Genomic DNA, 72,089 nt, shown 5'->3' with positions numbered 1-72,089 from the left:
TGCTCGTTGATGCCATCCACATTACACCTGGGCCTGTGGTGCTTACCGATATCATGCACATTTCACCAGGGTGTGTGGCGCTGACCAATACCATCCATATTTCACCAGCGACAGAGTTGTTAGATGAGGCCATCCAAATTTCAACAGGGCCTGTGCTACTGGCTGAGGACCTTCACATTAAACCAGGGCCTGTGGTGCAGGCCGAAACCATCCACATTTCACCAGGGCTTGTGTTGCTGGCTGATGCGATCCACAATACACAAGGGCCTGTGCTACTGGCTGATGCCATCCCCATTACACCAGGGCCAGTGGTGTTGGTTGAGGACAACTACATTTCATCAGGGCCTGTGGTGTTGGTTGAGGACAACTCAACTACCACCGACATTTCTCCCGTTGAGGCCAACTTCACGACAGCAGGGCCTGCGCTGCTGTCTGAGGTCATGGTAAATGGCCTGCGCTTTTCTAGTCCCTAAGGACCCCAAAGCGCTTTACACTACATTCAGTCATTCACCCATTCAGACACACATTCACACACTGACGATGGCAAGCTACATTGTAGCCACAGCTGCCCTGGGGCGCACTGACAGAGGCGAGGCTACCGGACACTGGCGCCACCGGGCCCTCTGACCACCACCAGTAGGCAAACACGGGGTTAGTATCTTGCCCAGGGATATTTGCCCACCGACGTTCTGATTAGTGGCTGACCTGCTCTGCCACCTGAGCTACAGCCACACCATACATTTCACCAGAGCCTGTGTTGCTGGCTGATGTGATCCACATTACACAAAGGCCTGTGCTACTCGTTGATACCATCCACATTAAACCAGGGCCTGTGGTGCAGGCCGAAACCATCCACATTTCACCAGGGCTTGTGTTGCTGGCTGATGCGATCCACAATACACAAGGGCCTGTGCTACTGGCTGATGCATTCCCCATTATACCAGGGCCAGTGGTGTTGCCTGAGGACATTCACATTACGCCAGGGCCTGTGGTGTTGGCCAATACCATCCACATTTCAACAGGGCCACTGTTGTTGGCTGAGTCCATACATTCTATAAGATAAAGCCATAAATATGTATTTCTGAGTCTTCTATCAAAAGTTACAGCTGTCTTTATGAAGACCATGAAAAACTCTTTATTTCACCACGTTAGTGCGTTTCTCGCTATTACATGCATTTGAATGGAGTTCTCGCCGGACAAAAAGTAATTTTCATTTTGTGAATAACTTTAACATCTTAGCTCAAACAGCTGCAAAACCTGTTTGCCCAGCACGGGGATATTGAATTCTATAAGATAAAGCCATAAATATGTATTTCTGAGTCTTCTATCAAAAGTTACACCGATTTATATGAAGTTGTGCAAAAACGCTTTATTTCGCCAAGACAGTGCGTTTCTGACGATTACATGCATTTGAATGGGGAACTCGCCTGAAACAAAGTATAGGTTTTCATTATGTGAATAATTTTAAAATCTTAGCTCAAACAGCTGCAAAACCTTTTTGCCCAGCACGGGGATATTGAATTCTATAAGATAAAGCCATAAATATGTATTTCTGAGTCTTCTATCAAAAGTTACAGCTGTCTTTATGAAGACCATGAAAAACGCTTTATTTCGCCAAGACAGTGCGTTTCTGACGATTACATGCATTTGAATGGGGAACTCGCCTGAAACAAAGTATAGGTTTTCATTATGTGAATAACTTTAAAATCTTAGCTCAAACAGCTGCAAAACCTTTTTGCCCAGCACGGGGATATTGAATTCTATAAGATAAAGCCATAAATATGTATTTCTGAGTCTTCTATCAAAAGTTACAGCTGTCTTTATGAAGACCATGAAAAACGCTTTATTTCGCCAAGACAGTGCGTTTCTGACGATTACATGCATTTGAATGGGGAACTCGCACGAAACAAAGTATAGGTTTTGATTATGTGAATAACTTTAACATCTTAGCTCAAACAGCTGCAAAACCTGTTTGCCCAGCACGGGGATATTGAATTCTATAAGATAAAGCCATAAATATGTATTTCTGAGTCTTCTATCAAAAGTTACACCGATTTATATGAAGTTGTGCAAAAACGCTTTATTTCGCCAAGACAGTGCGTTTCTGACGATTACATGCATTTGAATGGGGAACTCGCCTGAAACAAAGTATAGGTTTTCATTATGTGAATAACTTGAAAATCTTAGCTCAAACAGCTGCAAAACCTTTTTGCCCAGCACGGGGATATTGAATTCTATAAGATAAAGCCATAAATATGTATTTCTGAGTCTTCTATCAAAAGTTACAGCTGTCTTTATGAAGACCATGAAAAACGCTTTATTTTGCCAAGACAGTGCGTTTCTGACGATTACATGCATTTGAATGGGGAACTCGCCTGAAACAAAGTATAGGTTTTCATTATGTGAATAACTTTAAAATCTTAGCTCAAACAGCTGCGAAACCTTTTTGCCCAGCACGGGGATATTGAATTCTATAAGATAAAGCCATAAATATGTATTTCTGAGTCTTCTATCAAAAGTTACAGCTGTCTTTATGAAGACCATGAAAAACGCTTTATTCACCCCGTTGGTGCGTTTCTCACTGTTACATGCATTTGAATGGAGTTCTCGCCTGACACAAAGTATAGGTTTTCATTATGTGAATAACTTTAAAATCTTAGCTCAAACAGCTGCAAAACCTTTTTGCCCAGCACAGGGATATTGAATTCTATAAGATAAAGCCATAAATATGTATTTCTGAGTCTTCTATCAAAAGTTACAGCTGTCTTTATGAAGACCATGAAAAACGCTTTATTTCACCACGTTAGTGCGTTTCTCGCTATTACATGCATTTGAATGGAGTTCTCGCCCGAAACAAAGTATAGGTTTTCATTATGTGAATAACTTTAACATCTTAGCTCAAACAGCTGCAAAACCTTTTTGCCCAGCACGGGGATATTGAATTCTATAAGATAAAGCCATAAATATGTATTTCTGAGTCTTCTATCAAAAGTTACAGCTGTCTTTATGAAGACCATGAAAAACGCTTTATTTCACCACGTTGGTGCGTTTCTCGCTATTACATGCATTTGAATGGAGTTCTCGCCTGACACAAAGTATAGGTTTTCATTATGTGAATAACTTTAAAATCTTAGCTCAAACAGCTGCAAAACCTTTTTGCCCAGCACGGGGGAAATTGAATTCTATAAGATGAAGCCATAAATATGTATTTCTGAGTCTTCTATCAAAAGTTACACCGATTTATATGAAGTTGTGCAAAAACGCTTTATTTCGCCAAGACAGTGCGTTTCTGACTATTACATGCATTTGAATGGGGAACTCGCCTGAAACAAAATATAGGTTTTCATTTTGCGAATAACTTGAAAATCTTAGCTCAAACAGCTGCAAAACCTTTTTGCCCAGCACAGGGATATTGAATTCTATAAGATAAAGCCATAAATATGTATTTCTGAGTCTTCTATCAAAAGTTACACCGATTTATATGAAGTTGTGCAAAAACGCTTTATTTCGCCAAGACAGTGCGTTTCTGACGATTACATGCATTTGAATGGGGAACTCGCCTGAAACAAAGTATAGGTTTTCATTATGTGAATAACTTGGAAATCTTAGCTCAAACAGCTGCAGAACCTGTTTTCCCAGCACGGGCACCTTGAGTTCTATAAGATAAAGCCATAAACATGTGTATCCGAGTCTTCTATCAAAAGTTACAGCTATTTATATGAAGTTGTACAAAAATGCTTTCTTTCGCCAAGACAGTGCGTTTCTCACTGTTACATGCATTTGAATGGGGAACTCGACCGAAACAAAGTATAGGTTTTCATTATGTGAATAACTTTGAAGTCTTTGCTCAAACGGCTGCAAAACCTGTTTTCCCAGCACGGGGACCTTGAGTTCTATAAGATAAAGCCATAAACATGTGTATCCGAGTCTTCTATCAAAAGTTACAGCTATTTATATGAAGTTGTACAAAAATGCTTTCTTTCGCCAAGACAGTGCGTTTCTCACTGTTACATGCATTTGAATGGGGAACTAGACCGAAACAAAGTATAGGTTTTCATTATGTGAATAACTTGGAAATCTTAGCTCAAACAGCGGCAGAACCTGTTTTCCCAGCACGGGCACCTTGAGTTCTATAAGATAAAGCCATAAACATGTGTATCCGAGTCTTCTATCAAAAGTTACAGCTATTTATATGAAGTTGTACAAAAACGCTTTCTTTCGCCAATACAGTGCGTTTCTCACTGTTACATGCATTTTTGAATGGGGAACTCGACCGAAACAAAGTGTAGGTTTTCATTATGTGAATAACTTGGAAATCTTTGCTCAAACAGCTGCAAAACCTGTTTTCCCAGCACGGGCACCTTGAGTTCTATAAGATAAAGCCATAAACATGTGTATCCGAGTCTTCTATCAAAAGTTACAGCTATTTATATGAAGTTGTTCAAAAGCGCTTTATTTCGCCAATACAGTGCGTTTCTCACTGTTACATGCATTTTGAATGGGGAACTCGACCAAAACAAAGTATAGGTTTTCATTATGTGAATAACTTTAACATCTTAGCTCAAACAGCTGCAAAACCTTTTTGCCCAGCACGGGGATATTGAATTCTATAAGATAAAGCCATAAATATGTATTTCTGAGTCTTCTATCAAAAGTTACAGCTGTCTTTATGAAGACCATGAAAAACGCTTTATTTCACTACGTTGGTGCGTTTCTCGCTATTACATGCATTTGAATGGAGTTCTCGCCTGACACAAAGTATAGGTTTTCATTATGTGAATAACTTTAAAATCTTAGCTCAAACAGCTGCAAAACCTTTTTGCCCAGCACGGGGGAAATTGAATTCTATAAGATGAAGCCATAAATATGTATTTCTGAGTCTTCTATCAAAAGTTACACCGATTTATATGAAGTTGTGCAAAAACGCTTTATTTCGCCAAGACAGTGCGTTTCTGACTATTACATGCATTTGAATGGGGAACTCGCCTGAAACAAAATATAGGTTTTCATTTTGCGAATAACTTGAAAATCTTAGCTCAAACAGCTGCAAAACCTTTTTGCCCAGCACAGGGATATTGAATTCTATAAGATAAAGCCATAAATATGTATTTCTGAGTCTTCTATCAAAAGTTACACCGATTTATATGAAGTTGTGCAAAAACGCTTTATTTCGCCAAGACAGTGCGTTTCTGACGATTACATGCATTTGAATGGGGAACTCGCCTGAAACAAAGTATAGGTTTTCATTATGTGAATAACTTGGAAATCTTAGCTCAAACAGCTGCAGAACCTGTTTTCCCAGCACGGGCACCTTGAGTTCTATAAGATAAAGCCATAAACATGTGTATCCGAGTCTTCTATCAAAAGTTACAGCTATTTATATGAAGTTGTACAAAAATGCTTTCTTTCGCCAAGACAGTGCGTTTCTCACTGTTACATGCATTTGAATGGGGAACTCGACCGAAACAAAGTATAGGTTTTCATTATGTGAATAACTTTGAAGTCTTTGCTCAAACGGCTGCAAAACCTGTTTTCCCAGCACGGGGACCTTGAGTTCTATAAGATAAAGCCATAAACATGTGTATCCGAGTCTTCTATCAAAAGTTACAGCTATTTATATGAAGTTGTACAAAAATGCTTTCTTTCGCCAAGACAGTGCGTTTCTCACTGTTACATGCATTTGAATGGGGAACTAGACCGAAACAAAGTATAGGTTTTCATTATGTGAATAACTTGGAAATCTTAGCTCAAACAGCGGCAGAACCTGTTTTCCCAGCACGGGCACCTTGAGTTCTATAAGATAAAGCCATAAACATGTGTATCCGAGTCTTCTATCAAAAGTTACAGCTATTTATATGAAGTTGTACAAAAACGCTTTCTTTCGCCAATACAGTGCGTTTCTCACTGTTACATGCATTTTTGAATGGGGAACTCGACCGAAACAAAGTGTAGGTTTTCATTATGTGAATAACTTGGAAATCTTTGCTCAAACAGCTGCAAAACCTGTTTTCCCAGCACGGGCACCTTGAGTTCTATAAGATAAAGCCATAAACATGTGTATCCGAGTCTTCTATCAAAAGTTACAGCGATTTATATGAAGTTGTACAAAAACGCTTTCTTTCGCCAATACAGTGCGTTTCTCACTGTTACATGCATTTTGAATGGGGAACTCGACCAAAACAAAGTATAGGTTTTCATTATGTGAATAACTTGGAAATCTTAGTTTAAACAGCTGCAAAACCTGTTTGCCTAGCACGGGGGAAATTGAATTCTATAAGATGAAGCCATAAATATGTATTTCTGAGTCTTCTATCAAAAGTTACACCGATTTATATGAAGTTGTGCAAAAACGCTTTATTTCGCCAAGACAGTGCGTTTCTGACTATTACATGCATTTGAATGGGGAACTCGCCTGAAACAAAATATAGGTTTTCATTTTGCGAATAACTTGAAAATCTTAGCTCAAACAGCTGCAAAACCTTTTTGCCCAGCACAGGGATATTGAATTCTATAAGATAAAGCCATAAATATGTATTTCTGAGTCTTCTATCAAAAGTTACACCGATTTATATGAAGTTGTGCAAAAACGCTTTATTTCGCCAAGACAGTGCGTTTCTGACGATTACATGCATTTGAATGGGGAACTCGCACGAAACAAAGTATAGGTTTTCATTATGTGAATAACTTGAAAATCTTAGCTCAAACAGCTGCAAAACCTGTTTGCCCAGCACGGGGATATTGAATTCTATAAGATAAAGCCATAAATATGTATTTCTGAGTCCTCTATCAAAAGTTACACCGATTTATATGAAGTTGTGCAAAAACGCTTTATTTCGCCAAGACAGTGCGTTTCTGACGATTACATGCATTTGAATGGGGAACTCGCCTGAAACAAAGTATAGGTTTTCATTATGTGAATAACTTTAAAATCTTAGCTCAAACAGCTGCAAAACCTTTTTGCCCAGCACAGGGATATTGAATTCTATAAGATAAAGCCATAAATATGTATTTCTGAGTCTTCTATCAAAAGTTACAGCTGTCTTTATGAAGACCATGAAAAACGCTTTATTTCACCACGTTGGTGCGTTTCTGACGATTACATGCATTTGAATGGGGAACTCGCACGAAACAAAGTATAGGTTTTCATTATGTGAATAACTTGAAAATCTTAGCTCAAACAGCTGCAAAACCTGTTTGCCCAGCACGGGGATATTGAATTCTATAAGATAAAGCCATAAATATGTATTTCTGAGTCTTCTATCAAAAGTTACACCGATTTATATGAAGTTGTGCAAAAACGCTTTATTTCGCCAAGACAGTGCGTTTCTGACGATTACATGCATTTGAATGGGGAACTCGCCTGAAACAAAGTATAGGTTTTCATTATGTGAATAACTTTAAAATCTTAGCTCAAACAGCTGCAAAACCTTTTTGCCCAGCACGGGGATATTGAATTCTATAAGATAAAGCCATAAATATGTATTTCTGAGTCTTCTATCAAAAGTTACAGCTGTCTTTATGAAGACCATGAAAAACGCTTTATTTCACCACGTTGGTGCGTTTCTGACGATTACATGCATTTGAATGGGGAACTCCACCGAAACAAAGTATAGGTTTTCATTATGTGAATAACTTGAAAATCTTAGCTCAAACAGCTGCAAAACCTGTTTGCCCAGCACGGGGATATTGAATTCTATAAGATAAAGCCATAAATATGTATTTCTGAGTCTTCTATCAAAAGTTACAGCTATTTATATGAAGTTGTACAAAAATGCTTTCTTTCGCCAATACAGTGCGTTTCTCACTGTTACATGCATTTGAATGGGGAACTCCACCGAAACAAAGTGTAGGTTTTCATTATGTGAATAACTTGGAAATCTTTGCTCAAACAGCTGCAAAACCTGTTTTCCCAGCACGGGCACCTTGAGTTCTATAAGATAAAGCCATAAACATGTGTATCCGAGTCTTCTATCAAAAGTTACAGCTATTTATATGAAGTTGTACAAAAACGCTTTCTTTCGCCAAGACAGTGCGTTTCTCACTGTTACATGCATTTTTGAATGGGGAACTCGACCGAAACAAAGTGTAGGTTTTCATTATATGAATAACTTGGAAATCTTAGCTCAAACAGCTGCAAAACCTGTTTTCCCAGCACGGGGACCTTGAGTTCTATAAGATAAAGCCATAAACATGTTTGTCTGAGTCTTCTATCAAAAGTTACAGCTATTTATATGAAGTTGTACAAAAACGCTTTCTTTCGCCAAGACAGTGCGTTTCTCACTGTTACATGCATTTGAATGGGGAACTCCACCGAAACAAAGTATAGGTTTTCATTATGTGAATAACTTGGAAATCTTAGCTCAAACAGCTGCAAAACCTGTTTTCCCAGCACGGGGACCTTGAGTTCTATAAGATAAAGCCATAAACATGTGTATCCGAGTCTTCTATCAAAAGTTACAGCTATTTATATGAAGTTGTACAAAAACGCTTTCTTTCGCCAAGACAGTGCGTTTCTCACTGTTACATGCATTTTGAATGGGGAACTCGACCGAAACAAAGTATAGGTTTTCATTATGTGAATAACTTGGAAATCTTAGCTCAAACAGCGGCAAAACCTGTTTTCCCAGCACGGGCACCTTGAGTTCTATAAGATAAAGCCATAAACATGTGTATCCGAGTCTTCTATCAAAAGTTACAGCTATTTATATGAAGTTGTACAAAAACGCTTTCTTTCGCCAATACAGTGCGTTTCTCACTGTTACATGCATTTTTGAATGGGGAACTCGACCGAAACAAAGTGTAGGTTTTCATTATGTGAATAACTTGGAAATCTTTGCTCAAACAGCTGCAAAACCTGTTTTCCCAGCACGGGCACCTTGAGTTCTATAAGATAAAGCCATAAACATGTGTATCCGAGTCTTCTATCAAAAGTTACAGCTATTTATATGAAGTTGTACAAAAATGCTTTCTTTCGCCAATACAGTGCGTTTCTCACTGTTACATGCATTTGAATGGGGAACTCGACCGAAACAAAGTATAGGTTTTCATTATGTGAATAACTTTGAAGTCTTTGCTCAAACAGCTGCAAAACCTGTTTTCCCAGCACGGGGACCTTGAGTTCTATAAGATAAAGCCATAAACATGTGTATCCGAGTCTTCTTTCAAAAGTTACAGCTATTTATATGAAGTTGTACAAAAATGCTTTCTTTCGCCAATACAGTGCGTTTCTCACTGTTACATGCATTTGAATGGGGAACTCCACCGAAACAAAGTGTAGGTTTTCATTATGTGAATAACTTGGAAATCTTTGCTCAAACAGCTGCAAAACCTGTTTTCCCAGCATGGGCACCTTGAGTTCTATAAGATAAAGCCATAAACATGTTTGTCTGAGTCTTCTATCAAAAGTGACAGCGATTTATATGAAGTTGTACAAAAACGCTTTCTTTCGCCAAGACAGTGCGTTTCTCACTGTTACATGCATTTTTGAATGGGGAACTCGACCGAAACAAAGTGTAGGTTTTCATTATATGAATAACTTGGAAATCTTAGCTCAAACAGCTGCAGAACCTGTTTTCCCAGCACGGGCACCTTGAGTTCTATAAGATAAAGCCATAAACATGTGTATCCGAGTCTTCTTTCAAAAGTTACAGCTATTTATATGAAGTTGTACAAAAACGCTTTTTTTCGCCAAGACAGTGCGTTTCTCACTGTTACATGCATTTGAATGGGGAACTCGACCGAAACAAAGTATAGGTTTTCATTATGTGAATAACTTGGAAATCTTAGCTCAAACAGCTGCAAAACCTTTTTGCCCAGCACAGGGATATTGAATTCTATAAGATAAAGCCATAAATATGTATTTCTGAGTCTTCTATCAAAAGTTACAGCGATTTATATGAAGTTGTGCAAAAACGCTTTATTTCGCCAAGACAGTGCGTTTCTGACGATTACATGCATTTGAATGGGGAACTCGCACGAAACAAAGTATAGGTTTTCATTATGTGAATAACTTGAAAATCTTAGCTCAAACAGCTGCAAAACCTGTTTGCCCAGCACGGGGATATTGAATTCTATAAGATAAAGCCATAAATATGTATTTCTGAGTCTTCTATCAAAAGTTACACCGATTTATATGAAGTTGTGCAAAAACGCTTTATTTCGCCAAGACAGTGCGTTTCTGACGATTACATGCATTTGAATGGGGAACTCGCCTGAAACAAAGTATAGGTTTTCATTATGTGAATAACTTTAAAATCTTAGCTCAAACAGCTGCAAAACCTTTTTGCCCAGCACGGGGACATTGAATTCTATAAGATAAAGCCATAAATATGTATTTCTGAGTCTTCTATCAAAAGTTACAGCTGTCTTTATGAAGACCATGAAAAACGCTTTATTTCACCACGTTGGTGCGTTTCTGACGATTACATGCATTTGAATGGGGAACTCCACCGAAACAAAGTATAGGTTTTCATTATGTGAATAACTTGAAAATCTTAGCTCAAACAGCTGCAAAACCTGTTTGCCCAGCACGGGAATATTGAATTCTATAAGATAAAGCCATAAATATGTATTTCTGAGTCTTCTATCAAAAGTTACACCGATTTATATGAAGTTGTGCAAAAACGCTTTATTTCACCACGTTGGTGCGTTTCTCGCTATTACATGCATTTGAATGGAGTTCTCGCCTGACACAAAGTATAGGTTTTCATTATGTGAATAACTTTAAAATCTTAGCTCAAACAGCTGCAAAACCTTTTTGCCCAGCACAGGGATATTGAATTCTATAAGATAAAGCCATAAATATGTATTTCTGAGTCTTCTATCAAAAGTTACAGCTATTTATATGAAGTTGTACAAAAATGCTTTCTTTCGCCAATACAGTGCGTTTCTCACTGTTACATGCATTTGAATGGGGAACTCCACCGAAACAAAGTGTAGGTTTTCATTATGTGAATAACTTGGAAATCTTTGCTCAAACAGCTGCAAAACCTGTTTTCCCAGCACGGGCACCTTGAGTTCTATAAGATAAAGCCATAAACATGTGTATCCGAGTCTTCTATCAAAAGTTACAGCTATTTATATGAAGTTGTACAAAAACGCTTTCTTTCGCCAAGACAGTGCGTTTCTCACTGTTACATGCATTTGAATGGGGAACTCCACCGAAACAAAGTATAGGTTTTCATTATGTGAATAACTTGGAAATCTTAGCTCAAACAGCTGCAAAACCTGTTTTCCCAGCACGGGGACCTTGAGTTCTATAAGATAAAGCCATAAACATGTGTATCCGAGTCTTCTATCAAAAGTTACAGCTATTTATATGAAGTTGTACAAAAACGCTTTCTTTCGCCAAGACAGTGCGTTTCTCACTGTTACATGCATTTTGAATGGGGAACTCGACCGAAACAAAGTATAGGTTTTCATTATGTGAATAACTTGGAAATCTTAGCTCAAACAGCGGCAAAACCTGTTTTCCCAGCACGGGCACCTTGAGTTCTATAAGGTAAAGCCATAAACATGTGTATCCGAGTCTTCTATCAAAAGTTACAGCTATTTATATGAAGTTGTACAAAAACGCTTTCTTTCGCCAATACAGTGCGTTTCTGTCAAGGGGTTGACATTTGTAAAAGCACAGTAAGAGAGAAATGAGACACTGGCAGACCGACTCAGAGTTTCAAAGACGTGCGCACGGGTGAGAGTCTCTGAGCAGACTAACACACCGAGCACCGTTTACTCGCTTTATTTATAAGGCAAAATGGGTTACATAGTACTTCCTCTTTCAACTGAAGAGGGGAGAGCTCAGGCATTGTCTTAGCTATCTAACTTCTGCACACAAACTGAAAAACAACGACACAGCAGTATTCATGCTTATCTGACATCGCAGACACTGAAGTAAAGAATGCATGTATATATCCTGTCTTTGTCAAACATCCCACACACTTAAGCAAGGAATACATTGTGTTCTTTTCAACAGTAAGCTTTACCGTGTGAAAATATATAAACACTTGATTATAAGGCATACTTGTTTCTACTTGATTATACTTTAATGATTTAACTAAAATAAAAATTCTCTTAACATTCCCTCCTGATGTTAATATATTTCACATGTTTTACTCAATGCATAGTCACTTGTTAGTCACATTTTCAACTTGCACGTCATTCAGTGAAATAATTAAACAACAAGCTTGTCAAGATTGTCATAGAGATTTTCTTCTCTCTCTCTCACACTCAGCATATCATACTGACGATAGGGATCCTCCATAACTGACTGAGCCAAGACATGGTTTCCTAACATACGCTTGAACATGTTTATCATTATGCTTCTCAGACATGGGATAATACAAGCAATGAAAAGGCAAAATAGTAACATCACACTGAAAAGGGCCAACAGGCCTTTAATCAGTAGAGATTTCCAAGAGCCGCTCAGCAGCCAGTCCCACCAACCTTGAGTATCGGTAACGTAGTCCTGCTGCTGAGCGTCTCTCAGTTGTTTCAAAACATTCAAAGCATTTGTCATGTTTAATGAATGGATGTTATCAGGTATGTAGGTACAACATGTAGTGTTAAACAATACGCAGAGACCACCTTTCTCTGCGAGAATGATGTCTAAAGCCACTCGGTGCTGCATGACAGTGATGCGAATTGCATCAATTTCTTCATTCTGTCCTTGATTAATGCGGGTTGAAGCATTTAAAAATAATCCAAAACGATAGTCCAGGGTTTCTATCTGTAGTGCGTGTTTCCCTACTCCTATCCATGGAAACAAAGCGTGTATTACCTTCTGGCTCTTGGTCCAGAGTTTGAAGTCATCTGGTACATCAGAACCAAGATATGGATCATGGGGCTTGAGGCCTGTGTTACGTTTAGCTCTGGTGTTGCTGTTCACTGACATCTTAAAGGTGTGGTCAGATACCAGAACAGGGGCACAGAGTCCGGTGCTGTTTGGTGGCAGCATGAAATAGACTTTCAGGCCACACGCCCAAGCTGCGCCCTGTACCCAGTATGTACCTGTTGATGAGCCGATGCCATCCCAATCTGGTGCCGCCAGGATCATGGAGCAGTTTCGGTTTTGTCCTAATTTCTTCAGACCCTGGGGCGTACCTGTTTGTCCGGTTGCTCCTGTGAAGTTAAAGCACACTGGGTGTTGTATGTCAGGTGGCAAAACAACTGAGAATGATTTCAGTTTTCTATGGCTGACGTTTATATGCACCCAGTAGGCTTCATTGCAGGTGTAGTTTATATTTGGGTACTGGTGGGTGCAGTTTGTTATGTTGTAGATTAAAGACTTTACACTCTGTGGGACTATATATTGTGTAGTGTTGTGGCATGTGTTGCTGTTTTGGTCCTTTATGGATCCACCTATCACCATCACAGGTTTTCCTGGTGTTGAGCAGGTCCCGGTAATGGCTTTGTCATATATGCAGAGTGCTTCAGCCTTGGTTGGGGGTTTTCCATACACTGTGGCATGGAGTGCTGTCGTGGGCATATGTGAGCAGACATAGCAGTTTGCGGCATTGTCTTCTCTGTGCACTCTGTCATGGACATACCGGTACCATGCATTGTTCAGCCACGGGTGGTTGTGTTCTTTGTCTATCTCCTTCAGGTGCGAGTTGTCGTGGGTCCACCTCTTAGGTCGGAGAATAATTGGTACTGTCTTGTGGGTTCCACTGGGCATCAACCAAAAGAGTGTCGTCATCAGGAGGATAGCCATTAGACAGAATATGTAGCACATGAGTAGTTTTCGTTTGATGTCACAAGCGCCCAAGCACAACAGCTTTGGGGCTGGAACTGGTGCTAGCATTGATTCTGAAGCTGGTTCTTCTTCTGGATTTATCAGGTTGTTTTCCTCAGTCATCTTGTTGAGATTTTATTCAGGCGTCCCTGGTGTTATTATTGGTTCTGCTCTTCGGTGGGATAGGTCAGTCTGATCTTCAGGGCGACCAGGCACACCCGAGCTCCCACGTGAGTAGCACTGCCGAGGAAGCACAGGGCGGGAAACCCGTTCAGCCCTGTCCTCCAGCAGGGGTTCACGTAAGAGTCAGGGGAACCGGCGTCTTATTGTGGTGCAAACACTTTCTTCACGTGGGATTGATGAATCCACGAAACTCGTTCGGCTATCTTACACGCTGTGGGTGTGGTAAGTAGCACCTGGAAGGGACCTTCCCACTTTGGAGCACTCCAGTTTTTCCGCTGGAGGACTTTAATCAGAATCCAATCACCGGGGTTCAACCTGCAAGAAACTGAAGAAAAGTCACTCGGCAGTTGATTGCTTAATCTCACTTCTTTATTCTCAAATAGTTTTGTCATCCATTCTGCCATTGTTGTTTCTGCAATAGATTTATTAATTGGCTCACTCATTATGGGGAGTGGAAAATGTCTGCCATGTACGATTTCAAATGGCGTTAGACCACCTGTTCCTTGAGTTATTCTCATCCATAATTTAACCAAGCTTAGACATTCAGGCCAAGGTTTTTTAGTCTCTTCCATACATTTCCTCAACCTTTGTTTAATTGTGCCGTTAGTTCTCTCGACTAATCCTGCACTTTGTGGATGATAAGAACAGTGATGTTTTATGCTGAAGCCTAAAGCTTCAGAAACTTTACTTATTACTTCATTTACAAAATGTGTGCCATTGTCTGATCTTATCAGAGATGGAATACCGTACGTTGGAATAAAATGATTACATAGACATTTTGCTACTGATATTGCATCTGCTTTTTTCACTGGGTATATTTCTGGCCACTTGGAAAATACATCAATTATCACAAGTGCATATTTGGAGGATTGTGATTCATTTAATTCTATGAAATCCATGTGGACAGTGTGAAATGGATGCGGTGGTATAGGGAAATGCCCTCGCTTTGGACGTAGATTTCCCTGTGCGTTGTGTCTTTGGCAAATCATACATGTTCTGATAAACTCTTGTGCTGAACTTTCAAAATTTTTTGTATAGAATTGTTTATTAAGAATATTAATCATCCCTCCTGTTGACACATGAGTTTTCCCATGTGTCACTAAAGCAGCAGTTCTATGCAAAGATTTTGGAAGCACTGGTTTGCCATTACACATCATGAGGTTGTCTTTTAATTCTGCTCCATCTTTCACCCAAGATTTTTGTTCACTCAGCGATGCTGTTTTCTGTGCATCTGCTAGTATTTCTAAAGGTATTAGATCTATGGTTTCTGTTGTTAAAACATCAATTTGTTTTTCTGCAGCTGCTTTTGCTGCTTTGTCAGCAAAGTTATTTCCTCTCGTAATTTCTGTGTCATCCTTTTGATGAGCTGCACATTTGCATAGTGCTAATTCTTTTGGCAACGTTATTACTTCTAATAGCTTTTTTAGAAGGTTTGCATGTTGAACTGTGTTGCCTGAGGAAGTTGTCATTCCTCTGTTATGCCATATTTTAGCGAAATGATGAACTGCTGAATAGACATATTGACTGTCTGTGTAAACATTAACACTTTGACCCTTATATAAAGTACATGCTCTGATGACTGCGGTTAGTTCTGCGCTTTGAGCAGAGTTTGAGGAGCTGAGAGCTTTTGCTTCTATCACTTTATCAACAGTTGTGACCGCATAACCCACACAATTTCTACCGTGAATGTCTTTTGACGCTGAGCCGTCCACAAAAACATTACTGAAACTGCTCTGGGGGGAGCTGTATATATCAGTGCGAGGTTTTGTATCTTCCTCTAATTTTTGAATGCAACAGTGTTGTTCTCCGTCCAGAGAAATCGGCAAAAGTGTACTTGGGTTTAGCTGGCCACACTTCTCTATTTTTATGTGTGATTGTGTAAGTAGAATCCCCACATAAGAAAGTTGTCTTGCATGCGTGAGGAAAGAGAGGTTCGCTTGGAGCAAAATAGAGGTCACTGCATGTGGGACTTTGATGATCAATTTATGTCCTAGAACAATGTCTGCACATTTTTTAACTGCCTCTGCTGCTGCTGCGCATGCCTGAACACAGGTAGGTAATCCAGCAGCTACAGAGTCAAGTTTGCATGAGTAGAAAGCTAATGGACGTTGTTTTTCTCCAAAAGCTTGAGTTAAGACTGCTTTCATATACCCTCCTGCACCATCAACATGGAGAACGAAAGGTTTTCCATAGTCTGGTAATGCTAAGACGGTACATGTCTGCAGTGCTATTTTCAAATCAACGAAAGCTTTTTCTGCTTCTGGAGTCCATTGTACTTTGTCTTTTTTACTGCTAGGTCTTTTTTACTGGAAGAATTGGTGTATTACACGTGGCTTTATTAGTTTTCACGAGAATACCTGCTTTCTGCATGTCTGCAATTACTGGCCTAATTCTTTCCTTTGCTTCTGCACTCAAAGGATATTGTGGTTTCACAGGCCTTCTGGCCCTTATGCTGACCTAACTATCAGAGTGTCATTAGAGAATTTCATTTTCACTTGAGGCAATTTTAGATACCTTCTAGTTTTTCAAAGAATTCACACATCTTACATATTTCAAACTTTGAAGTTTTTTGTTTTGTATATATATTATTTCCTAAACTTTGCATTGTTCATAGCTCACAGTTCTAAAACTGGGCATTTGTAAATCATATGTCTAATCACTATGTGTCACCATAATCCACAAGTATTGGCACAAATTTGTTTCCAAACTAACAAAATAATCAAACAAAACAAAAACGTACATGAGTCAGGATACAAAGAGACAAAGAAAAATGCTGCCAGAAACAAAGCAGAAGTGTGAGGGGAAACTGAGCTCACAGACAGCTGTATGTGTTCGCTTTTAACAGCATGCAGCCTCTGCTCTAAAAAAAAGAACCAATAAAAATAAAAGAAAATGTGTAACATGCTTATCAACTTAGCGGTGTCCACACATTTAATTCAGCTTCATAATCCTGTAGGTTTAGTTATTATCTACAGGGTTTGGCTTATTAGTTGTTATTATAGATGTGCTCTGTATCTCAGTAATATTTATCTAGGATAAATGACAGGTTTTCAAGCAGGTTAAGTGCCTCTATGCACCTAATTGGTTTAGATATTGCTTTTATTTTCTTCATCTCATATGTCATTATACTGAGTTTGAGCAAACCTTTAAGCTTGATGCAGACTTCTTCATAACAATTGTCCATCTCACATCATACTGGCTAAGATACTTCTTGTCAATATTAATATTATATTTTTATTAATTATTATCATCTTTTTCTCTCTATATAATAACAATAGTGTATTACAATATTTTATTAGTGTATATCACTATATTATTACTGAGCCAATTTAATAGTTAGGATCATCTTACTCGGCAAACAGATAATTTATAGTTCATCCAATCTGTACAAGATTTGCTTTTTTCTCTTAACAGGTTTGTGCCTACTTTTAGACTGGTCTTCTGTTTGCCTCATCTCAGATCCAACCTTCAGATTATTATATTTTATTTTGTATCCATCAGGGACCGTGAGTGAGCTGCAGTCTCACTCACCCTCCAGGATGGAAACATTTATCTTTTCACACACTTTCCTTGGCTGAACAATGACACAGCCTTAATCTACCTTATGCATCTCTCTTTTTTATAGAAAAGGTCTTCATATGAATGATTTCCTTTTATTTATTTCATACAATCTGGGCATGATGGGTCATAAATGCACTGATTTTTGCAGCCACGGCCACTATCTCTATGTGACATAAAAAGGGGATCGGTTAGATGCTGTTTTGTCACATGTCCTGAGGCTGATTTCACAATTATAGTGTTTTTTGAGAATGTTACATTTGGGACTTCTACAGTTAAGACAGTTCTACAAGCTCCTGTGTCTCAAAACATTTTTAACGGCACACCTTTCACATATATTACAACTGCTGGTTTGGCTTTTGACTTTTTTCCACATATAACTCTTTTTGCAAAGCGGTTTTTAAAGCATTTATTGAATCAGGGGTGCATTTGCCTTGCCAAGCTGGACAATATATTTTATGTGGATTTCTCCACCTTTTTGCACTGACTATTCCTGCATTTGAACAGTTTTTTCTAACCACTCTTCGTCTGCTGTTAATTTTACTTTAGTTTTAGAGTTACCCATTTTGAACTAATTACGTCAGAACTGTGACACCTTCTTTGGCATGAAAAAGTGAGAATGGGTTTTCGATAACAGCCTTCTACTCTCCCACTAATTGAGAGAGCGGTTATCAATTTTACGTGATGAAGCACAACCCTTTTTTCCACCTTTACCAATACGTGAGTGTACACAGGAAAACAGTTTGAGAAGTGGTTCGACCGCGTATTGGGTCGTAAAAACAACTCACTCCTCACAAACAAAGCGCGTTTCTATGATTTTTATTGAGATTTTCCGTAGGCCTATTTATTTGTGTAACACCTTCACCTTCAGCCACTCTTCTTGAGTGACCGGAAACCTGTTCCGTTACAGCCACTCCCAGAGCGACCGGAACTTTTAATAGCGATTTTTCTAGAATTTCGCTCTTGCCTGTCGTCTTCTTAGTCCCGCATGGACACTGAGATCTGTCGGCGTACCTAGGTTTACACACTACTTAAAGGAAAATCTCAATATCAACGTATTTTAGCGCTTGGTGGAATGCGTGTCATATTCACCTCTACTGTGGCGCTGCGTTTTTGGATCCGGTGCTCATCGGGTCCTGGAGTCGTGAAGGCCGAACGCTGACCGGAGATCGAATTCACGTGTCCGGGTTTTTCGTTTTACTGATCAGATTTCTTCCAGCGCAGGCGTCACGACGTCAGGATCCGATGGAGACCGTCTATGGAAAACTAGACGTTAAAAATAACAGTCAGTTCTCTGGCTACGAAGGACCAATTAAATGTCAAGGGGTTGACATTTGTAAAAGCACAGTAAGAGAGAAATGAGACACTGGCAGACCGACTCAGAGTTTCAAAGACGTGCGCACGGGTGAGAGTCTCTGAGCAGACTAACACACCGAGCACCGTTTACTCGCTTTATTTATAAGGCAAAATGGGTTACATAGTACTTCCTCTTTCAACTGAAGAGGGGAGAGCTCAGGCATTGTCTTAGCTATCTAACTTCTGCACACAAACTGAAAAACAACGACACAGCAGTATTCATGCTTATCTGACATCGCAGACACTGAAGTAAAGAATGCATGTATATATCCTGTCTTTGTCAAACATCCCACACACTTAAGCAAGGAATACATTGTGTTCTTTTCAACAGTAAGCTTTACCGTGTGAAAATATATAAACACTTGATTATAAGGCATACTTGTTTCTACTTGATTATACTTTAATGATTTAACTAAAATAAAAATTCTCTTAACAGTTTCTCACTGTTACATGCATTTTTGAATGGGGAACTCGACCGAAACAAAGTGTAGGTTTTCATTATGTGAATAACTTGGAAATCTTTGCTCAAACAGCTGCAAAACCTGTTTTCCCAGCACGGGCACCTTGAGTTCTATAAGATAAAGCCATAAACATGTGTATCCGAGTCTTCTATCAAAAGTTACAGCTATTTATATGAAGTTGTACAAAAATGCTTTCTTTCGCCAATACAGTGCGTTTCTCACTGTTACATGCATTTGAATGGGGAACTCGACCGAAACAAAGTATAGGTTTTCATTATGTGAATAATTTTAAAATCTTAGCTCAAACGGCTGCAAAACCTGTTTGCCCAGCACGGGGATATTGAATTCTATAAGATAAAGCCATAAACATGTGTATCCGAGTCTTCTATCAAAAGTTACAGCTATTTATATGAAGTTGTACAAAAATGCTTTCTTTCGCCAATACAGTGCGTTTCTCACTGTTACATGCATTTGAATGGGGAACTCGACCGAAACAAAGTATAGGTTTTCATTATGTGAATAATTTTAAAATCTTAGCTCAAACGGCTGCAAAACCTGTTTGCCCAGCACGGGCACCTTGAGTTCTATAAGATAAAGCCATAAACATGTGTATCCGAGTCTTCTATCAAAAGTTACAGCTATTTATATGAAGTTGTACAAAAACGCTTTCTTTCGCCAATACAGTGCGTTTCTCACTGTTACATGCATTTTTGAATGGGGAACTCGACCGAAACAAAGTGTAGGTTTTCATTATGTGAATAACTTGGAAATCTTTGCTCAAACAGCTGCAAAACCTGTTTTCCCAGCACGGGCACCTTGAGTTCTATAAGATAAAGCCATAAACATGTGTATCCGAGTCTTCTATCAAAAGTTACAGCTATTTATATGAAGTTGTACAAAAATGCTTTCTTTCGCCAATACAGTGCGTTTCTCACTGTTACATGCATTTGAATGGGGAACTCCACCGAAACAAAGTGTAGGTTTTCATTATGTGAATAACTTGGAAATCTTTGCTCAAACAGCTGCAAAACCTGTTTTCCCAGCATGGGCACCTTGAGTTCTATAAGATAAAGCCATAAACATGTTTGTCTGAGTCTTCTATCAAAAGTGACAGCGATTTATATGAAGTTGTACAAAAACGCTTTCTTTCGCCAAGACAGTGCGTTTCTCACTGTTACATGCATTTTTGAATGGGGAACTCGACCGAAACAAAGTGTAGGTTTTCATTATATGAATAACTTGGAAATCTTAGCTCAAACAGCTGCAGAACCTGTTTTCCCAGCACGGGCACCTTGAGTTCTATAAGATAAAGCCATAAACATGTGTATCCGAGTCTTCTTTCAAAAGTTACAGCTATTTATATGAAGTTGTACAAAAACGCTTTTTTTCGCCAAGACAGTGCGTTTCTCACTGTTACATGCATTTGAATGGGGAACTCGACCGAAACAAAGTATAGGTTTTCATTATGTGAATAACTTGGAAATCTTAGCTCAAACAGCTGCAAAACCTTTTTGCCCAGCACAGGGATATTGAATTCTATAAGATAAAGCCATAAATATGTATTTCTGAGTCTTCTATCAAAAGTTACAGCGATTTATATGAAGTTGTACAAAAATGCTTTCTTTCGCCAAGACAGTGTGTTTCTCACTGTTACATGCATTTGAATGGGAAACTCGCCCGAGACAAAGTATAGGTTTTCATTATGTGAATAATTTTAAAATCTTAGCTCAAACGGCTGCAAAACCTGTTTGCCCAGCACGGGGATATTGAGTTCTATAAGATAAAGCCATAAACATGTGTTTCTGAGTCTTCTATCAAAAGTTACAGCGATTTATATGAAGTTGTACAAAAATGCTTTCTTTCGCTAAGACAGTGTGTTTCTCACTGTTACATGCATTTGAATGGGAAACTCGCCCGAGACAAAGTATAGGTTTTCATTATGTGAATAATTTTAAAATCTTAGCTCAAACGGCTGCAAAACCTGTTTGCCCAGCACGGGGACCTTGAGTTCTATAAGATAAAGCCATAAACATGTTTGTCTGAGTCTTCTATCAAAAGTTACAGCTATTTATATGAAGTTGTACAAAAACGCTTTCTTTCGCCAAGACAGTGCGTTTCTCACTGTTACATGCATTTGAATGGGGAACTCCACCGAAACAAAGTATAGGTTTTCATTATGTGAATAACTTGGAAATCTTAGCTCAAACAGCGGCAAAACCTGTTTTCCCAGCACGGGCACCTTGAGTTCTATAAGATAAAGCCATAAACATGTGTATCCGAGTCTTCTATCAAAAGTTACAGCTATTTATATGAAGTTGTACAAAAACGCTTTCTTTCGCCAATACAGTGCGTTTTCATTATGTGAATAATTTTAAAATCTTAGCTCAAACGGCTGCAAAACCTGTTTGCCCAGCACGGGGATATTGAGTTCTATAAGATAAAGCCATAAACATGTTTGTCTGAGTCTTCTATCAAAAGTTACAGCGATTTATATGAAGTTGTTCAAAAGCGCTTTATTTCGCCAAGACAATGCGTTTCTCACTGTTACATGCATTTGAATGGGAAACTCGCCCGAGACAAAGTATAGGTTTTCATTATGTGAATAATTTTAAAATCTTAGCTCAAACGGCTGCAAAACCTGTTTGCCCAGCACGGGGATATTGAGTTCTATAAGATAAAGCCATAAACATGTGTTTCTGAGTCTTCTATCAAAAGTTACAGCGATTTATATGAAGTTGTACAAAAATGCTTTCTTTCGCTAAGACAGTGTGTTTCTCACTGTTACATGCATTTGAATGGGAAACTCGCCCGAGACAAAGTATAGGTTTTCATTATGTGAATAATTTTAAAATCTTAGCTCAAACGGCTGCAAAACCTGTTTGCCCAGCACGGGGACCTTGAGTTCTATAAGATAAAGCCATAAACATGTTTGTCTGAGTCTTCTATCAAAAGTTACAGCTATTTATATGAAGTTGTACAAAAACGCTTTCTTTCGCCAAGACAGTGCGTTTCTCACTGTTACATGCATTTGAATGGGGAACTCCACCGAAACAAAGTATAGGTTTTCATTATGTGAATAACTTGGAAATCTTAGCTCAAACAGCGGCAAAACCTGTTTTCCCAGCACGGGCACCTTGAGTTCTATAAGATAAAGCCATAAACATGTGTATCCGAGTCTTCTATCAAAAGTTACAGCTATTTATATGAAGTTGTACAAAAACGCTTTCTTTCGCCAATACAGTGCGTTTCTCACTGTTACATGCATTTTTGAATGGGGAACTCGACCGAAACAAAGTGTAGGTTTTCATTATGTGAATAACTTGGAAATCTTTGCTCAAACAGCTGCAAAACCTGTTTTCCCAGCACGGGCACCTTGAGTTCTATAAGATAAAGCCATAAACATGTGTATCCGAGTCTTCTATCAAAAGTTACAGCTATTTATATGAAGTTGTACAAAAATGCTTTCTTTCGCCAATACAGTGCGTTTTCATTATGTGAATAATTTTAAAATCTTAGCTCAAACGGCTGCAAAACCTGTTTGCCCAGCACGGGGATATTGAGTTCCATAAGATAAAGCCATAAACATGTTTGTCTGAGTCTTCTATCAAAAGTTACAGCGATTTATATGAAGTTGTTCAAAAGCGCTTTATTTCGCCAAGACAATGCGTTTCTCACTGTTACATGCATTTGAATGGGAAACTCGCCTGAAACAAAGTATAGGTTTTCATTATGTGAATAATTTTAAAATCTTAGCTCAAACGGCTGCAAAACCTGTTTGCCCAGCACGGGGATATTGAGTTCTATAAGATAAAGCCATAAACATGTTTGTCTGAGTCTTCTATCAAAAGTTACAGCGATTTATATGAAGTTGTTCAAAAGCGCTTTCTTTCGCTAAGACAGTGTGTTTCTCACTGTTACATGCATTTGAATGGGAAACTCGCCCGAGACAAAGTATAGGTTTTCATTATGTGAATAATTTTAAAATCTTAGCTCAAACGGCTGCAAAACCTGTTTGCCCAGCACGGGGACCTTGAGTTCTATAAGATAAAGCCATAAACATGTTTGTCTGAGTCTTCTATCAAAAGTTACAGCTATTTATATGAAGTTGTACAAAAACGCTTTCTTTCGCCAAGACAGTGCGTTTCTCACTGTTACATGCATTTGAATGGGGAACTCCACCGAAACAAAGTATAGGTTTTCATTATGTGAATAACTTGGAAATCTTAGCTCAAACAGCGGCAAAACCTGTTTTCCCAGCACGGGCACCTTGAGTTCTATAAGATAAAGCCATAAACATGTGTATCCGAGTCTTCTATCAAAAGTTACAGCTATTTATATGAAGTTGTACAAAAACGCTTTCTTTCGCCAATACAGTGCGTTTCTCACTGTTACATGCATTTTTGAATGGGGAACTCGACCGAAACAAAGTGTAGGTTTTCATTATGTGAATAACTTGGAAATCTTTGCTCAAACAGCTGCAAAACCTGTTTTCCCAGCACGGGCACCTTGAGTTCTATAAGATAAAGCCATAAACATGTGTATCCGAGTCTTCTATCAAAAGTTACAGCTATTTATATGAAGTTGTACAAAAATGCTTTCTTTCGCCAATACAGTGCGTTTTCATTATGTGAATAATTTTAAAATCTTAGCTCAAACGGCTGCAAAACCTGTTTGCCCAGCACGGGGATATTGAGTTCTATAAGATAAAGCCATAAACATGTTTGTCTGAGTCTTCTATCAAAAGTTACAGCGATTTATATGAAGTTGTTCAAAAGCGCTTTATTTCGCCAAGACAATGCGTTTCTCACTGTTACATGCATTTGAATGGGAAACTCGCCCGAGACAAAGTATAGGTTTTCATTATGTGAATAATTTTAAAATCTTAGCTCAAACGGCTGCAAAACCTGTTTGCCCAGCACGGGGATATTGAGTTCTATAAGATAAAGCCATAAACATGTTTGTCTGAGTCTTCTATCAAAAGTTACAGCGATTTATATGAAGTTGTACAAAAATGCTTTCTTTCGCCAAGACAGTGTGTTTCTCACTGCTACATGCATTTGAATGGGAAACTCGCCCGAGACAAAGTATAGGTTTTCATTATGTGAATAATTTTAAAATCTTAGCTCAAACGGCTGCAAAACCTGTTTGCCCAGCACGGGGATATTGAGTTCTATAAGATAAAGCCATAAACATGTGTTTCTGAGTCTTCTATCAAAAGTTACAGCGATTTATATGAAGTTGTTCAAAAGCGCTTTATTTCGCCAAGACAGTGTGTTTCTCACTGTTACATGCATTTGAATGGGAAACTCGCCCGAGACAAAGTATAGGTTTTCATTATGTGAATAATTTTAAAATCTTAGCTCAAACGGCTGCAAAACCTGTTTGCCCAGCACGGGGATATTGAGTTCTATAAGATAAAGCCATAAACATGTGTTTCTGAGTCTTCTATCAAAAGTTACAGCGATTTATATGAAGTTGTACAAAAATGCTTTCTTTCGCCAAGACAGTGTGTTTCTCACTGCTACATGCATTTGAATGGGAAACTCGCCCGAGACAAAGTATAGGTTTTCATTATGTGAATAATTTTAAAATCTTAGCTCAAACGGCTGCAAAACCTGTTTGCCCAGCACGGGGAAATTGAGTTCTATAAGATAAAGCCATAAACATGTGTTTCTGAGTCTTCTATCAAAAGTTACAGCGATTTATATGAAGTTGTACAAAAATGCTTTCTTTCGCCAAGACAGTGTGTTTCTCACTGCTACATGCATTTGAATGGGAAACTCGCCCGAGACAAAGTATAGGTTTTCATTATGTGAATAATTTTAAAATCTTAGCTCAAACGGCTGCAAAACCTGTTTGCCCAGCACGGGGATATTGAGTTCTATAAGATAAAGCCATAAACATGTGTTTCTCAGTCTTCTATCAAAAGTTACAGCGATTTATATGAAGTTGTACAAAAATGCTTTCTTTCGCCAAGACAGTGTGTTTCTCACTGCTACATGCATTTGAATGGGAAACTCGCCCGAGACAAAGTATAGGTTTTCATTATGTGAATAATTTTAAAATCTTAGCTCAAACGGCTGCAAAACCTGTTTGCCCAGCACGGGGATATTGAGTTCTATAAGATAAAGCCATAAACATGTTTGTCTGAGTCTTCTATCAAAAGTTACAGCGATTTATATGAAGTTGTGCAAAAATGCTTTCTTTCGCCAAGACAGTGTGTTTCCCACTGTTACATGCATTTGAATGGGAAACTCGCCTGAAACAAAGTATAGGTTTTCATTATGTGAATAATTTTAAAATCTTAGCTCAAACGGCTGCAAAACCTGTTTGCCCAGCACGGGGATATTGAGTTCTATAAGATAAAGCCATAAACATGTTTGTCTGAGTCTTCTATCAAAAGTTACAGCGATTTATATGAAGTTGTTCAAAAGCGCTTTATTTCGCCAAGACAATGCGTTTCTCACTGTTACATGCATTTGAATGGGAAACTCGCCTGAAACAAAGTATAGGTTTTCATTATGTGAATAATTTTAAAATCTTAGCTCAAACGGCTGCAAAACCTGTTTGCCCAGCACGGGGATATTGAGTTCTATAAGATAAAGCCATAAACATGTTTGTCTGAGTCTTCTATCAAAAGTTACAGCGATTTATATGAAGTTGTACAAAAATGCTTTCTTTCGCCAAGACAGTGTGTTTCTCACTGCTACATGCATTTGAATGGGAAACTCGCCCGAGACAAAGTATAGGTTTTCATTATGTGAATAATTTTAAAATCTTAGCTCAAACGGCTGCAAAACCTGTTTGCCCAGCACGGGGATATTGAGTTCTATAAGATAAAGCCATAAACATGTGTTTCTGAGTCTTCTATCAAAAGTTACAGCGATTTATATGAAGTTGTACAAAAATGCTTTCTTTCGCCAAGACAGTGTGTTTCTCACTGCTACATGCATTTGAATGGGAAACTCGCCCGAGACAAAGTATAGGTTTTCATTATGTGAATAATTTTAAAATCTTAGCTCAAACGGCTGCAAAACCTGTTTGCCCAGCACGGGGATATTGAGTTCTATAAGATAAAGCCATAAACATGTTTGTCTGAGTCTTCTATCAAAAGTTACAGCGATTTATATGAAGTTGTTCAAAAGCGCTTTATTTCGCCAAGACAATGCGTTTCTCACTGTTACATGCATTTGAATGGGAAACTCGCCTGAAACAAAGTATAGGTTTTCATTATGTGAATAATTTTAAAATCTTAGCTCAAACGGCTGCAAAACCTGTTTGCCCAGCACGGGGATATTGAGTTCTATAAGATAAAGCCATAAACATGTTTGTCTGAGTCTTCTATCAAAAGTTACAGCGATTTATATGAAGTTGTACAAAAATGCTTTCTTTCGCCAAGACAGTGTGTTTCTCACTGCTACATGCATTTGAATGGGAAACTCGCCCGGGACAAAGTATAGGTTTTCATTATGTGAATAATTTTAAAATCTTAGCTCAAACGGCTGCAAAACCTGTTTGCCCAGCACGGGGATATTGAGTTCTATAAGATAAAGCCATAAACATGTTTGTCTGAGTCTTCTATCAAAAGTTACAGCGATTTATATGAAGTTGTACGAAAATGCTTTCTTTCGCCAAGACAGTGTGTTTCTCACTGTTACATGCATTTGAATGGGAAACTCGCCCGAGACAAAGTATAGGTTTTCATTATGTGAATAATTTTAAAATCTTAGCTCAAACGGCTGCAAAACCTGTTTGCCCAGCACGGGGATTTTGAGTTCTATAAGATAAAGCCATAAACATGTTTGTCTGAGTCTTCTATCAAAAGTTACAGCGATTTATATGAAGTTGTTCAAAAGCGCTTTACTTCGCCAAGACAATGCGTTTCTCACTGTTACATGCATTTGAATGGGAAACTCGCCTGAAACAAAGTATAGGTTTTCATTATGTGAATAATTTTAAAATCTTAGCTCAAACGGCTGCAAAACCTGTTTGCCCAGCACGGGGATTTTGAGTTCTATAAGATAAAGCCATAAACATGTGTTTCTGAGTCTTCTATCAAAAGTTACAGCGATTTATATGAAGTTGTACAAAAATGCTTTCTTTCGCCAAGACAGTGTGTTTCTCACTGCTACATGCATTTGAATGGGAAACTCGCCCGAGACAAAGTATAGGTTTTCATTATGTGAATAATTTTAAAATCTTAGCTCAAACGGCTGCAAAACCTGTTTGCCCAGCACGGGGATATTGAGTTCTATAAGATAAAGCCATAAACATGTGTTTCTGAGTCTTCTATCAAAAGTTACAGCGATTTATATGAAGTTGTACAAAAATGCTTTCTTTCGCCAAGACAGTGTGTTTCTCACTGCTACATGCATTTGAATGGGAAACTCGCCCGAGACAAAGTATAGGTTTTCATTATGTGAATAATTTTAAAATCTTAGCTCAAACGGCTGCAAAACCTGTTTGCCCAGCACGGGGATATTGAGTTCTATAAGATAAAGCCATAAACATGTGTTTCTGAGTCTTCTATCAAAAGTTACAGCGATTTATATGAAGTTGTTCAAAAGCGCTTTATTTCGCCAAGACAGTGTGTTTCTCACTGTTACATGCATTTGAATGGGAAACTCGCCCGAGACAAAGTATAGGTTTTCATTATGTGAATAATTTTAAAATCTTAGCTCAAACGGCTGCAAAACCTGTTTGCCCAGCACGGGGATATTGAGTTCTATAAGATAAAGCCATAAACATGTGTTTCTGAGTCTTCTATCAAAAGTTACAGCGATTTATATGAAGTTGTACAAAAATGCTTTCTTTCGCCAAGACAGTGTGTTTCTCACTGTTACATGCATTTGAATGGGAAACTCGCCCGAGACAAAATATAGGTTTTCATTATGTGAATAATTTTAAAATCTTAGCTCAAACGGCTGCAAAACCTGTTTGCCCAGCACGGGGATATTGAGTTCTATAAGATAAAGCCATAAACATGTTTGTCTGAGTCTTCTATCAAAAGTTACAGCGATTTATATGAAGTTGTGCAAAAATGCTTTCTTTCGCCAAGACAGTGTGTTTCTCACTGTTACATGCATTTGAATGGGAAACTCGCCTGAAACAAAGTATAGGTTTTCATTATGTGAATAATTTTAAAATCTTAGCTCAAACGGCTGCAAAACCTGTTTGCCCAGCACGGGGATATTGAGTTCTATAAGATAAAGCCATAAACATGTTTGTCTGAGTCTTCTATCAAAAGTTACAGCGATTTATATGAAGTTGTTCAAAAGCGCTTTATTTCGCCAAGACAATGCGTTTCTCACTGTTACATGCATTTGAATGGGAAACTCGCCTGAAACAAAGTATAGGTTTTCATTATGTGAATAATTTTAAAATCTTAGCTCAAACGGCTGCAAAACCTGTTTGCCCAGCACGGGGATATTGAGTTCTATAAGATAAAGCCATAAACATGTTTGTCTGAGTCTTCTATCAAAAGTTACAGCGATTTATATGAAGTTGTTCAAAAGCGCTTTATTTCGCCAAGACAATGCGTTTCTCACTGTTACATGCATTTGAATGGGAAACTCGCCTGAAACAAAGTATAGGTTTTCATTATGTGAATAATTTTAAAATCTTAGCTCAAACGGCTGCAAAACCTGTTTGCCCAGCACGGGGATATTGAGTTCTATAAGATAAAGCCATAAACATGTTTGTCTGAGTCTTCTATCAAAAGTTACAGCGATTTATATGAAGTTGTTCAAAAGCGCTTTATTTCGCCAAGACAGTGTGTTTCTCACTGTTACATGCATTTGAATGGGAAACTCGCCTGAAACAAAGTATAGGTTTTCATTATGTGAATAATTTTAAAATCTTAGCTCAAACGGCTGCAAAACCTGTTTGCCCAGCACGGGGATATTGAGTTCTATAAGATAAAGCCATAAACATGTGTTTCTGAGTCTTCTATCAAAAGTTACAGCGATTTATATGAAGTTGTTCAAAAGCGCTTTATTTCGCCAAGACAGTGTGTTTCTCACTGTTACATGCATTTGAATGGGAAACTCGCCCGAGACAAAGTATAGGTTTTCATTATGTGAATAATTTTAAAATCTTAGCTCAAACGGCTGCAAAACCTGTTTGCCCAGCACGGGGATATTGAGTTCTATAAGATAAAGCCATAAACATGTGTTTCTGAGTCTTCTATCAAAAGTTACAGCGATTTATATGAAGTTGTACAAAAATGCTTTCTTTCGCCAAGACAGTGTGTTTCTCACTGTTACATGCATTTGAATGGGAAACTCGCCTGAAACAAAGTATAGGTTTTCATTATGTGAATAATTTTAAAATCTTAGCTCAAACGGCTGCAAAACCTGTTTGCCCAGCACGGGGATATTGAGTTCTATAAGATAAAGCCATAAACATGTTTGTCTGAGTCTTCTATCAAAAGTTACAGCGATTTATATGAAGTTGTTCAAAAGCGCTTTATTTCGCCAAGACAATGCGTTTCTCACTGTTACATGCATTTGAATGGGAAACTCGCCTGAAACAAAGTATAGGTTTTCATTATGTGAATAATTTTAAAATCTTAGCTCAAACGGCTGCAAAACCTGTTTGCCCAGCACGGGGATATTGAGTTCTATAAGATAAAGCCATAAACATGTTTGTCTGAGTCTTCTATCAAAAGTTACAGCGATTTATATGAAGTTGTTCAAAAGCGCTTTATTTCGCCAAGACAATGCGTTTCTCACTGTTACATGCATTTGAATGGGAAACTCGCCTGAAACAAAGTATAGGTTTTCATTATGTGAATAATTTTAAAATCTTAGCTCAAACGGCTGCAAAACCTGTTTGCCCAGCACGGGGATATTGAGTTCTATAAGATAAAGCCATAAACATGTTTGTCTGAGTCTTCTATCAAAAGTTACAGCGATTTATATGAAGTTGTTCAAAAGCGCTTTATTTCGCCAAGACAGTGTGTTTCTCACTGTTACATGCATTTGAATGGGAAACTCGCCTGAAACAAAGTATAGGTTTTCATTATGTGAATAATTTTAAAATCTTAGCTCAAACGGCTGCAAAACCTGTTTGCCCAGCACGGGGATATTGAGTTCTATAAGATAAAGCCATAAACATGTTTGTCTGAGTCTTCTATCAAAAGTTACAGCGATTTATATGAAGTTGTACGAAAATGCTTTCTTTCGCCAAGACAGTGTGTTTCTCACTGTTACATGCATTTGAATGGGAAACTCGCCCGAGACAAAGTATAGGTTTTCATTATCTGAATAATTTTAAAATCTTAGCTCAAACGGCTGCAAAACCTGTTTGCCCAGCACGGGGATATTGAGTTCTATAAGATAAAGCCATAAACATGTGTTTCTGAGTCTTCTATCAAAAATTACAGCGATTTATATGAAGTTGTACAAAAATGCTTTCTTTCGCCAAGACAGTGTGTTTCTCACTGTTACATGCATTTGAATGGGAAACTCGCCCGAGACAAAGTATAGGTTTTCATTATGTGAATAATTTTAAAATCTTAGCTCAAACGGCTGCAAAACCTGTTTGCCCAGCACGGGGATATTGAGTTCTATAAGATAAAGCCATAAACATGTTTGTCTGAGTCTTCTATCAAAAGTTACAGCGATTTATATGAAGTTGTTCAAAAGCGCTTTATTTCGCCAAGACAATGCGTTTCTCACTGTTACATGCATTTGAATGGGAAACTCGCCCGAGACAAAGTATAGGTTTTCATTATGTGAATAATTTTAAAATCTTAGCTCAAACGGCTGCAAAACCTGTTTGCCCAGCACGGGGATATTGAGTTCTATAAGATAAAGCCATAAACATGTTTGTCTGAGTCTTCTATCAAAAGTTACAGCGATTTATATGAAGTTGTACAAAAATGCTTTCTTTCGCCAAGACAGTGTGTTTCTCACTGCTACATGCATTTGAATGGGAAACTCGCCCGAGACAAAGTATAGGTTTTCATTATGTGAATAATTTTAAAATCTTAGCTCAAACGGCTGCAAAACCTGTTTGCCCAGCACGGGGATATTGAGTTCTATAAGATAAAGCCATAAACATGTGTTTCTGAGTCTTCTATCAAAAGTTACAGCGATTTATATGAAGTTGTTCAAAAGCGCTTTATTTCGCCAAGACAGTGTGTTTCTCACTGTTACATGCATTTGAATGGGAAACTCGCCCGAGACAAAGTATAGGTTTTCATTATGTGAATAATTTTAAAATCTTAGCTCAAACGGCTGCAAAACCTGTTTGCCCAGCACGGGGATATTGAGTTCTATAAGATAAAGCCATAAACATGTGTTTCTGAGTCTTCTATCAAAAGTTACAGCGATTTATATGAAGTTGTACAAAAATGCTTTCTTTCGCCAAGACAGTGTGTTTCTCACTGCTACATGCATTTGAATGGGAAACTCGCCCGAGACAAAGTATAGGTTTTCATTATGTGAATAATTTTAAAATCTTAGCTCAAACGGCTGCAAAACCTGTTTGCCCAGCACGGGGAAATTGAGTTCTATAAGATAAAGCCATAAACATGTGTTTCTGAGTCTTCTATCAAAAGTTACAGCGATTTATATGAAGTTGTACAAAAATGCTTTCTTTCGCCAAGACAGTGTGTTTCTCACTGCTACATGCATTTGAATGGGAAACTCGCCCGAGACAAAGTATAGGTTTTCATTATGTGAATAATTTTAAAATCTTAGCTCAAACGGCTGCAAAACCTGTTTGCCCAGCACGGGGATATTGAGTTCTATAAGATAAAGCCATAAACATGTGTTTCTCAGTCTTCTATCAAAAGTTACAGCGATTTATATGAAGTTGTACAAAAATGCTTTCTTTCGCCAAGACAGTGTGTTTCTCACTGCTACATGCATTTGAATGGGAAACTCGCCCGAGACAAAGTATAGGTTTTCATTATGTGAATAATTTTAAAATCTTAGCTCAAACGGCTGCAAAACCTGTTTGCCCAGCACGGGGATATTGAGTTCTATAAGATAAAGCCATAAACATGTTTGTCTGAGTCTTCTATCAAAAGTTACAGCGATTTATATGAAGTTGTGCAAAAATGCTTTCTTTCGCCAAGACAGTGTGTTTCCCACTGTTACATGCATTTGAATGGGAAACTCGCCTGAAACAAAGTATAGGTTTTCATTATGTGAATAATTTTAAAATCTTAGCTCAAACGGCTGCAAAACCTGTTTGCCCAGCACGGGGATATTGAGTTCTATAAGATAAAGCCATAAACATGTTTGTCTGAGTCTTCTATCAAAAGTTACAGCGATTTATATGAAGTTGTACGAAAATGCTTTCTTTCGCCAAGACAGTGTGTTTCTCACTGTTACATGCATTTGAATGGGAAACTCGCCCGAGACAAAGTATAGGTTTTCATTATCTGAATAATTTTAAAATCTTAGCTCAAACGGCTGCAAAACCTGTTTGCCCAGCACGGGGATATTGAGTTCTATAAGATAAAGCCATAAACATGTGTTTCTGAGTCTTCTATCAAAAATTACAGCGATTTATATGAAGTTGTACAAAAATGCTTTCTTTCGCCAAGACAGTGTGTTTCTCACTGTTACATGCATTTGAATGGGAAACTCGCCCGAGACAAAGTATAGGTTTTCATTATGTGAATAATTTTAAAATCTTAGCTCAAACGGCTGCAAAACCTGTTTGCCCAGCACGGGGATATTGAGTTCTATAAGATAAAGCCATAAACATGTTTGTCTGAGTCTTCTATCAAAAGTTACAGCGATTTATATGAAGTTGTTCAAAAGCGCTTTATTTCGCCAAGACAATGCGTTTCTCACTGTTACATGCATTTGAATGGGAAACTCGCCCGAGACAAAGTATAGGTTTTCATTATGTGAATAATTTTAAAATCTTAGCTCAAACGGCTGCAAAACCTGTTTGCCCAGCACGGGGATATTGAGTTCTATAAGATAAAGCCATAAACATGTTTGTCTGAGTCTTCTATCAAAAGTTACAGCGATTTATATGAAGTTGTACAAAAATGCTTTCTTTCGCCAAGACAGTGTGTTTCTCACTGCTACATGCATTTGAATGGGAAACTCGCCCGAGACAAAGTATAGGTTTTCATTATGTGAATAATTTTAAAATCTTAGCTCAAACGGCTGCAAAACCTGTTTGCCCAGCACGGGGATATTGAGTTCTATAAGATAAAGCCATAAACATGTGTTTCTGAGTCTTCTATCAAAAGTTACAGCGATTTATATGAAGTTGTTCAAAAGCGCTTTATTTCGCCAAGACAGTGTGTTTCTCACTGTTACATGCATTTGAATGGGAAACTCGCCCGAGACAAAGTATAGGTTTTCATTATGTGAATAATTTTAAAATCTTAGCTCAAACGGCTGCAAAACCTGTTTGCCCAGCACGGGGATATTGAGTTCTATAAGATAAAGCCATAAACATGTGTTTCTGAGTCTTCTATCAAAAGTTACAGCGATTTATATGAAGTTGTACAAAAATGCTTTCTTTCGCCAAGACAGTGTGTTTCTCACTGCTACATGCATTTGAATGGGAAACTCGCCCGAGACAAAGTATAGGTTTTCATTATGTGAATAATTTTAAAATCTTAGCTCAAACGGCTGCAAAACCTGTTTGCCCAGCACGGGGAAATTGAGTTCTATAAGATAAAGCCATAAACATGTGTTTCTGAGTCTTCTATCAAAAGTTACAGCGATTTATATGAAGTTGTACAAAAATGCTTTCTTTCGCCAAGACAGTGTGTTTCTCACTGCTACATGCATTTGAATGGGAAACTCGCCCGAGACAAAGTATAGGTTTTCATTATGTGAATAATTTTAAAATCTTAGCTCAAACGGCTGCAAAACCTGTTTGCCCAGCACGGGGATATTGAGTTCTATAAGATAAAGCCATAAACATGTGTTTCTCAGTCTTCTATCAAAAGTTACAGCGATTTATATGAAGTTGTACAAAAATGCTTTCTTTCGCCAAGACAGTGTGTTTCTCACTGCTACATGCATTTGAATGGGAAACTCGCCCGAGACAAAGTATAGGTTTTCATTATGTGAATAATTTTAAAATCTTAGCTCAAACGGCTGCAAAACCTGTTTGCCCAGCACGGGGATATTGAGTTCTATAAGATAAAGCCATAAACATGTTTGTCTGAGTCTTCTATCAAAAGTTACAGCGATTTATATGAAGTTGTGCAAAAATGCTTTCTTTCGCCAAGACAGTGTGTTTCCCACTGTTACATGCATTTGAATGGGAAACTCGCCTGAAACAAAGTATAGGTTTTCATTATGTGAATAATTTTAAAATCTTAGCTCAAACGGCTGCAAAACCTGTTTGCCCAGCACGGGGATATTGAGTTCTATAAGATAAAGCCATAAACATGTTTGTCTGAGTCTTCTATCAAAAGTTACAGCGATTTATATGAAGTTGTTCAAAAGCGCTTTATTTCGCCAAGACAATGCGTTTCTCACTGTTACATGCATTTGAATGGGAAACTCGCCTGAAACAAAGTATAGGTTTTCATTATGTGAATAATTTTAAAATCTTAGCTCAAACGGCTGCAAAACCTGTTTGCCCAGCACGGGGATATTGAGTTCTATAAGATAAAGCCACAAACATGTTTGTCTGAGTCTTCTATCAAAAGTTACAGCGATTTATATGAAGTTGTACAAAAATGCTTTCTTTCGCCAAGACAGTGTGTTTCTCACTGCTACATGCATTTGAATGGGAAACTCGCCCGAGACAAAGTATAGGTTTTCATTATGTGAATAATTTTAAAATCTTAGCTCAAACGGCTGCAAAACCTGTTTGCCCAGCACGGGGATATTGAGTTCTATAAGATAAAGCCATAAACATGTGTTTCTGAGTCTTCTATCAAAAGTTACAGCGATTTATATGAAGTTGTACAAAAATGCTTTCTTTCGCCAAGACAGTGTGTTTCTCACTGCTACATGCATTTGAATGGGAAACTCGCCCGAGACAAAGTATAGGTTTTCATTATGTGAATAATTTTAAAATCTTAGCTCAAACGGCTGCAAAACCTGTTTGCCCAGCACGGGGATATTGAGTTCTATAAGATAAAGCCATAAACATGTTTGTCTGAGTCTTCTATCAAAAGTTACAGCGATTTATATGAAGTTGTTCAAAAGCGCTTTATTTCGCCAAGACAATGCGTTTCTCACTGTTACATGCATTTGAATGGGAAACTCGCCTGAAACAAAGTATAGGTTTTCATTATGTGAATAATTTTAAAATCTTAGCTCAAACGGCTGCAAAACCTGTTTGCCCAGCACGGGGATATTGAGTTCTATAAGATAAAGCCATAAACATGTTTGTCTGAGTCTTCTATCAAAAGTTACAGCGATTTATATGAAGTTGTACAAAAATGCTTTCTTTCGCCAAGACAGTGTGTTTCTCACTGCTACATGCATTTGAATGGGAAACTCGCCCGGGACAAAGTATAGGTTTTCATTATGTGAATAATTTTAAAATCTTAGCTCAAACGGCTGCAAAACCTGTTTGCCCAGCACGGGGATATTGAGTTCTATAAGATAAAGCCATAAACATGTTTGTCTGAGTCTTCTATCAAAAGTTACAGCGATTTATATGAAGTTGTACGAAAATGCTTTCTTTCGCCAAGACAGTGTGTTTCTCACTGTTACATGCATTTGAATGGGAAACTCGCCCGAGACAAAGTATAGGTTTTCATTATGTGAATAATTTTAAAATCTTAGCTCAAACGGCTGCAAAACCTGTTTGCCCAGCACGGGGATTTTGAGTTCTATAAGATAAAGCCATAAACATGTTTGTCTGAGTCTTCTATCAAAAGTTACAGCGATTTATATGAAGTTGTTCAAAAGCGCTTTACTTCGCCAAGACAATGCGTTTCTCACTGTTACATGCATTTGAATGGGAAACTCGCCTGAAACAAAGTATAGGTTTTCATTATGTGAATAATTTTAAAATCTTAGCTCAAACGGCTGCAAAACCTGTTTGCCCAGCACGGGGATTTTGAGTTCTATAAGATAAAGCCATAAACATGTGTTTCTGAGTCTTCTATCAAAAGTTACAGCGATTTATATGAAGTTGTACAAAAATGCTTTCTTTCGCCAAGACAGTGTGTTTCTCACTGCTACATGCATTTGAATGGGAAACTCGCCCGAGACAAAGTATAGGTTTTCATTATGTGAATAATTTTAAAATCTTAGCTCAAACGGCTGCAAAACCTGTTTGCCCAGCACGGGGATATTGAGTTCTATAAGATAAAGCCATAAACATGTGTTTCTGAGTCTTCTATCAAAAGTTACAGCGATTTATATGAAGTTGTACAAAAATGCTTTCTTTCGCCAAGACAGTGTGTTTCTCACTGCTACATGCATTTGAATGGGAAACTCGCCCGAGACAAAGTATAGGTTTTCATTATGTGAATAATTTTAAAATCTTAGCTCAAACGGCTGCAAAACCTGTTTGCCCAGCACGGGGATATTGAGTTCTATAAGATAAAGCCATAAACATGTGTTTCTGAGTCTTCTATCAAAAGTTACAGCGATTTATATGAAGTTGTTCAAAAGCGCTTTATTTCGCCAAGACAGTGTGTTTCTCACTGTTACATGCATTTGAATGGGAAACTCGCCCGAGACAAAGTATAGGTTTTCATTATGTGAATAATTTTAAAATCTTAGCTCAAACGGCTGCAAAACCTGTTTGCCCAGCACGGGGATATTGAGTTCTATAAGATAAAGCCATAAACATGTGTTTCTGAGTCTTCTATCAAAAGTTACAGCGATTTATATGAAGTTGTACAAAAATGCTTTCTTTCGCCAAGACAGTGTGTTTCTCACTGTTACATGCATTTGAATGGGAAACTCGCCCGAGACAAAATATAGGTTTTCATTATGTGAATAATTTTAAAATCTTAGCTCAAACGGCTGCAAAACCTGTTTGCCCAGCACGGGGATATTGAGTTCTATAAGATAAAGCCATAAACATGTTTGTCTGAGTCTTCTATCAAAAGTTACAGCGATTTATATGAAGTTGTGCAAAAATGCTTTCTTTCGCCAAGACAGTGTGTTTCTCACTGTTACATGCATTTGAATGGGAAACTCGCCTGAAACAAAGTATAGGTTTTCATTATGTGAATAATTTTAAAATCTTAGCTCAAACGGCTGCAAAACCTGTTTGCCCAGCACGGGGATATTGAGTTCTATAAGATAAAGCCATAAACATGTTTGTCTGAGTCTTCTATCAAAAGTTACAGCGATTTATATGAAGTTGTTCAAAAGCGCTTTATTTCGCCAAGACAATGCGTTTCTCACTGTTACATGCATTTGAATGGGAAACTCGCCTGAAACAAAGTATAGGTTTTCATTATGTGAATAATTTTAAAATCTTAGCTCAAACGGCTGCAAAACCTGTTTGCCCAGCACGGGGATATTGAGTTCTATAAGATAAAGCCATAAACATGTTTGTCTGAGTCTTCTATCAAAAGTTACAGCGATTTATATGAAGTTGTTCAAAAGCGCTTTATTTCGCCAAGACAATGCGTTTCTCACTGTTACATGCATTTGAATGGGAAACTCGCCTGAAACAAAGTATAGGTTTTCATTATGTGAATAATTTTAAAATCTTAGCTCAAACGGCTGCAAAACCTGTTTGCCCAGCACGGGGATATTGAGTTCTATAAGATAAAGCCATAAACATGTTTGTCTGAGTCTTCTATCAAAAGTTACAGCGATTTATATGAAGTTGTTCAAAAGCGCTTTATTTCGCCAAGACAGTGTGTTTCTCACTGTTACATGCATTTGAATGGGAAACTCGCCTGAAACAAAGTATAGGTTTTCATTATGTGAATAATTTTAAAATCTTAGCTCAAACGGCTGCAAAACCTGTTTGCCCAGCACGGGGATATTGAGTTCTATAAGATAAAGCCATAAACATGTGTTTCTGAGTCTTCTATCAAAAGTTACAGCGATTTATATGAAGTTGTTCAAAAGCGCTTTATTTCGCCAAGACAGTGTGTTTCTCACTGTTACATGCATTTGAATGGGAAACTCGCCCGAGACAAAGTATAGGTTTTCATTATGTGAATAATTTTAAAATCTTAGCTCAAACGGCTGCAAAACCTGTTTGCCCAGCACGGGGATATTGAGTTCTATAAGATAAAGCCATAAACATGTGTTTCTGAGTCTTCTATCAAAAGTTACAGCGATTTATATGAAGTTGTACAAAAATGCTTTCTTTCGCCAAGACAGTGTGTTTCTCACTGTTACATGCATTTGAATGGGAAACTCGCCTGAAACAAAGTATAGGTTTTCATTATGTGAATAATTTTAAAATCTTAGCTCAAACGGCTGCAAAACCTGTTTGCCCAGCACGGGGATATTGAGTTCTATAAGATAAAGCCATAAACATGTTTGTCTGAGTCTTCTATCAAAAGTTACAGCGATTTATATGAAGTTGTTCAAAAGCGCTTTATTTCGCCAAGACAATGCGTTTCTCACTGTTACATGCATTTGAATGGGAAACTCGCCTGAAACAAAGTATAGGTTTTCATTATGTGAATAATTTTAAAATCTTAGCTCAAACGGCTGCAAAACCTGTTTGCCCAGCACGGGGATATTGAGTTCTATAAGATAAAGCCATAAACATGTTTGTCTGAGTCTTCTATCAAAAGTTACAGCGATTTATATGAAGTTGTTCAAAAGCGCTTTATTTCGCCAAGACAGTGTGTTTCTCACTGTTACATGCATTTGAATGGGAAACTCGCCTGAAACAAAGTATAGGTTTTCATTATGTGAATAATTTTAAAATCTTAGCTCAAACGGCTGCAAAACCTGTTTGCCCAGCACGGGGATATTGAGTTCTATAAGATAAAGCCATAAACATGTGTTTCTGAGTCTTCTATCAAAAGTTACAGCGATTTATATGAAGTTGTACAAAAATGCTTTCTTTCGCCAAGACAGTGTGTTTCTCACTGCTACATGCATTTGAATGGGAAACTCGCCTGAGACAAAGTATAGGTTTTCATTATGTGAATAATTTTAAAATCTTAGCTCAAACGGCTGCAAAACCTGTTTGCCCAGCACGGGGATATTGAGTTCTATAAGATAAAGCCATAAACATGTGTTTCTGAGTCTTCTATCAAAAGTTACAGCGATTTATATGAAGTTGTTCAAAAGCGCTTTATTTCGCCAAGACAGTGTGTTTCTCACTGTTACATGCATTTGAATGGGAAACTCGCCCGAGACAAAGTATAGGTTTTCATTATGTGAATAATTTTAAAATCTTAGCTCAAACGGCTGCAAAACCTGTTTGCCCAGCACGGGGATATTGAGTTCTATAAGATAAAGCCATAAACATGTTTGTCTGAGTCTTCTATCAAAAGTTACAGCGATTTATATGAAGTTGTGCAAAAATGCTTTCTTTCGCCAAGACAGTGTGTTTCTCACTGTTACATGCATTTGAATGGGAAACTCGCCTGAAACAAAGTATAGGTTTTCATTATGTGAATAATTTTAAAATCTTAGCTCAAACGGCTGCAAAACCTGTTTGCCCAGCACGGGGATATTGAGTTCTATAAGATAAAGCCATAAACATGTTTGTCTGAGTCTTCTATCAAAAGTTACAGCGATTTATATGAAGTTGTTCAAAAGCGCTTTATTTCGCCAAGACAATGCGTTTCTCACTGTTACATGCATTTGAATGGGAAACTCGCCTGAAACAAAGTATAGGTTTTCATTATGTGAATAATTTTAAAATCTTAGCTCAAACGGCTGCAAAACCTGTTTGCCCAGCACGGGGATATTGAGTTCTATAAGATAAAGCCATAAACATGTTTGTCTGAGTCTTCTATCAAAAGTTACAGCGATTTATATGAAGTTGTACAAAAATGCTTTCTTTCGCCAAGACAGTGTGTTTCTCACTGCTACATGCATTTGAATGGGAAACTCGCCCGAGACAAAGTATAGGTTTTCATTATGTGAATAATTTTAAAATCTTAGCTCAAACGGCTGCAAAACCTGTTTGCCCAGCACGGGGATATTGAGTTCTATAAGATAAAGCCATAAACATGTGTTTCTGAGTCTTCTATCAAAAGTTACAGCGATTTATATGAAGTTGTACAAAAATGCTTTCTTTCGCCAAGACAGTGTGTTTCTCACTGCTACATGCATTTGAATGGGAAACTCGCCCGAGACAAAGTATAGGTTTTCATTATGTGAATAATTTTAAAATCTTAGCTCAAACGGCTGCAAAACCTGTTTGCCCAGCACGGGGATATTGAGTTCTATAAGATAAAGCCATAAACATGTTTGTCTGAGTCTTCTATCAAAAGTTACAGCGATTTATATGAAGTTGTGCAAAAATGCTTTCTTTCGCCAAGACAGTGTGTTTCTCACTGTTACATGCATTTGAATGGGAAACTCGCCTGAAACAAAGTATAGGTTTTCATTATGTGAATAATTTTAAAATCTTAGCTCAAACGGCTGCAAAACCTGTTTGCCCAGCACGGGGATATTGAGTTCTATAAGATAAAGCCATAAACATGTGTTTCTGAGTCTTCTATCAAAAGTTACAGCGATTTATATGAAGTTGTACAAAAATGCTTTCTTTCGCCAAGACAGTGTGTTTCTCACTGCTACATGCATTTGAATGGGAAACTCGCCCGAGACAAAGTATAGGTTTTCATTATGTGAATAATTTTAAAATCTTAGCTCAAACGGCTGCAAAACCTGTTTGCCCAGCACGGGGATATTGAGTTCTATAAGATAAAGCCATAAACATGTGTTTCTGAGTCTTCTATCAAAAGTTACAGCGATTTATATGAAGTTGTTCAAAAGCGCTTTATTTCGCCAAGACAGTGTGTTTCTCACTGTTACATGCATTTGAATGGGAAACTCGCCCGAGACAAAGTATAGGTTTTCATTATGTGAATAATTTTAAAATCTTAGCTCAAACGGCTGCAAAACCTGTTTGCCCAGCACGGGGATATTGAGTTCTATAAGATAAAGCCATAAACATGTGTTTCTGAGTCTTCTATCAAAAGTTACAGCGATTTATATGAAGTTGTACAAAAATGCTTTCTTTCGCCAAGACAGTGTGTTTCTCACTGTTACATGCATTTGAATGGGAAACTCGCCCGAGACAAAATATAGGTTTTCATTATGTGAATAATTTTAAAATCTTAGCTCAAACGGCTGCAAAACCTGTTTGCCCAGCACGGGGATATTGAGTTCTATAAGATAAAGCCATAAACATGTTTGTCTGAGTCTTCTATCAAAAGTTACAGCGATTTATATGAAGTTGTGCAAAAATGCTTTCTTTCGCCAAGACAGTGTGTTTCTCACTGTTACATGCATTTGAATGGGAAACTCGCCTGAAACAAAGTATAGGTTTTCATTATGTGAATAATTTTAAAATCTTAGCTCAAACGGCTGCAAAACCTGTTTGCCCAGCACGGGGATATTGAGTTCTATAAGATAAAGCCATAAACATGTTTGTCTGAGTCTTCTATCAAAAGTTACAGCGATTTATATGAAGTTGTTCAAAAGCGCTTTATTTCGCCAAGACAATGCGTTTCTCACTGTTACATGCATTTGAATGGGAAACTCGCCTGAAACAAAGTATAGGTTTTCATTATGTGAATAATTTTAAAATCTTAGCTCAAACGGCTGCAAAACCTGTTTGCCCAGCACGGAGATATTGAGTTCTATAAGATAAAGCCATAAACATGTTTGTCTGAGTCTTCTATCAAAAGTTACAGCGATTTATATGAAGTTGTTCAAAAGCGCTTTATTTCGCCAAGACAATGCGTTTCTCACTGTTACATGCATTTGAATGGGAAACTCGCCTGAAACAAAGTATAGGTTTTCATTATGTGAATAATTTTAAAATCTTAGCTCAAACGGCTGCAAAACCTGTTTGCCCAGCACGGGGATATTGAGTTCTATAAGATAAAGCCATAAACATGTTTGTCTGAGTCTTCTATCAAAAGTTACAGCGATTTATATGAAGTTGTTCAAAAGCGCTTTATTTCGCCAAGACAGTGTGTTTCTCACTGTTACATGCATTTGAATGGGAAACTCGCCTGAAACAAAGTATAGGTTTTCATTATGTGAATAATTTTAAAATCTTAGCTCAAACGGCTGCAAAACCTGTTTGCCCAGCACGGGGATATTGAGTTCTATAAGATAAAGCCATAAACATGTGTTTCTGAGTCTTCTATCAAAAGTTACAGCGATTTATATGAAGTTGTACGAAAATGCTTTATTTCGCCAAGACAGTGTGTTTCTCACTGTTACATGCATTTGAATGGGAAACTCGCCCGAGACAAAGTATAGGTTTTCATTATGTGAATAATTTTAAAATCTTAGCTCAAACGGCTGCAAAACCTGTTTGCCCAGCACGGGGATATTGAGTTCTATAAGATAAAGCCATAAACATGTGTTTCTGAGTCTTCTATCAAAAGTTACAGCGATTTATATGAAGTTGTTCAAAAGCGCTTTACTTCGCCAAGACAATGCGTTTCTCACTGTTACATGCATTTGAATGGGAAACTCGCCCGAGACAAAGTATAGGTTTTCATTATATGAATAACTTGGAAATCTTAGCTCAAACGGCTGCAAAACCTGTTTGCCCAGCACGGGGATATTGAGTTCTATAAGATAAAGCCATAAACATGTTTGTCTGAGTCTTCTATCAAAAGTTACAGCGATTTATATGAAGTTGTACGAAAATGCTTTCTTTCGCCAAGACAGTGTGTTTCTCACTGTTACATGCATTTGAATGGGAAACTCGCCCGAGACAAAGTATAGGTTTTCATTATGTGAATAATTTTAAAATCTTAGCTCAAACGGCTGCAAAACCTGTTTGCCCAGCACGGGGATATTGAGTTCTATAAGATAAAGCCATAAACATGTTTGTCTGAGTCTTCTATCAAAAGTTACAGCGATTTATATGAAGTTGTTCAAAAGCGCTTTACTTCGCCAAGACAATGCGTTTCTCACTGTTACATGCATTTGAATGGGAAACTCGCCTGAAACAAAGTATAGGTTTTCATTATGTGAATAATTTTAAAATCTTAGCTCAAACGGCTGCAAAACCTGTTTGCCCAGCACGGGGATATTGAGTTCTATAAGATAAAGCCATAAACATGTGTTTCTGAGTCTTCTATCAAAAGTTACAGCGATTTATATGAAGTTGTTCAAAAGCGCTTTATTTCGCCAAGACAGTGTGTTTCTCACTGTTACATGCATTTGAATGGGAAACTCGCCTGAAACAAAGTATAGGTTTTCATTATGTGAATAATTTTAAAATCTTAGCTCAAACGGCTGCAAAACCTGTTTGCCCAGCACGGGGATTTTGAGTTCTATAAGATAAAGCCATAAACATGTGTTTCTGAGTCTTCTATCAAAAGTTACAGCGATTTATATGAAGTTGTACAAAAATGCTTTCTTTCGCCAAGACAGTGTGTTTCTCACTGCTACATGCATTTGAATGGGAAACTCGCCCGAGACAAAGTATAGGTTTTCATTATGTGAATAATTTTAAAATCTTAGCTCAAACGGCTGCAAAACCTGTTTGCCCAGCACGGGGATATTGAGTTCTATAAGATAAAGCCATAAACATGTGTTTCTGAGTCTTCTATCAAAAGTTACAGCGATTTATATGAAGTTGTACAAAAATGCTTTCTTTCGCCAAGACAGTGTGTTTCTCACTGCTACATGCATTTGAATGGGAAACTCGCCCGAGACAAAGTATAGGTTTTCATTATGTGAATAATTTTAAAATCTTAGCTCAAACGGCTGCAAAACCTGTTTGCCCAGCACGGGGATATTGAGTTCTATAAGATAAAGCCATAAACATGTGTTTCTGAGTCTTCTATCAAAAGTTACAGCGATTTATATGAAGTTGTTCAAAAGCGCTTTATTTCGCCAAGACAGTGTGTTTCTCACTGTTACATGCATTTGAATGGGAAACTCGCCCGAGACAAAGTATAGGTTTTCATTATGTGAATAATTTTAAAATCTTAGCTCAAACGGCTGCAAAACCTGTTTGCCCAGCACGGGGATATTGAGTTCTATAAGATAAAGCCATAAACATGTGTTTCTGAGTCTTCTATCAAAAGTTACAGCGATTTATATGAAGTTGTACAAAAATGCTTTCTTTCGCCAAGACAGTGTGTTTCTCACTGTTACATGCATTTGAATGGGAAACTCGCCCGAGACAAAATATAGGTTTTCATTATGTGAATAATTTTAAAATCTTAGCTCAAACGGCTGCAAAACCTGTTTGCCCAGCACGGGGATATTGAGTTCTATAAGATAAAGCCATAAACATGTTTGTCTGAGTCTTCTATCAAAAGTTACAGCGATTTATATGAAGTTGTGCAAAAATGCTTTCTTTCGCCAAGACAGTGTGTTTCTCACTGTTACATGCATTTGAATGGGAAACTCGCCTGAAACAAAGTATAGGTTTTCATTATGTGAATAATTTTAAAATCTTAGCTCAAACGGCTGCAAAACCTGTTTGCCCAGCACGGGGATATTGAGTTCTATAAGATAAAGCCATAAACATGTTTGTCTGAGTCTTCTATCAAAAGTTACAGCGATTTATATGAAGTTGTTCAAAAGCGCTTTATTTCGCCAAGACAATGCGTTTCTCACTGTTACATGCATTTGAATGGGAAACTCGCCTGAAACAAAGTATAGGTTTTCATTATGTGAATAATTTTAAAATCTTAGCTCAAACGGCTGCAAAACCTGTTTGCCCAGCACGGGGATATTGAGTTCTATAAGATAAAGCCATAAACATGTTTGTCTGAGTCTTCTATCAAAAGTTACAGCGATTTATATGAAGTTGTTCAAAAGCGCTTTATTTCGCCAAGACAATGCGTTTCTCACTGTTACATGCATTTGAATGGGAAACTCGCCTGAAACAAAGTATAGGTTTTCATTATGTGAATAATTTTAAAATCTTAGCTCAAACGGCTGCAAAACCTGTTTGCCCAGCACGGGGATATTGAGTTCTATAAGATAAAGCCATAAACATGTTTGTCTGAGTCTTCTATCAAAAGTTACAGCGATTTATATGAAGTTGTTCAAAAGCGCTTTATTTCGCCAAGACAGTGTGTTTCTCACTGTTACATGCATTTGAATGGGAAACTCGCCTGAAACAAAGTATAGGTTTTCATTATGTGAATAATTTTAAAATCTTAGCTCAAACGGCTGCAAAACCTGTTTGCCCAGCACGGGGATATTGAGTTCTATAAGATAAAGCCATAAACATGTGTTTCTGAGTCTTCTATCAAAAGTTACAGCGATTTATATGAAGTTGTACGAAAATGCTTTATTTCGCCAAGACAGTGTGTTTCTCACTGTTACATGCATTTGAATGGGAAACTCGCCCGAGACAAAGTATAGGTTTTCATTATGTGAATAATTTTAAAATCTTAGCTCAAACGGCTGCAAAACCTGTTTGCCCAGCACGGGGATATTGAGTTCTATAAGATAAAGCCATAAACATGTTTGTCTGAGTCTTCTATCAAAAGTTACAGCGATTTATATGAAGTTGTTCAAAAGCGCTTTATTTCGCCAAGACAATGCGTTTCTCACTGTTACATGCATTTGAATGGGAAACTCGCCTGAAACAAAGTATAGGTTTTCATTATGTGAATAATTTTAAAATCTTAGCTCAAACGGCTGCAAAACCTGTTTGCCCAGCACGGGGATATTGAGTTCTATAAGATAAAGCCATAAACATGTGTTTCTGAGTCTTCTATCAAAAGTTACAGCGATTTATATGAAGTTGTACGAAAATGCTTTCTTTCGCCAAGACAGTGTGTTTCTCACTGTTACATGCATTTGAATGGGAAACTCGCCCGAGACAAAGTATAGGTTTTCATTATATGAATAATTTTAAAATCTTAGCTCAAACGGCTGCAAAACCTGTTTGCCCAGCACGGGGATATTGAGTTCTATAAGATAAAGCCATAAACATGTGTTTCTGAGTCTTCTATCAAAAGTTACAGCGATTTATATGAAGTTGTTCAAAAGCGCTTTACTTCGCCAAGACAATGCGTTTCTCACTGTTACATGCATTTGAATGGGAAACTCGCCCGAGACAAAGTATAGGTTTTCATTATATGAATAACTTGGAAATCTTAGCTCAAACGGCTGCAAAACCTGTTTGCCCAGCACGGGGATATTGAGTTCTATAAGATAAAGCCATAAACATGTTTGTCTGAGTCTTCTATCAAAAGTTACAGCGATTAATATGAAGTTGTACAAAAATGCTTTCTTTCGCCAAGACAGTGTGTTTCTCACTGTTACATGCATTTGAATGGGAAACTCGCCCGAGACAAAGTATAGGTTTTCATTATGTGAATAATTTTAAAATCTTAGCTCAAACGGCTGCAAAACCTGTTTGCCCAGCACGGGGATATTGAGTTCTATAAGATAAAGCCATAAACATGTTTGTCTGAGTCTTCTTTCAAAAGTTACAGCGATTTATATGAAGTTGTACGAAAATGCTTTCTTTCGCCAAGACAGTGTGTTTCTCACTGTTACATGCATTTGAATGGGAAACTCGCCCGAGACAAAGTATAGGTTTTCATTATGTGAATAATTTTAAAATCTTAGCTCAAACGGCTGCAAAACCTGTTTGCCCAGCACGGGGATATTGAGTTCTATAAGATAAAGCCATAAACATGTTTGTCTGAGTCTTCTTTCAAAAGTTACAGCGATTTATATGAAGTTGTACGAAAATGCTTTCTTTCGCCAAGACAGTGTGTTTCTCACTGTTACATGCATTTGAATGGGAAACTCGCCCGAGACAAAGTATAGGTTTTCATTATGTGAATAATTTTAAAATCTTAGCTCAAACGGCTGCAAAACCTGTTTGCCCAGCACGGGGATATTGAGTTCTATAAGATAAAGCCATAAACATGTTTGTCTGAGTCTTCTATCAAAAGTTACAGCGATTAATATGAAGTTGTACAAAAATGCTTTCTTTCGCCAAGACAGTGTGTTTCTCACTGTTACATGCATTTGAATGGGAAACTCGCCCGAGACAAAGTATAGGTTTTCATTATGTGAATAATTTTAAAATCTTAGCTCAAACGGCTGCAAAACCTGTTTGCCCAGCACGGGGATATTGAGTTCTATAAGATAAAGCCATAAACATGTTTGTCTGAGTCTTCTTTCAAAAGTTACAGCGATTTATATGAAGTTGTACGAAAATGCTTTCTTTCGCCAAGACAGTGTGTTTCTCACTGTTACATGCATTTGAATGGGAAACTCGCCCGAGACAAAGTATAGGTTTTCATTATGTGAATAATTTTAAAATCTTAGCTCAAACGGCTGCAAAACCTGTTTGCCCAGCACGGGGATATTGAGTTCTATAAGATAAAGCCATAAACATGTTTGTCTGAGTCTTCTATCAAAAGTTACAGCGATTTATATGAAGTTGTTCAAAAGCGCTTTATTTCGCCAAGACAATGCGTTTCTCACTGTTACATGCATTTGAATGGGAAACTCGCCTGAAACAAAGTATAGGTTTTCATTATGTGAATAATTTTAAAATCTTAGCTCAAACGGCTGCAAAACCTGTTTGCCCAGCACGGGGATATTGAGTTCTATAAGATAAAGCCATAAACATGTGTTTCTGAGTCTTCTATCAAAAGTTACAGCGATTTATATGAAGTTGTACGAAAATGCTTTCTTTCGCCAAGACAGTGTGTTTCTCACTGTTACATGCATTTGAATGGGAAACTCGCCCGAGACAAAGTATAGGTTTTCATTATATGAATAATTTTAAAATCTTAGCTCAAACGGCTGCAAAACCTGTTTGCCCAGCACGGGGATATTGAGTTCTATAAGATAAAGCCATAAACATGTGTTTCTGAGTCTTCTATCAAAAGTTACAGCGATTTATATGAAGTTGTTCAAAAGCGCTTTACTTCGCCAAGACAATGCGTTTCTCACTGTTACATGCATTTGAATGGGAAACTCGCCCGAGACAAAGTATAGGTTTTCATTATATGAATAACTTGGAAATCTTAGCTCAAACGGCTGCAAAACCTGTTTGCCCAGCACGGGGATATTGAGTTCTATAAGATAAAGCCATAAACATGTTTGTCTGAGTCTTCTATCAAAAGTTACAGCGATTAATATGAAGTTGTACAAAAATGCTTTCTTTCGCCAAGACAGTGTGTTTCTCACTGTTACATGCATTTGAATGGGAAACTCGCCCGAGACAAAGTATAGGTTTTCATTATGTGAATAATTTTAAAATCTTAGCTCAAACGGCTGCAAAACCTGTTTGCCCAGCACGGGGATATTGAGTTCTATAAGATAAAGCCATAAACATGTTTGTCTGAGTCTTCTTTCAAAAGTTACAGCGATTTATATGAAGTTGTACGAAAATGCTTTCTTTCGCCAAGACAGTGTGTTTCTCACTGTTACATGCATTTGAATGGGAAACTCGCCCGAGACAAAGTATAGGTTTTCATTATGTGAATAATTTTAAAATCTTAGCTCAAACGGCTGCAAAACCTGTTTGCCCAGCACGGGGATATTGAGTTCTATAAGATAAAGCCATAAACATGTGTTTCTGAGTCTTCTATCAAAAATTACAGCGATTTATATGAAGTTGTACAAAAATGCTTTCTTTCGCCAAGACAGTGTGTTTCTCACTGTTACATGCATTTGAATGGGAAACTCGCCTGAAACAAAGTATAGGTTTTCATTATGTGAATAATTTTAAAATCTTAGCTCAAACGGCTGCAAAACCTGTTTGCCCAGCACGGGGATATTGAGTTCTATAAGATAAAGCCATAAACATGTTTGTCTGAGTCTTCTATCAAAAGTTACAGCGATTTATATGAAGTTGTACAAAAATGCTTTCTTTCGCCAAGACAGTGTGTTTCTCACTGTTACATGCATTTGAATGGGAAACTCGCCCGAGACAAAGTATAGGTTTTCATTATGTGAATAATTTTAAAATCTTAGCTCAAACGGCTGCAAAACCTGTTTGCCCAGCACGGGGATTTTGAGTTCTATAAGATAAAGCCATAAACATGTGTTTCTGAGTCTTCTATCAAAAGTTACAGCGATTTATATGAAGTTGTGCAAAAATGCTTTCTTTCGCCAAGACAGTGTGTTTCTCACTGTTACATGCATTTGAATGGGAAACTCGCCTGAAACAAAGTATAGGTTTTCATTATGTGAATAATTTTAAAATCTTAGCTCAAACGGCTGCAAAACCTGTTTGCCCAGCACGGGGATATTGAGTTCTATAAGATAAAGCCATAAACATGTTTGTCTGAGTCTTCTATCAAAAGTTACAGCGATTTATATGAAGTTGTACAAAAATGCTTTCTTTCGCCAAGACAGTGTGTTTCTCACTGTTACATGCATTTGAATGGGAAACTCGCCCGAGACAAAGTATAGGTTTTCATTATGTGAATAATTTTAAAATCTTAGCTCAAACGGCTGCAAAACCTGTTTGCCCAGCACGGGGATTTTGAGTTCTATAAGATAAAGCCATAAACATGTGTTTCTGAGTCTTCTATCAAAAGTTACAGCGATTTATATGAAGTTGTGCAAAAATGCTTTCTTTCGCCAAGACAGTGTGTTTCTCACTGCTACATGCATTTGAATGGGAAACTCGCCCGAGACAAAGTATAGGTTTTCATTATGTGAATAATTTTAAAATCTTAGCTCAAACGGCTGCAAAACCTGTTTGCCCAGCACGGGGATATTGAGTTCTATAAGATAAAGCCATAAACATGTTTGTCTGAGTCTTCTATCAAAAGTTACAGCGATTTATATGAAGTTGTACAAAAATGCTTTCTTTCGCCAAGACAGTGTGTTTCTCACTGTTACATGCATTTGAATGGGAAACTCGCCCGAGACAAAGTATAGGTTTTCATTATGTGAATAATTTTAAAATCTTAGCTCAAACGGCTGCAAAACCTGTTTGCCCAGCACGGGGATATTGAGTTCTATAAGATAAAGCCATAAACATGTTTGTCTGAGTCTTCTATCAAAAGTTACAGCGATTTATATGAAGTTGTTCAAAAGCGCTTTATTTCGCCAAGACAATGCGTTTCTCACTGTTACATGCATTTGAATGGGAAACTCGCCTGAAACAAAGTATAGGTTTTCATTATGTGAATAATTTTAAAATCTTAGCTCAAACGGCTGCAAAACCTGTTTGCCCAGCACGGGGATATTGAGTTCTATAAGATAAAGCCATAAACATGTGTATCCGAGTCTTCTATCAAAAGTTACAGCTATTTATATGAAGTTGTACAAAAATGCTTTCTTTCGCCAAGACAGTGTGTTTCTCACTGTTACATGCATTTGAATGGGAAACTCGCCTGAAACAAAGTATAGGTTTTCATTATGTGAATAATTTTAAAATCTTAGCTCAAACGGCTGCAAAACCTGTTTGCCCAGCACGGGGATATTGAGTTCTATAAGATAAAGCCATAAACATGTTTGTCTGAGTCTTCTATCAAACGTTACAGCGATTTATATGAAGTTGTACGAAAATGCTTTCTTTCGCCAAGACAGTGTGTTTCTCACTGTTACATGCATTTGAATGGGAAACTCGCCCGAGACAAAGTATAGGTTTTCATTATGTGAATAATTTTAAAATCTTAGCTCAAACGGCTGCAAAACCTGTTTGCCCAGCACGGGGATATTGAGTTCTATAAGATAAAGCCATAAACATGTTTGTCTGAGTCTTCTATCAAAAGTTACAGCGATTTATATGAAGTTGTACGAAAATGCTTTCTTTCGCCAAGACAGTGTGTTTCTCACTGTTACATGCATTTGAATGGGAAACTCGCCCGAGACAAAGTATAGGTTTTCATTATGTGAATAATTTTAAAATCTTAGCTCAAACGGCTGCAAAACCTGTTTGCCCAGCACGGGGATATTGAGTTCTATAAGATAAAGCCATAAACATGTTTGTCTGAGTCTTCTATCAAAAGTTACAGCGATTTATATGAAGTTGTACGAAAATGCTTTCTTTCGCCAAGACAGTGTGTTTCTCACTGTTACATGCATTTGAATGGGAAACTCGCCCGAGACAAAGTATAGGTTTTCATTATGTGAATAATTTTAAAATCTTAGCTCAAACGGCTGCAAAACCTGTTTGCCCAGCACGGGGATATTGAGTTCTATAAGATAAAGCCATAAACATGTTTGTCTGAGTCTTCTATCAAAAGTTACAGCGATTTATATGAAGTTGTACGAAAATGCTTTCTTTCGCCAAGACAGTGTGTTTCTCACTGTTACATGCATTTGAATGGGAAACTCGCCCGAGACAAAGTATAGGTTTTCATTATGTGAATAATTTTAAAATCTTAGCTCAAACGGCTGCAAAACCTGTTTGCCCAGCACGGGGATATTGAGTTCTATAAGATAAAGCCATAAACATGTGTTTCTGAGTCTTCTATCAAAAGTTACAGCGATTTATATGAAGTTGTGCAAAAATGCTTTCTTTCGCCAAGACAGTGTGTTTCTCACTGCTACATGCATTTGAATGGGAAACTAACCCGAGACAAAGTATAGGTTTTCATTATGTGAATAATTTTAAAATCTTAGCTCAAACGGCTGCAAAACCTGTTTGCCCAGCACGGGGATATTGAGTTCTATAAGATAAAGCCATAAACATGTTTGTCTGAGTCTTCTATCAAAAGTTACAGCGATTTATATGAAGTTGTTCAAAAGCGCTTTCTTTCGCCAAGACAATGCGTTTCTCACTGTTACATGCATTTGAATGGGAAACTCGCCTGAAACAAAGTATAGGTTTTCATTATGTGAATAATTTTAAAATCTTAGCTCAAACGGCTGCAAAACCTGTTTGCCCAGCACGGGGATATTGAGTTCTATAAGATAAAGCCATAAACATGTGTATCCGAGTCTTCTATCAAAAGTTACAGCTATTTATATGAAGTTGTACAAAAATGCTTTCTTTCGCCAAGACAGTGTGTTTCTCACTGTTACATGCATTTGAATGGGAAACTCGCCTGAAACAAAGTATAGGTTTTCATTATGTGAATAATTTTAAAATCTTAGCTCAAACGGCTGCAAAACCTGTTTGCCCAGCACGGGGATATTGAGTTCTATAAGATAAAGCCATAAACATGTATGTCTGAGTCTTCTATCAAAAGTTACAGCGATTTATATGAAGTTGTACGAAAATGCTTTCTTTCGCCAAGACAGTGTGTTTCTCACTGTTACATGCATTTGAATGGGAAACTCGCCCGAGACAAAGTATAGGTTTTCATTATGTGAATAATTTTAAAATCTTAGCTCAAACGGCTGCAAAACCTGTTTGCCCAGCACGGGGATATTGAGTTCTATAAGATAAAGCCATAAACATGTTTGTCTGAGTCTTCTATCAAAAGTTACAGCGATTTATATGAAGTTGTTCAAAAGCGCTTTACTTCGCCAAGACAATGCGTTTCTCACTGTTACATGCATTTGAATGGGAAACTCGCCCGAGACAAAGTATAGGTTTTCATTATGTGAATAATTTTAAAATCTTAGCTCAAACGGCTGCAAAACCTGTTTGCCCAGCACGGGGATATTGAGTTCTATAAGATAAAGCCATAAACATGTTTGTCTGAGTCTTCTATCAAAAGTTACAGCGATTTATATGAAGTTGTACGAAAATGCTTTCTTTCGCCAAGACAGTGTGTTTCTCACTGTTACATGCATTTGAATGGGAAACTCGCCCGAGACAAAGTATAGGTTTTCATTATGTGAATAATTTTAAAATCTTAGCTCAAACGGCTGCAAAACCTGTTTGCCCAGCACGGGGATATTGAGTTCTATAAGATAAAGCCATAAACATGTTTGTCTGAGTCTTCTATCAAAAGTTACAGCGATTTATATGAAGTTGTACGAAAATGCTTTCTTTCGCCAAGACAGTGTGTTTCTCACTGTTACATGCATTTGAATGGGAAACTCGCCCGAGACAAAGTATAGGTTTTCATTATGTGAATAATTTTAAAATCTTAGCTCAAACGGCTGCAAAACCTGTTTGCCCAGCACGGGGATATTGAGTTCTATAAGATAAAGCCATAAACATGTTTGTCTGAGTCTTCTATCAAAAGTTACAGCGATTTATATGAAGTTGTACGAAAATGCTTTCTTTCGCCAAGACAGTGTGTTTCTCACTGTTACATGCATTTGAATGGGAAACTCGCCCGAGACAAAGTATAGGTTTTCATTATGTGAATAATTTTAAAATCTTAGCTCAAACGGCTGCAAAACCTGTTTGCCCAGCACGGGGATATTGAGTTCTATAAGATAAAGCCATAAACATGTGTTTCTGAGTCTTCTATCAAAAGTTACAGCGATTTATATGAAGTTGTGCAAAAATGCTTTCTTTCGCCAAGACAGTGTGTTTCTCACTGCTACATGCATTTGAATGGGAAACTAACCCGAGACAAAGTATAGGTTTTCATTATGTGAATAATTTTAAAATCTTAGCTCAAACGGCTGCAAAACCTGTTTGCCCAGCACGGGGATATTGAGTTCTATAAGATAAAGCCATAAACATGTGTATCCGAGTCTTCTATCAAAAGTTACAGCTATTTATATGAAGTTGTACAAAAATGCTTTCTTTCGCCAAGACAGTGTGTTTCTCACTGTTACATGCATTTGAATGGGAAACTCGCCTGAAACAAAGTATAGGTTTTCATTATGTGAATAATTTTAAAATCTTAGCTCAAACGGCTGCAAAACCTGTTTGCCCAGCACGGGGATATTGAGTTCTATAAGATAAAGCCATAAACATGTTTGTCTGAGTCTTCTATCAAAAGTTACAGCGATTTATATGAAGTTGTACGAAAATGCTTTCTTTCGCCAAGACAGTGTGTTTCTCACTGTTACATGCATTTGAATGGGAAACTCGCCCGAGACAAAGTATAGGTTTTCATTATGTGAATAATTTTAAAATCTTAGCTCAAACGGCTGCAAAACCTGTTTGCCCAGCACGGGGATTTTGAGTTCTATAAGATAAAGCCATAAACATGTGTTTCTGAGTCTTCTATCAAAAGTTACAGCGATTTATATGAAGTTGTGCAAAAATGCTTTCTTTCGCCAAGACAGTGTGTTTCTCACTGTTACATGCATTTGAATGGGAAACTCGCCTGAAACAAAGTATAGGTTTTCATTATGTGAATAATTTTAAAATCTTAGCTCAAACGGCTGCAAAACCTGTTTGCCCAGCACGGGGATATTGAGTTCTATAAGATAAAGCCATAAACATGTTTGTCTGAGTCTTCTATCAAAAGTTACAGCGATTTATATGAAGTTGTACAAAAATGCTTTCTTTCGCCAAGACAGTGTGTTTCTCACTGTTACATGCATTTGAATGGGAAACTCGCCTGAAACAAAGTATAGGTTTTCATTATGTGAATAATTTTAAAATCTTAGCTCAAACGGCTGCAAAACCTGTTTGCCCAGCACGGGGATATTGAGTTCTATAAGATAAAGCCATAAACATGTTTGTCTGAGTCTTCTATCAAAAGTTACAGCGATTTATATGAAGTTGTTCAAAAGCGCTTTACTTCGCCAAGACAATGCGTTTCTCACTGTTACATGCATTTGAATGGGAAACTCGCCCGAGACAAAGTATAGGTTTTCATTATGTGAATAATTTTAAAATCTTAGCTCAAACGGCTGCAAAACCTGTTTGCCCAGCACGGGGATATTGAGTTCTATAAGATAAAGCCATAAACATGTTTGTCTGAGTCTTCTATCAAAAGTTACAGCGATTTATATGAAGTTGTACGAAAATGCTTTCTTTCGCCAAGACAGTGTGTTTCTCACTGTTACATGCATTTGAATGGGAAACTCGCCCGAGACAAAGTATAGGTTTTCATTATGTGAATAATTTTAAAATCTTAGCTCAAACGGCTGCAAAACCTGTTTGCCCAGCACGGGGATTTTGAGTTCTATAAGATAAAGCCATAAACATGTGTTTCTGAGTCTTCTATCAAAAGTTACAGCGATTTATATGAAGTTGTGCAAAAATGCTTTCTTTCGCCAAGACAGTGTGTTTCTCACTGTTACATGCATTTGAATGGGAAACTCGCCTGAAACAAAGTATAGGTTTTCATTATGTGAATAATTTTAAAATCTTAGCTCAAACGGCTGCAAAACCTGTTTGCCCAGCACGGGGATATTGAGTTCTATAAGATAAAGCCATAAACATGTTTGTCTGAGTCTTCTATCAAAAGTTACAGCGATTTATATGAAGTTGTACAAAAATGCTTTCTTTCGCCAAGACAGTGTGTTTCTCACTGTTACATGCATTTGAATGGGAAACTCGCCTGAAACAAAGTATAGGTTTTCATTATGTGAATAATTTTAAAATCTTAGCTCAAACGGCTGCAAAACCTGTTTGCCCAGCACGGGGATATTGAGTTCTATAAGATAAAGCCATAAACATGTTTGTCTGAGTCTTCTATCAAAAGTTACAGCGATTTATATGAAGTTGTACGAAAATGCTTTCTTTCGCCAAGACAGTGTGTTTCTCACTGTTACATGCATTTGAATGGGAAACTCGCCCGAGACAAAGTATAGGTTTTCATTATGTGAATAATTTTAAAATCTTAGCTCAAACGGCTGCAAAACCTGTTTGCCCAGCACGGGGATATTGAGTTCTATAAGATAAAGCCATAAACATGTGTTTCTGAGTCTTCTATCAAAAGTTACAGCGATTTATATGAAGTTGTGCAAAAATGCTTTCTTTCGCCAAGACAGTGTGTTTCTCACTGCTACATGCATTTGAATGGGAAACTAACCCGAGACAAAGTATAGGTTTTCATTATGTGAATAATTTTAAAATCTTAGCTCAAACGGCTGCAAAACCTGTTTGCCCAGCACGGGGATATTGAGTTCTATAAGATAAAGCCATAAACATGTTTGTCTGAGTCTTCTATCAAAAGTTACAGCGATTTATATGAAGTTGTACAAAAATGCTTTCTTTCGCCAAGACAGTGTGTTTCTCACTGTTACATGCATTTGAATGGGAAACTCGCCCGAGACAAAGTATAGGTTTTCATTATGTGAATAATTTTAAAATCTTAGCTCAAACGGCTGCAAAACCTGTTTGCCCAGCACGGGGATATTGAGTTCTATAAGATAAAGCCATAAACATGTTTGTCTGAGTCTTCTATCAAAAGTTACAGCGATTTATATGAAGTTGTTCAAAAGCGCTTTACTTCGCCAAGACAATGCGTTTCTCACTGTTACATGCATTTGAATGGGAAACTCGCCCGAGACAAAGTATAGGTTTTCATTATGTGAATAATTTTAAAATCTTAGCTCAAACGGCTGCAAAACCTGTTTGCCCAGCACGGGGATATTGAGTTCTATAAGATAAAGCCATAAACATGTTTGTCTGAGTCTTCTATCAAAAGTTACAGCGATTTATATGAAGTTGTACGAAAATGCTTTCTTTCGCCAAGACAGTGTGTTTCTCACTGTTACATGCATTTGAATGGGAAACTCGCCCGAGACAAAGTATAGGTTTTCATTATGTGAATAATTTTAAAATCTTAGCTCAAACGGCTGCAAAACCTGTTTGCCCAGCACGGGGATATTGAGTTCTATAAGATAAAGCCATAAACATGTTTGTCTGAGTCTTCTATCAAAAGTTACAGCGATTTATATGAAGTTGTACGAAAATGCTTTCTTTCGCCAAGACAGTGTGTTTCTCACTGTTACATGCATTTGAATGGGAAACTCGCCCGAGACAAAGTATAGGTTTTCATTATGTGAATAATTTTAAAATCTTAGCTCAAACGGCTGCAAAACCTGTTTGCCCAGCACGGGGATATTGAGTTCTATAAGATAAAGCCATAAACATGTTTGTCTGAGTCTTCTATCAAAAGTTACAGCGATTTATATGAAGTTGTACGAAAATGCTTTCTTTCGCCAAGACAGTGTGTTTCTCACTGTTACATGCATTTGAATGGGAAACTCGCCCGAGACAAAGTATAGGTTTTCATTATGTGAATAATTTTAAAATCTTAGCTCAAACGGCTGCAAAACCTGTTTGCCCAGCACGGGGATATTGAGTTCTATAAGATAAAGCCATAAACATGTGTTTCTGAGTCTTCTATCAAAAGTTACAGCGATTTATATGAAGTTGTGCAAAAATGCTTTCTTTCGCCAAGACAGTGTGTTTCTCACTGCTACATGCATTTGAATGGGAAACTAACCCGAGACAAAGTATAGGTTTTCATTATGTGAATAATTTTAAAATCTTAGCTCAAACGGCTGCAAAACCTGTTTGCCCAGCACGGGGATATTGAGTTCTATAAGATAAAGCCATAAACATGTTTGTCTGAGTCTTCTATCAAAAGTTACAGCGATTTATATGAAGTTGTACAAAAATGCTTTCTTTCGCCAAGACAGTGTGTTTCTCACTGTTACATGCATTTGAATGGGAAACTCGCCCGAGACAAAGTATAGGTTTTCATTATGTGAATAATTTTAAAATCTTAGCTCAAACGGCTGCAAAACCTGTTTGCCCAGCACGGGGATATTGAGTTCTATAAGATAAAGCCATAAACATGTTTGTCTGAGTCTTCTATCAAAAGTTACAGCGATTTATATGAAGTTGTTCAAAAGCGCTTTACTTCGCCAAGACAATGCGTTTCTCACTGTTACATGCATTTGAATGGGAAACTCGCCCGAGACAAAGTATAGGTTTTCATTATGTGAATAATTTTAAAATCTTAGCTCAAACGGCTGCAAAACCTGTTTGCCCAGCACGGGGATATTGAGTTCTATAAGATAAAGCCATAAACATGTTTGTCTGAGTCTTCTATCAAAAGTTACAGCGATTTATATGAAGTTGTACGAAAATGCTTTCTTTCGCCAAGACAGTGTGTTTCTCACTGTTACATGCATTTGAATGGGAAACTCGCCCGAGACAAAGTATAGGTTTTCATTATGTGAATAATTTTAAAATCTTAGCTCAAACGGCTGCAAAACCTGTTTGCCCAGCACGGGGATATTGAGTTCTATAAGATAAAGCCATAAACATGTTTGTCTGAGTCTTCTATCAAAAGTTACAGCGATTTATATGAAGTTGTACGAAAATGCTTTCTTTCGCCAAGACAGTGTGTTTCTCACTGTTACATGCATTTGAATGGGAAACTCGCCCGAGACAAAGTATAGGTTTTCATTATGTGAATAATTTTAAAATCTTAGCTCAAACGGCTGCAAAACCTGTTTGCCCAGCACGGGGATATTGAGTTCTATAAGATAAAGCCATAAACATGTTTGTCTGAGTCTTCTATCAAAAGTTACAGCGATTTATATGAAGTTGTACGAAAATGCTTTCTTTCGCCAAGACAGTGTGTTTCTCACTGTTACATGCATTTGAATGGGAAACTCGCCCGAGACAAAGTATAGGTTTTCATTATGTGAATAATTTTAAAATCTTAGCTCAAACGGCTGCAAAACCTGTTTGCCCAGCACGGGGATATTGAGTTCTATAAGATAAAGCCATAAACATGTGTTTCTGAGTCTTCTATCAAAAGTTACAGCGATTTATATGAAGTTGTGCAAAAATGCTTTCTTTCGCCAAGACAGTGTGTTTCTCACTGCTACATGCATTTGAATGGGAAACTAACCCGAGACAAAGTATAGGTTTTCATTATGTGAATAATTTTAAAATCTTAGCTCAAACGGCTGCAAAACCTGTTTGCCCAGCACGGGGATATTGAGTTCTATAAGATAAAGCCATAAACATGTGTATCCGAGTCTTCTATCAAAAGTTACAGCTATTTATATGAAGTTGTACAAAAATGCTTTCTTTCGCCAAGACAGTGTGTTTCTCACTGTTACATGCATTTGAATGGGAAACTCGCCTGAAACAAAGTATAGGTTTTCATTATGTGAATAATTTTAAAATCTTAGCTCAAACGGCTGCAAAACCTGTTTGCCCAGCACGGGGATATTGAGTTCTATAAGATAAAGCCATAAACATGTTTGTCTGAGTCTTCTATCAAAAGTTACAGCGATTTATATGAAGTTGTACGAAAATGCTTTCTTTCGCCAAGACAGTGTGTTTCTCACTGTTACATGCATTTGAATGGGAAACTCGCCCGAGACAAAGTATAGGTTTTCATTATGTGAATAATTTTAAAATCTTAGCTCAAACGGCTGCAAAACCTGTTTGCCCAGCACGGGGATATTGAGTTCTATAAGATAAAGCCATAAACATGTGTTTCTGAGTCTTCTATCAAAAGTTACAGCGATTTATATGAAGTTGTGCAAAAATGCTTTCTTTCGCCAAGACAGTGTGTTTCTCACTGCTACATGCATTTGAATGGGAAACTAACCCGAGACAAAGTATAGGTTTTCATTATGTGAATAATTTTAAAATCTTAGCTCAAACGGCTGCAAAACCTGTTTGCCCAGCACGGGGATATTGAGTTCTATAAGATAAAGCCATAAACATGTGTATCCGAGTCTTCTATCAAAAGTTACAGCTATTTATATGAAGTTGTACAAAAATGCTTTCTTTCGCCAAGACAGTGTGTTTCTCACTGTTACATGCATTTGAATGGGAAACTCGCCTGAAACAAAGTATAGGTTTTCATTATGTGAATAATTTTAAAATCTTAGCTCAAACGGCTGCAAAACCTGTTTGCCCAGCACGGGGATATTGAGTTCTATAAGATAAAGCCATAAACATGTTTGTCTGAGTCTTCTATCAAAAGTTACAGCGATTTATATGAAGTTGTTCAAAAGCGCTTTACTTCGCCAAGACAATGCGTTTCTCACTGTTACATGCATTTGAATGGGAAACTCGCCCGAGACAAAGTATAGGTTTTCATTATGTGAATAATTTTAAAATCTTAGCTCAAACGGCTGCAAAACCTGTTTGCCCAGCACGGGGATATTGAGTTCTATAAGATAAAGCCATAAACATGTTTGTCTGAGTCTTCTATCAAAAGTTACAGCGATTTATATGAAGTTGTACGAAAATGCTTTCTTTCGCCAAGACAGTGTGTTTCTCACTGTTACATGCATTTGAATGGGAAACTCGCCCGAGACAAAGTATAGGTTTTCATTATGTGAATAATTTTAAAATCTTAGCTCAAACGGCTGCAAAACCTGTTTGCCCAGCACGGGGATATTGAGTTCTATAAGATAAAGCCATAAACATGTTTGTCTGAGTCTTCTATCAAAAGTTACAGCGATTTATATGAAGTTGTACGAAAATGCTTTCTTTCGCCAAGACAGTGTGTTTCTCACTGTTACATGCATTTGAATGGGAAACTCGCCCGAGACAAAGTATAGGTTTTCATTATGTGAATAATTTTAAAATCTTAGCTCAAACGGCTGCAAAACCTGTTTGCCCAGCACGGGGATATTGAGTTCTATAAGATAAAGCCATAAACATGTTTGTCTGAGTCTTCTATCAAAAGTTACAGCGATTTATATGAAGTTGTACGAAAATGCTTTCTTTCGCCAAGACAGTGTGTTTCTCACTGTTACATGCATTTGAATGGGAAACTCGCCCGAGACAAAGTATAGGTTTTCATTATGTGAATAATTTTAAAATCTTAGCTCAAACGGCTGCAAAACCTGTTTGCCCAGCACGGGGATATTGAGTTCTATAAGATAAAGCCATAAACATGTTTGTCTGAGTCTTCTATCAAAAGTTACAGCGATTTATATGAAGTTGTTCAAAAGCGCTTTACTTCGCCAAGACAATGCGTTTCTCACTGTTACATGCATTTGAATGGGAAACTCGCCCGAGACAAAGTATAGGTTTTCATTATGTGAATAATTTTAAAATCTTAGCTCAAACGGCTGCAAAACCTGTTTGCCCAGCACGGGGATATTGAGTTCTATAAGATAAAGCCATAAACATGTTTGTCTGAGTCTTCTATCAAAAGTTACAGCGATTTATATGAAGTTGTACGAAAATGCTTTCTTTCGCCAAGACAGTGTGTTTCTCACTGTTACATGCATTTGAATGGGAAACTCGCCCGAGACAAAGTATAGGTTTTCATTATGTGAATAATTTTAAAATCTTAGCTCAAACGGCTGCAAAACCTGTTTGCCCAGCACGGGGATATTGAGTTCTATAAGATAAAGCCATAAACATGTTTGTCTGAGTCTTCTATCAAAAGTTACAGCGATTTATATGAAGTTGTACGAAAATGCTTTCTTTCGCCAAGACAGTGTGTTTCTCACTGTTACATGCATTTGAATGGGAAACTCGCCCGAGACAAAGTATAGGTTTTCATTATGTGAATAATTTTAAAATCTTAGCTCAAACGGCTGCAAAACCTGTTTGCCCAGCACGGGGATATTGAGTTCTATAAGATAAAGCCATAAACATGTTTGTCTGAGTCTTCTATCAAAAGTTACAGCGATTTATATGAAGTTGTACGAAAATGCTTTCTTTCGCCAAGACAGTGTGTTTCTCACTGTTACATGCATTTGAATGGGAAACTCGCCCGAGACAAAGTATAGGTTTTCATTATGTGAATAATTTTAAAATCTTAGCTCAAACGGCTGCAAAACCTGTTTGCCCAGCACGGGGATATTGAGTTCTATAAGATAAAGCCATAAACATGTGTTTCTGAGTCTTCTATCAAAAGTTACAGCGATTTATATGAAGTTGTGCAAAAATGCTTTCTTTCGCCAAGACAGTGTGTTTCTCACTGCTACATGCATTTGAATGGGAAACTAACCCGAGACAAAGTATAGGTTTTCATTATGTGAATAATTTTAAAATCTTAGCTCAAACGGCTGCAAAACCTGTTTGCCCAGCACGGGGATATTGAGTTCTATAAGATAAAGCCATAAACATGTGTATCCGAGTCTTCTATCAAAAGTTACAGCTATTTATATGAAGTTGTACAAAAATGCTTTCTTTCGCCAAGACAGTGTGTTTCTCACTGTTACATGCATTTGAATGGGAAACTCGCCTGAAACAAAGTATAGGTTTTCATTATGTGAATAATTTTAAAATCTTAGCTCAAACGGCTGCAAAACCTGTTTGCCCAGCACGGGGATATTGAGTTCTATAAGATAAAGCCATAAACATGTTTGTCTGAGTCTTCTATCAAAAGTTACAGCGATTTATATGAAGTTGTACGAAAATGCTTTCTTTCGCCAAGACAGTGTGTTTCTCACTGTTACATGCATTTGAATGGGAAACTCGCCCGAGACAAAGTATAGGTTTTCATTATGTGAATAATTTTAAAATCTTAGCTCAAACGGCTGCAAAACCTGTTTGCCCAGCACGGGGATATTGAGTTCTATAAGATAAAGCCATAAACATGTTTGTCTGAGTCTTCTATCAAAAGTTACAGCGATTTATATGAAGTTGTACAAAAATGCTTTCTTTCGCCAAGACAGTGTGTTTCTCACTGTTACATGCATTTGAATGGGAAACTCGCCCGAGACAAAGTATAGGTTTTCATTATGTGAATAATTTTAAAATCTTAGCTCAAACGGCTGCAAAACCTGTTTGCCCAGCACGGGGATTTTGAGTTCTATAAGATAAAGCCATAAACATGTGTTTCTGAGTCTTCTATCAAAAGTTACAGCGATTTATATGAAGTTGTGCAAAAATGCTTTCTTTCGCCAAGACAGTGTGTTTCTCACTGTTACATGCATTTGAATGGGAAACTCGCCTGAAACAAAGTATAGGTTTTCATTATGTGAATAATTTTAAAATCTTAGCTCAAACGGCTGCAAAACCTGTTTGCCCAGCACGGGGATATTGAGTTCTATAAGATAAAGCCATAAACATGTTTGTCTGAGTCTTCTATCAAAAGTTACAGCGATTTATATGAAGTTGTACAAAAATGCTTTCTTTCGCCAAGACAGTGTGTTTCTCACTGTTACATGCATTTGAATGGGAAACTCGCCTGAAACAAAGTATAGGTTTTCATTATGTGAATAATTTTAAAATCTTAGCTCAAACGGCTGCAAAACCTGTTTGCCCAGCACGGGGATATTGAGTTCTATAAGATAAAGCCATAAACATGTGTTTCTGAGTCTTCTATCAAAAGTTACAGCGATTTATATGAAGTTGTGCAAAAATGCTTTCTTTCGCCAAGACAGTGTGTTTCTCACTGCTACATGCATTTGAATGGGAAACTAACCCGAGACAAAGTATAGGTTTTCATTATGTGAATAATTTTAAAATCTTAGCTCAAACGGCTGCAAAACCTGTTTGCCCAGCACGGGGATATTGAGTTCTATAAGATAAAGCCATAAACATGTTTGTCTGAGTCTTCTATCAAAAGTTACAGCGATTTATATGAAGTTGTACAAAAATGCTTTCTTTCGCCAAGACAGTGTGTTTCTCACTGTTACATGCATTTGAATGGGAAACTCGCCCGAGACAAAGTATAGGTTTTCATTATGTGAATAATTTTAAAATCTTAGCTCAAACGGCTGCAAAACCTGTTTGCCCAGCACGGGGATATTGAGTTCTATAAGATAAAGCCATAAACATGTTTGTCTGAGTCTTCTATCAAAAGTTACAGCGATTTATATGAAGTTGTTCAAAAGCGCTTTACTTCGCCAAGACAATGCGTTTCTCACTGTTACATGCATTTGAATGGGAAACTCGCCTGAAACAAAGTATAGGTTTTCATTATGTGAATAATTTTAAAATCTTAGCTCAAACGGCTGCAAAACCTGTTTGCCCAGCACGGGGATTTTGAGTTCTATAAGATAAAGCCATAAACATGTGTTTCTGAGTCTTCTATCAAAAGTTACAGCGATTTATATGAAGTTGTGCAAAAATGCTTTCTTTCGCCAAGACAGTGTGTTTCTCACTGTTACATGCATTTGAATGGGAAACTCGCCTGAAACAAAGTATAGGTTTTCATTATGTGAATAATTTTAAAATCTTAGCTCAAACGGCTGCAAAACCTGTTTGCCCAGCACGGGGATATTGAGTTCTATAAGATAAAGCCATAAACATGTTTGTCTGAGTCTTCTATCAAAAGTTACAGCGATTAATATGAAGTTGTACGAAAATGCTTTCTTTCGCCAAGACAGTGTGTTTCTCACTGTTACATGCATTTGAATGGGAAACTCGCCCGAGACAAAGTATAGGTTTTCATTATGTGAATAATTTTAAAATCTTAGCTCAAACGGCTGCAAAACCTGTTTGCCCAGCACGGGGATATTGAGTTCTATAAGATAAAGCCATAAACATGTTTGTCTGAGTCTTCTATCAAAAGTTACAGCGATTAATATGAAGTTGTACGAAAATGCTTTCTTTCGCCAAGACAGTGTGTTTCTCACTGTTACATGCATTTGAATGGGAAACTCGCCCGAGACAAAGTATAGGTTTTCATTATGTGAATAATTTTAAAATCTTAGCTCAAACGGCTGCAAAACCTGTTTGCCCAGCACGGGGATATTGAGTTCTATAAGATAAAGCCATAAACATGTTTGTCTGAGTCTTCTATCAAAAGTTACAGCGATTTATATGAAGTTGTACAAAAATGCTTTCTTTCGCCAAGACAGTGTGTTTCTCACTGTTACATGCATTTGAATGGGAAACTCGCCTGAAACAAAGTATAGGTTTTCATTATGTGAATAATTTTAAAATCTTAGCTCAAACGGCTGCAAAACCTGTTTGCCCAGCACGGGGATTTTGAGTTCTATAAGATAAAGCCATAAACATGTGTTTCTGAGTCTTCTATCAAAAGTTACAGCGATTTATATGAAGTTGTGCAAAAATGCTTTCTTTCGCCAAGACAGTGTGTTTCTCACTGTTACATGCATTTGAATGGGAAACTCGCCTGAAACAAAGTATAGGTTTTCATTATGTGAATAATTTTAAAATCTTAGCTCAAACGGCTGCAAAACCTGTTTGCCCAGCACGGGGATATTGAGTTCTATAAGATAAAGCCATAAACATGTTTGTCTGAGTCTTCTATCAAAAGTTACAGCGATTTATATGAAGTTGTACAAAAATGCTTTCTTTCGCCAAGACAGTGTGTTTCTCACTGTTACATGCATTTGAATGGGAAACTCGCCTGAAACAAAGTATAGGTTTTCATTATGTGAATAATTTTAAAATCTTAGCTCAAACGGCTGCAAAACCTGTTTGCCCAGCACGGGGATATTGAGTTCTATAAGATAAAGCCATAAACATGTTTGTCTGAGTCTTCTATCAAAAGTTACAGCGATTTATATGAAGTTGTTCAAAAGCGCTTTATTTCACCAAGACAATGCGTTTCTCACTGTTACATGCATTTGAATGGGAAACTCGCCTGAAACAAAGTATAGGTTTTCATTATGTGAATAATTTTAAAATCTTAGCTCAAACGGCTGCAAAACCTGTTTGCCCAGCACGGGGATATTGAGTTCTATAAGATAAAGCCATAAACATGTTTGTCTGAGTCTTCTATCAAAAGTTACAGCGATTTATATGAAGTTGTACAAAAATGCTTTCTTTCGCCAAGACAGTGTGTTTCTCACTGCTACATGCATTTGAATGGGAAACTCGCCCGAGACAAAGTATAGGTTTTCATTATGTGAATAATTTTAAAATCTTAGCTCAAACGGCTGCAAAACCTGTTTGCCCAGCACGGGGATATTGAGTTCTATAAGATAAAGCCATAAACATGTGTTTCTGAGTCTTCTATCAAAAGTTACAGCGATTTATATGAAGTTGTTCAAAAGCGCTTTATTTCGCCAAGACAGTGTGTTTCTCACTGTTACATGCATTTGAATGGGAAACTCGCCTGAAACAAAGTATAGGTTTTCATTATGTGAATAATTTTAAAATCTTAGCTCAAACGGCTGCAAAACCTGTTTGCCCAGCACGGGGATATTGAGTTCTATAAGATAAAGCCATAAACATGTTTGTCTGAGTCTTCTATCAAAAGTTACAGCGATTTATATGAAGTTGTTCAAAAGCGCTTTATTTCGCCAAGACAATGCGTTTCTCACTGTTACATGCATTTGAATGGGAAACTCGCCTGAAACAAAGTATAGGTTTTCATTATGTGAATAATTTTAAAATCTTAGCTCAAACGGCTGCAAAACCTGTTTGCCCAGCACGGGGATATTGAGTTCTATAAGATAAAGCCATAAACATGTTTGTCTGAGTCTTCTATCAAAAGTTACAGCGATTTATATGAAGTTGTACGAAAATGCTTTCTTTCGCCAAGACAGTGTGTTTCTCACTGTTACATGCATTTGAATGGGAAACTCGCCCGAGACAAAGTATAGGTTTTCATTATGTGAATAATTTTAAAATCTTAGCTCAAACGGCTGCAAAACCTGTTTGCCCAGCACGGGGATATTGAGTTCTATAAGATAAAGCCATAAACATGTTTGTCTGAGTCTTCTATCAAAAGTTACAGCGATTTATATGAAGTTGTACAAAAATGCTTTCTTTCGCCAAGACAGTGTGTTTCTCACTGTTACATGCATTTGAATGGGAAACTCGCCCGAGACAAAGTATAGGTTTTCATTATGTGAATAATTTTAAAATCTTAGCTCAAACGGCTGCAAAACCTGTTTGCCCAGCACGGGGATTTTGAGTTCTATAAGATAAAGCCATAAACATGTTTGTCTGAGTCTTCTATCAAAAGTTACAGCGATTTATATGAAGTTGTTCAAAAGCGCTTTATTTCGCCAAGACAATGCGTTTCTCACTGTTACATGCATTTGAATGGGAAACTCGCCTGAAACAAAGTATAGGTTTTCATTATGTGAATAATTTTAAAATCTTAGCTCAAACGGCTGCAAAACCTGTTTGCCCAGCACGGGGATATTGAGTTCTATAAGATAAAGCCATAAACATGTGTTTCTGAGTCTTCTATCAACAATTACAGCGATTTATATGAAGTTGTACAAAAATGCTTTCTTTCGCCAAGACAGTGTGTTTCTCACTGTTACATGCATTTGAATGGGAAACTCGCCTGAAACAAAGTATAGGTTTTCATTATGTGAATAATTTTAAAATCTTAGCTCAAACGGCTGCAAAACCTGTTTGCCCAGCACGGGGATATTGAGTTCTATAAGATAAAGCCATAAACATGTTTGTCTGAGTCTTCTATCAAAAGTTACAGCGATTTATATGAAGTTGTTCAAAAGCGCTTTATTTCGCCAAGACAGTGTGTTTCTCACTGTTACATGCATTTGAATGGGAAACTCGCCTGAAACAAAGTATAGGTTTTCATTATGTGAATAATTTTAAAATCTTAGCTCAAACAGCTGCAAAACCTGTTTGCCCAGCACGGGGATATTGAGTTCTATAAGATAAAGCCATAAACATGTGTTTCTGAGTCTTCTATCAAAAGTTACAGCGATTTATATGAAGTTGTACAAAAATGCTTTCTTTCGCCAAGACAGTGTGTTTCTCACTGCTACATGCATTTGAATGGGAAACTCGCCCGAGACAAAGTATAGGTTTTCATTATGTGAATAATTTTAAAATCTTAGCTCAAACGGCTGCAAAACCTGTTTGCCCAGCACGGGATATTGAGTTCTATAAGATAAAGCCATAAACATGTGTTTCTGAGTCTTCTATCAAAAGTTACAGCGATTTATATGAAGTTGTTCAAAAGCGCTTTATTTCGCCAAGACAGTGTGTTTCTCACTGTTACATGCATTTGAATGGGAAACTCGCCTGAAACAAAGTATAGGTTTTCATTATGTGAATAATTTTAAAATCTTAGCTCAAACGGCTGCAAAACCTGTTTGCCCAGCACGGGGATATTGAGTTCTATAAGATAAAGCCATAAACATGTTTGTCTGAGTCTTCTATCAAAAGTTACAGCGATTTATATGAAGTTGTTCAAAAGCGCTTTATTTCGCCAAGACAATGCGTTTCTCACTGTTACATGCATTTGAATGGGAAACTCGCCTGAAACAAAGTATAGGTTTTCATTATGTGAATAATTTTAAAATCTTAGCTCAAACGGCTGCAAAACCTGTTTGCCCAGCACGGGGATATTGAGTTCTATAAGATAAAGCCATAAACATGTTTGTCTGAGTCTTCTATCAAAAGTTACAGCGATTTATATGAAGTTGTTCAAAAACGCTTTATTTCGCCAAGACAATGCGTTTCTCACTGTTACATGCATTTGAATGGGAAACTCGCCCGAGACAAAATATAGGTTTTCATTATGTGAATAATTTTAAAATCTTAGCTCAAACGGCTGCAAAACCTGTTTGCCCAGCACGGGGATTTTGAGTTCTATAAGATAAAGCCATAAACATGTTTGTCTGAGTCTTCTATCAAAAGTTACAGCGATTTATATGAGTTGTACAAAAACGCTTTATTTCGCCAAGACAATGCGTTTCTCACTGTTACATGCATTTGAATGGGAAACTCGCCTGAAACAAAGTATAGGTTTTCATTATGTGAATAATTTTAAAATCTTAGCTCAAACAGCTGCAAAACCTGTTTGCCCAGCACGGGGATTTTGAGTTCTATAAGATAAAGCCATAAACATGTTTGTCTGAGTCTTCTATCAAAAGTTACAGCGATTTATATGAAGTGGTTGAAAAACGCTTTATTTCGCCAAGACAGTGTGTTTCTCACTGTTACATGCATTTGAATGGGAAACTCGCTTGAAACAAAGTATAGGTTTTCATTATGTGAATAATTTTAAAATCTTAGCTCAAACGGCTGCAAAACCTGTTTGCCCAGCACGGGGATATTGAGTTCTATAAGATAAAGCCATAAACATGTTTGTCTGAGTCTTCTATCAAAAGTTACAGCGATTTATATGAAGTTGTACAAAAATGCTTTATTTCGCCAAGACAATGCGTTTCTCACTGTTACATGCATTTGAATGGGAAACTCGCCCGAGACAAAATATAGGTTTTCATTATGTGAATAATTTTAAAATCTTAGCTCAAACGGCTGCAAAACCTGTTTGCCCAGCACGGGGATTTTGAGTTCTATAAGATAAAGCCATAAACATGTTTGTCTGAGTCTTCTATCAAAAGTTACAGCGATTTATATGAGTTGTACGAAAACGCTTTATTTCGCCAAGACAATGCGTTTCTCACTGTTACATGCATTTGAATGGGAAACTCGCCTGAAACAAAGTATAGGTTTTCATTATGTGAATAATTTTAAAATCTTAGCTCAAACGGCTGCAAAACCTGTTTGCCCAGCACGGGGATATTGAGTTCTATAAGATAAAGCCATAAACATGTTTGTCTGAGTCTTCTATCAAAAGTTACAGCGATTTATATGAAGTTGTACAAAAATGCTTTCTTTCGCCAAGACAGTGTGTTTCTCACTGTTACATGCATTTGAATGGGAAACTCGCCCGAGACAAAGTATAGGTTTTCATTATGTGAATAATTTTAAAATCTTAGCTCAAACGGCTGCAAAACCTGTTTGCCCAGCACGGGGATTTTGAGTTCTATAAGATAAAGCCATAAACATGTTTGTCTGAGTCTTCTATCAAAAGTTACAGCGATTTATATGAAGTTGTACGAAAACGCTTTATTTCGCCAAGACAGTGCGTTTCTCACTGTTACATGCATTTGAATGGGAAACTCGCCTGAAACAAAGTATAGGTTTTCATTATGTGAATAATTTTAAAATCTTAGCTCAAACAGCTGCAAAACCTGTTTGCCCAGCACGGGGATATTGAGTTCTATAAGATAAAGCCATAAACATGTGTCTCTGAGTCTTCTATCAAAAGTTACAGCGATTTATATGAAGTTGTACGAAAACGCTTTATTTCGCCAAGACAGTGTGTTTCTCACTGCTACATGCATTTGAATGGGAAACTCGCCCGAGACAAAGTATAGGTTTTCATTATGTAAATAATTTTAAAATCTTAGCTCAAACGGCTGCAAAACCTGTTTGCCCATCACGGGGATATTGAGTTCTATAAGATAAAGCCATAAACATGTTTGTCTGAGTCTTCTATCAAAAGTTACAGCGATTTATATGAAGTGGTTGAAAAACGCTTTATTTCGCCAAGACAGTGTGTTTCTCACTGTTACATGCATTTGAATGGGAAACTCGCCTGAAACAAAGTATAGGTTTTCATTATGTGAATAATTTTAAAATCTTAGCTCAAACGGCTGCAAAACCTGTTTGCCCAGCACGGGGATATTGAGTTCTATAAGATAAAGCCATAAACATGTTTGTCTGAGTCTTCTATCAAAAGTTACAGCGATTTATATGAAGTTGTACAAAAATGCTTTATTTCGCCAAGACAGTGTGTTTCTCACTGTTACATGCATTTGAATGGGAAACTCGCCTGAAACAAAGTATAGGTTTTCATTATGTGAATAATTTTAAAATCTTAGCTCAAACGGCTGCAAAACCTGTTTGCCCAGCACGGGGATATTGAGTTCTATAAGATAAAGACATGTTTGTCTGAGTCTTCTATCAAAAGTTACAGCGATTTATATGAAGTTGTTCAAAAACGCTTTATTTCGCCAAGACAATGCGTTTCTCACTGTTACATGCATTTGAATGGGAAACTCGCCTGAAACAAAGTATAGGTTTTCATTATGTGAATAATTTTAAAATCTTAGCTCAAACGGCTGCAAAACCTGTTTGCCCAGCACGGGGATATTGAGTTCTATAAGATAAAGCCATAAACATGTTTGTCTGAGTCTTCTATCAAAAGTTACAGCGATTTATATGAAGTTGTACAAAAATGCTTTATTTCGCCAAGACAGTGTGTTTCTCACTGTTACATGCATTTGAATGGGAAACTCGCCTGAAACAAAGTATAGGTTTTCATTATGTGAATAATTTTAAAATCTTAGCTCAAACGGCTGCAAAACCTGTTTGCCCAGCACGGGGATATTGAGTTCTATAAGATAAAGCCATAAACATGTTTGTCTGAGTCTTCTATCAAAAGTTACAGCGATTTATATGAAGTTGTTCAAAAACGCTTTATTTCGCCAAGACAATGCGTTTCTCACTGTTACATGCATTTGAATGGGAAACTCGCCTGAAACAAAGTATAGGTTTTCATTATGTGAATAATTTTAAAATCTTAGCTCAAACGGCTGCAAAACCTGTTTGCCCAGCACGGGGATATTGAGTTCTATAAGATAAAGCCATAAACATGTTTGTCTGAGTCTTCTATCAAAAGTTACAGCGATTTATATGAAGTTGTACGAAAACGCTTTATTTCGCCAAGACAATGCGTTTCTCACTGTTACATGCATTTGAATGGGAAACTCGCCTGAAACAAAGTATAGGTTTTCATTATGTGAATAATTTTAAAATCTTAGCTCAAACGGCTGCAAAACCTGTTTGCCCAGCACGGGGATATTGAGTTCTATAAGATAAAGCCATAAACATGTTTGTCTGAGTCTTCTATCAAAAGTTACAGCGATTTATATGAAGTTGTACAAAAATGCTTTCTTTCGCCAAGACAGTGTGTTTCTCACTGTTACATGCATTTGAATGGGAAACTCGCCTGAAACAAAGTATAGGTTTTCATTATGTGAATAATTTTAAAATCTTAGCTCAAACGGCTGCAAAACCTGTTTGCCCAGCACGGGGATATTGAGTTCTATAAGATAAAGCCATAAACATGTTTGTCTGAGTCTTCTATCAAAAGTTACAGCGATTTATATGAAGTTGTTCAAAAACGCTTTATTTCGCCAAGACAATGCGTTTCTCACTGTTACATGCATTTGAATGGGAAACTCGCCTGAAACAAAGTATAGGTTTTCATTATGTGAATAATTTTTAAATCTTAGCTCAAACGGCTGCAAAACCTGTTTGCCCAGCACGGGGATATTGAGTTCTAT

This window comes from Maylandia zebra, linkage group LG11 (assembly GCF_041146795.1).
Source record: "Maylandia zebra isolate NMK-2024a linkage group LG11, Mzebra_GT3a, whole genome shotgun sequence".
NCBI classification, from domain to species: Eukaryota; Metazoa; Chordata; class Actinopteri; order Cichliformes; family Cichlidae; genus Maylandia; species Maylandia zebra.
This window is presented reverse-complemented; position numbering follows the sequence as displayed.